The 72,089-nt window shown below is 36.2% G+C and overlaps 2 protein-coding genes across 2 annotated transcripts; both read right to left on the bottom strand.

Moving 5' to 3' along the window:
• Positions 1-44,451: 44,451 nt before the first annotated feature.
• LOC127873645 (40S ribosomal protein S12-like) lies at positions 44,452-55,985 on the bottom strand. Its single transcript, XM_052417530.1, has 6 exons — positions 55,869-55,985; positions 55,707-55,749; positions 52,393-52,533; positions 49,313-49,415; positions 48,941-49,042; positions 44,452-44,553 (listed from the first exon to the last, which is right to left on the bottom strand). Exons 2-6 carry the CDS (start codon positions 55,727-55,729, stop codon positions 44,491-44,493), a joined length of 432 nt encoding a protein of 143 aa, XP_052273490.1. The 5' UTR covers positions 55,730-55,749; positions 55,869-55,985; the 3' UTR covers positions 44,452-44,490.
• A 7,062-nt stretch (positions 55,986-63,047) lies between these two features.
• LOC127873891 (uncharacterized) lies at positions 63,048-71,070 on the bottom strand. Its single transcript, XM_052417993.1, has 4 exons — positions 70,671-71,070; positions 68,905-69,006; positions 66,462-66,518; positions 63,048-63,486 (listed from the first exon to the last, which is right to left on the bottom strand). The coding sequence occupies exons 1-4, from the start codon at positions 71,031-71,033 to the stop codon at positions 63,406-63,408; spliced, it is 603 nt and encodes a 200-aa protein (XP_052273953.1). The 5' UTR covers positions 71,034-71,070; the 3' UTR covers positions 63,048-63,405.
• Positions 71,071-72,089: the final 1,019 nt, after the last annotated feature.

The following is a 72,089-nucleotide window of genomic DNA, read 5'->3' as shown; positions in this document are numbered from 1 at the left end:
GTGGCTTTTCGCGTTCGGAGCTTTGATTTATAAAACGGGCGTTCAGCGTAAAACGATTACCCTAAATAATTACAATCGGTCAAAATACTGGAAATTGTTACAAGCTTTGTAGAAAAAGAAGTAAAACAACTATTAAAACGTGTTCATGTCGCTCTTTCAGCACAACTTGTTGCGATTTGAGATGCTCAAGACGAGGTTTTGTACATTTTTTTTCTTATTTTCCTCTGAAAACGTATTTTTTTTTTCCTTAAACATCACGATGCTCCTTAATTCGTGAAACAAACGCATTTATTCCGTGAAATTTGCCAAAACGCATCATATCTCACTAAAAAATGATGATTTTCTGTAAATACAGCTTCTTTGTGACTAGGCCTGGTTTGCGTTTAGACAAACGTTTACTGTTAACATCGCGAAAAATAAGCACTCTCTCGATACTTATAAACCTATTTTCTATGTGCGTGCCAATTTTCAGACCGATCTTTCACGTAGAAATGCTTGAAAATGCATTTTATTATAACGCCTGATAAGCCATGTGGCTTTCGCGTTCGGAGCTTTGATTTATAACGGGCGTTCAGGCGTAAAACGATTACCCTAAATAATTACAATCGGTCAAAATACTGGAATATTGTTACAAAGCTTTGTAGAAAAAGAAGTAAACAACTATTAAAACGTGTTCATGAGCTCTTTCAGCACAAATTGTTGCGATTTGAGATGCTCAAGGACGAGGTTTTTGTACATTTTTTTTTCTTATTTTCCTCTGAAAACGTATTTTTTTTTCTTAAAAACTCACGATGCTCCTTAAATTCGTGAAACAAACGCATTTATTTCCGTGAAATTTGCCAAACGCATCATATCTCACTAAAAAAATTGAATGATTTTCTGTAAATACAAGCTTCTTTGTGACTAGGCCTGGTTTTGCGTTTAGGTCATAATACACCAAATAGTTTCCCTATATAATTCAATGTAAAAGCGACAACTTTGAGCGAAAATAAATGCAACATTTTGCACATAGAGACCCCCATAACCATACCTTTTCTTAAAGGCCATTCTAAGCGGAATCGATTTATGCAATAAAAAAGATATGTCATGTACAATGCAGAAAGAACTTGACACAAATCAAAATCGACTGTTTTTGCAACTTTTTTTTTCGGCCGTTTCTTAGTGGAATGTAACCTTTTCTAGTGCAATGGTTTACTATAGTCTTCAAGTGTATCATATTTCAGGGATTCAGTAGTGAACACCTATTCATGCCCTACCATTATCTCCGCAAGATAACACCTGAATAATGGTAAAAAGTGTAAAAACATGCCTTCCTGTCAACTATGATATTTTTTAGAGAGTACAAGCCCTACATGAAGCGTTCATTTAGTGTATTGTAACCTATAAGACAACGTTTACTGTTAACATCGCGAAAAATAAGCACTTCTCGATACTTATAAACCTATTTTCTATGTGCGTGCCAATTTTCAGACCGATCTTTCACGTAGAAATGCTTGAAAATGCATTTTATTATAACGCCTGATAAGCCATGTGGCTTTCGCGTTCGGAGCTTTGATTTATAACGGGCGTTCAGGCGTAAAACGATTACCCTAAATAATTACAATCGGTCAAAATACTGGAATATTGTTACAAAGCTTTGTAGAAAAAGAAGTAAACAACTATTAAAAACGTGTTCATGAGCTCTTTCAGCACAAATTGTTGCGATTTGAGATGCTCAAGACGAGTTTTTGTACATTTTTTTTCTTATTTTCCTCTGAAAAACGTATTTTTTTCTTAAAAACTCACGATGCTCCTTAAATTCGTGAAACAAACGCATTTATTCCGTGAAATTTGCCAAAACGCATCATATCTCACTAAAAAAATGATGATTTTCTGTAAATACAGCTTCTTTGTGACTAGGCCTGGTTTTGCGTTTAGACAACGTTTACTGTTAACATCGCGAAAAATAAGCACTTCTCGATACTTATAAACCTATTTTCTATGTGCGTGCCAATTTTCAGACCGATCTTTCACGTAGAAATGCTTGAAAATGCATTTTATTATAACGCCTGATAAGCCATGTGGCTTTCGCGTTCGGAGCTTTGATTTATAACGGGCGTTCAGGCGTAAAACGATTACCCTAAATAATTACAATCGGTCAAAATACTGGAATATTGTTACAAGCTTTGTAGAAAAAGAAGTAAACAACTATTAAAACGTGTTCATGAGCTCTTTCAGCACAAATTGTTGCGATTTGAGATGCTCAAGACGAGTTTTTGTACATTTTTTTTCTTATTTTCCTCTGAAAACGTATTTTTTTTCTTAAAAACTCACGATGCTCCTTAAATTCGTGAAACAAACGCATTTATTCCGTGAAATTTGCCAAAACGCATCATATCTCACTAAAAAAATGATGATTTTCTGTAAATACAGCTTCTTTGTGACTAGGCCTGGTTTTGCGTTTAGGTCATAATACACCAAATAGTTTCCCTATATAATTCAATGTAAAAGCGACAACTTTGAGCGAAAATAAATGCAACATTTTGCACATAGAGACCCCCATAACCATACCTTTTCTTAAAGGCCATTCTAAGCGGAATCGATTTATGCAATAAAAAAGATATGTCATGTACAATGCAAGAAAGAACTTGACACAAATCAAAATCGACTGTTTTTGCAACTTTTTTTTTCGGCCGTTTCTTAGTGGAATGTAACCTTTTCTAGTGCAATGGTTTACTATAGTCTTCAAGTGTATCATATTTCAGGGATTCAGTAGTGAACACCTATTCATGCCCTACCATTATCTCCGCAAGATAACACCTGAATAATGGTAAAAAGTGTAAAACATGCCTTCCTGTCAACTATGATATTTTTTTAGAGAGTACAAGCCCTACATGAAGCGTTCATTTAGTGTATTGTAACCTATAAGACAACGTTTACTGTTAACATCGCGAAAAATAAGCACTTCTCGATACTTATAAACCTATTTTCTATGTGCGTGCCAATTTTCAGACCGATCTTTCACGTAGAAATGCTTGAAAATGCATTTTATTATAACGCCTGATAAGCCATGTGGCTTTCGCGTTCGGAGCTTTGATTTATAACGGGCGTTCAGGCGTAAAACGATTACCCTAAATAATTACAATCGGTCAAAATACTGGAATATTGTTACAAGCTTTGTAGAAAAAGAAGTAAACAACTATTAAAACGTGTTCATGAGCTCTTTCAGCACAAATTGTTGCGATTTGAGATGCTCAAGACGAGTTTTTGTACATTTTTTTTCTTATTTTCCTCTGAAAACGTATTTTTTTCTTAAAAACTCACGATGCTCCTTAAATTCGTGAAACAAACGCATTTATTTCCGTGAAATTTGCCAAAACGCATCATATCTCACTAAAAAAATGATGATTTTCTGTAAATACAGCTTCTTTGTGACTAGGCCTGGTTTTGCGTTTAGACAACGTTTACTGTTAACATCGCGAAAAATAAGCACTTCTCGATACTTATAAACCTATTTTCTATGTGCGTGCCAATTTTCAGACCGATCTTTCACGTAGAAATGCTTGAAAATGCATTTTATTATAACGCCTGATAAGCCATGTGGCTTTCGCGTTCGGAGCTTTGATTTATAACGGGCGTTCAGGCGTAAAACGATTACCCTAAATAATTACAATCGGTCAAAATACTGGAATATTGTTACAAGCTTTGTAGAAAAAGAAGTAAACAACTATTAAAACGTGTTCATGAGCTCTTTCAGCACAAATTGTTGCGATTTGAGATGCTCAAGACGAGTTTTTGTACATTTTTTTTCTTATTTTCCTCTGAAAACGTATTTTTTTTCTTAAAAACTCACGATGCTCCTTAAATTCGTGAAACAAACGCATTTATTCCGTGAAATTTGCCAAAACGCATCATATCTCACTAAAAAAATGATGATTTTCTGTAAATACAGCTTCTTTGTGACTAGGCCTGGTTTTGCGTTTAGGTCATAATACACCAAATAGTTTCCCTATATAATTCAATGTAAAAGCGACAACTTTGAGCGAAAATAAATGCAACATTTTGCACATAGAGACCCCCATAACCATACCTTTTCTTAAAGGCCATTCTAAGCGGAATCGATTTATGCAATAAAAAAGATATGTCATGTACAATGCAAGAAAGAACTTGACACAAATCAAAATCGACTGTTTTTGCAACTTTTTTTTTCGGCCGTTTCTTAGTGGAATGTAACCTTTTCTAGTGCAATGGTTTACTATAGTCTTCAAGTGTATCATATTTCAGGGATTCAGTAGTGAACACCTATTCATGCCCTACCATTATCTCCGCAAGATAACACCTGAATAATGGTAAAAAGTGTAAAACATGCCTTCCTGTCAACTATGATATTTTTTAGAGAGTACAGCCCTACATGAAGCGTTCATTTAGTGTATTGTAACCTATAAGACAACGTTTACTGTTAACATCGCGAAAAATAAGCACTTCTCGATACTTATAAACCTATTTTCTATGTGCGTGCCAATTTTCAGACCGATCTTTCACGTAGAAATGCTTGAAAATGCATTTTATTATAACGCCTGATAAGCCATGTGGCTTTCGCGTTCGGAGCTTTGATTTATAACGGGCGTTCAGGCGTAAAACGATTACCCTAAATAATTACAATCGGTCAAAATACTGGAATATTGTTACAAGCTTTGTAGAAAAAGAAGTAAACAACTATTAAAACGTGTTCATGAGCTCTTTCAGCACAAATTGTTGCGATTTGAGATGCTCAAGACGAGTTTTTGTACATTTTTTTTCTTATTTTCCTCTGAAAACGTATTTTTTTCTTAAAAACTCACGATGCTCCTTAAATTCGTGAAACAAACGCATTTATTCCGTGAAATTTGCCAAAACGCATCATATCTCACTAAAAAAATGATGATTTTCTGTAAATACAGCTTCTTTGTGACTAGGCCTGGTTTTGCGTTTAGACAACGTTTACTGTTAACATCGCGAAAAATAAGCACTTCTCGATACTTATAAACCTATTTTCTATGTGCGTGCCAATTTTCAGACCGATCTTTCACGTAGAAATGCTTGAAAATGCATTTTATTATAACGCCTGATAAGCCATGTGGCTTTCGCGTTCGGAGCTTTGATTTATAACGGGCGTTCAGGCGTAAAACGATTACCCTAAATAATTACAATCGGTCAAAATACTGGAATATTGTTACAAGCTTTGTAGAAAAAGAAGTAAACAACTATTAAAACGTGTTCATGAGCTCTTTCAGCACAAATTGTTGCGATTTGAGATGCTCAAGACGAGTTTTTGTACATTTTTTTTCTTATTTTCCTCTGAAAACGTATTTTTTTCTTAAAAACTCACGATGCTCCTTAAATTCGTGAAACAAACGCATTTATTCCGTGAAATTTGCCAAAACGCATCATATCTCACTAAAAAAATGATGATTTTCTGTAAATACAGCTTCTTTGTGACTAGGCCTGGTTTTGCGTTTAGGTCATAATACACCAAATAGTTTCCCTATATAATTCAATGTAAAAGCGACAACTTTGAGCGAAAATAAATGCAACATTTTGCACATAGAGACCCCCATAACCATACCTTTTCTTAAAGGCCATTCTAAGCGGAATCGATTTATGCAATAAAAAAGATATGTCATGTACAATGCAAGAAAGAACTTGACACAAATCAAAATCGACTGTTTTTGCAACTTTTTTTTTCGGCCGTTTCTTAGTGGAATGTAACCTTTTCTAGTGCAATGGTTTACTATAGTCTTCAAGTGTATCATATTTCAGGGATTCAGTAGTGAACACCTATTCATGCCCTACCATTATCTCCGCAAGATAACACCTGAATAATGGTAAAAAGTGTAAAACATGCCTTCCTGTCAACTATGATATTTTTTTAGAGAGTACAGCCCTACATGAAGCGTTCATTTAGTGTATTGTAACCTATAAGACAACGTTTACTGTTAACATCGCGAAAAATAAGCACTTCTCGATACTTATAAACCTATTTTCTATGTGCGTGCCAATTTTCAGACCGATCTTTCACGTAGAAATGCTTGAAAATGCATTTTATTATAACGCCTGATAAGCCATGTGGCTTTCGCGTTCGGAGCTTTGATTTATAACGGGCGTTCAGGCGTAAAACGATTACCCTAAATAATTACAATCGGTCAAAATACTGGAATATTGTTACAAGCTTTGTAGAAAAAGAAGTAAACAACTATTAAAACGTGTTCATGAGCTCTTTCAGCACAAATTGTTGCGATTTGAGATGCTCAAGACGAGTTTTTGTACATTTTTTTTCTTATTTTCCTCTGAAAACGTATTTTTTTCTTAAAAACTCACGATGCTCCTTAAATTCGTGAAACAAACGCATTTATTCCGTGAAATTTGCCAAAACGCATCATATCTCACTAAAAAAATGATGATTTTCTGTAAATACAGCTTCTTTGTGACTAGGCCTGGTTTTGCGTTTAGACAACGTTTACTGTTAACATCGCGAAAAATAAGCACTTCTCGATACTTATAAACCTATTTTCTATGTGCGTGCCAATTTTCAGACCGATCTTTCACGTAGAAATGCTTGAAAATGCATTTTATTATAACGCCTGATAAGCCATGTGGCTTTCGCGTTCGGAGCTTTGATTTATAACGGGCGTTCAGGCGTAAAACGATTACCCTAAATAATTACAATCGGTCAAAATACTGGAATATTGTTACAAGCTTTGTAGAAAAAGAAGTAAACAACTATTAAAACGTGTTCATGAGCTCTTTCAGCACAAATTGTTGCGATTTGAGATGCTCAAGACGAGTTTTTGTACATTTTTTTTCTTATTTTCCTCTGAAAACGTATTTTTTTCTTAAAAACTCACGATGCTCCTTAAATTCGTGAAACAAACGCATTTATTCCGTGAAATTTGCCAAAACGCATCATATCTCACTAAAAAAATGATGATTTTCTGTAAATACAGCTTCTTTGTGACTAGGCCTGGTTTTGCGTTTAGGTCATAATACACCAAATAGTTTCCCTATATAATTCAATGTAAAAGCGACAACTTTGAGCGAAAATAAATGCAACATTTTGCACATAGAGACCCCCATAACCATACCTTTTCTTAAAGGCCATTCTAAGCGGAATCGATTTATGCAATAAAAAAGATATGTCATGTACAATGCAAGAAAGAACTTGACACAAATCAAAATCGACTGTTTTTGCAACTTTTTTTTTCGGCCGTTTCTTAGTGGAATGTAACCTTTTCTAGTGCAATGGTTTACTATAGTCTTCAAGTGTATCATATTTCAGGGATTCAGTAGTGAACACCTATTCATGCCCTACCATTATCTCCGCAAGATAACACCTGAATAATGGTAAAAAGTGTAAAACATGCCTTCCTGTCAACTATGATATTTTTTTAGAGAGTACACAGCCCTACATGAAGCGTTCATTTAGTGTATTGTAACCTATAAGACAACGTTTACTGTTAACATCGCGAAAAATAAGCACTTCTCGATACTTATAAACCTATTTTCTATGTGCGTGCCAATTTTCAGACCGATCTTTCACGTAGAAATGCTTGAAAATGCATTTTATTATAACGCCTGATAAGCCATGTGGCTTTCGCGTTCGGAGCTTTGATTTATAACGGGCGTTCAGGCGTAAAACGATTACCCTAAATAATTACAATCGGTCAAAATACTGGAATATTGTTACAAGCTTTGTAGAAAAAGAAGTAAACAACTATTAAAACGTGTTCATGAGCTCTTTCAGCACAAATTGTTGCGATTTGAGATGCTCAAGACGAGTTTTTGTACATTTTTTTTCTTATTTTCCTCTGAAAACGTATTTTTTTTCTTAAAACTCACGATGCTCCTTAAATTCGTGAAACAAACGCATTTATTCCGTGAAATTTGCCAAAACGCATCATATCTCACTAAAAAAATGATGATTTTCTGTAAATACAGCTTCTTTGTGACTAGGCCTGGTTTTGCGTTTAGGTCATAATACACCAAATAGTTTCCCTATATAATTCAATGTAAAAGCGACAACTTTGAGCGAAAATAAATGCAACATTTTGCACATAGAGACCCCCATAACCATACCTTTTCTTAAAGGCCATTCTAAGCGGAATCGATTTATGCAATAAAAAAGATATGTCATGTACAATGCAAGAAAGAACTTGACACAAATCAAAATCGACTGTTTTTGCAACTTTTTTTTTTCGGCCGTTTCTTAGTGGAATGTAACCTTTTCTAGTGCAATGGTTTACTATAGTCTTCAAGTGTATCATATTTCAGGGATTCAGTAGTGAACACCTATTCATGCCCTACCATTATCTCCGCAAGATAACACCTGAATAATGGTAAAAAGTGTAAAACATGCCTTCCTGTCAACTATGATATTTTTTTAGAGAGTACAAGCCCTACATGAAGCGTTCATTTAGTGTATTGTAACCTATAAGACAACGTTTACTGTTAACATCGCGAAAAATAAGCACTTCTCGATACTTATAAACCTATTTTCTATGTGCAGTGCCAATTTTCAGACCGATCTTTCACGTAGAAATGCTTGAAAATGCATTTTATTATAACGCCTGATAAGCCATGTGGCTTTCGCGTTCGGAGCTTTGATTTATAACGGGCGTTCAGGCGTAAAACGATTACCCTAAATAATTACAATCGGTCAAAATACTGGAATATTGTTACAAGCTTTGTAGAAAAAGAAGTAAACAACTATTAAAACGTGTTCATGAGCTCTTTCAGCACAAATTGTTGCGATTTGAGATGCTCAAGACGAGTTTTTGTACATTTTTTTTCTTATTTTCCTCTGAAAACGTATTTTTTTCTTAAAAACTCACGATGCTCCTTAAATTCGTGAAACAAACGCATTTATTCCGTGAAATTTGCCAAAACGCATCATATCTCACTAAAAAAATGATGATTTTCTGTAAATACAGCTTCTTTGTGACTAGGCCTGGTTTTGCGTTTAGACAACGTTTACTGTTAACATCGCGAAAAATAAGCACTTCTCGATACTTATAAACCTATTTTCTATGTGCGTGCCAATTTTCAGACCGATCTTTCACGTAGAAATGCTTGAAAATGCATTTTATTATAACGCCTGATAAGCCATGTGGCTTTCGCGTTCGGAGCTTTGATTTATAACGGGCGTTCAGGCGTAAAACGATTACCCTAAATAATTACAATCGGTCAAAATACTGGAATATTGTTACAAGCTTTGTAGAAAAAGAAGTAAACAACTATTAAAACGTGTTCATGAGCTCTTTCAGCACAAATTGTTGCGATTTGAGATGCTCAAGACGAGTTTTTGTACATTTTTTTTCTTATTTTCCTCTGAAAACGTATTTTTTTCTTAAAAACTCACGATGCTCCTTAAATTCGTGAAACAAACGCATTTATTCCGTGAAATTTGCCAAAACGCATCATATCTCACTAAAAAAATGATGATTTTCTGTAAATACAGCTTCTTTGTGACTAGGCCTGGTTTTGCGTTTAGGTCATAATACACCAAATAGTTTCCCTATATAATTCAATGTAAAAGCGACAACTTTGAGCGAAAATAAATGCAACATTTTGCACATAGAGACCCCCATAACCATACCTTTTCTTAAAGGCCATTCTAAGCGGAATCGATTTATGCAATAAAAAAGATATGTCATGTACAATGCAAGAAAGAACTTGACACAAATCAAAATCGACTGTTTTTGCAACTTTTTTTTTCGGCCGTTTCTTAGTGGAATGTAACCTTTTCTAGTGCAATGGTTTACTATAGTCTTCAAGTGTATCATATTTCAGGGATTCAGTAGTGAACACCTATTCATGCCCTACCATTATCTCCGCAAGATAACACCTGAATAATGGTAAAAAGTGTAAAACATGCCTTCCTGTCAACTATGATATTTTTTTAGAGAGTACAGCCCTACATGAAGCGTTCATTTAGTGTATTGTAACCTATAAGACAACGTTTACTGTTAACATCGCGAAAAATAAGCACTTCTCGATACTTATAAACCTATTTTCTATGTGCGTGCCAATTTTCAGACCGATCTTTCACGTAGAAATGCTTGAAAATGCATTTTATTATAACGCCTGATAAGCCATGTGGCTTTCGCGTTCGGAGCTTTGATTTATAACGGGCGTTCAGGCGTAAAACGATTACCCTAAATAATTACAATCGGTCAAAATACTGGAATATTGTTACAAGCTTTGTAGAAAAAGAAGTAAACAACTATTAAAACGTGTTCATGAGCTCTTTCAGCACAAATTGTTGCGATTTGAGATGCTCAAGACGAGTTTTTGTACATTTTTTTTCTTATTTTCCTCTGAAAACGTATTTTTTTCTTAAAAACTCACGATGCTCCTTAAATTCGTGAAACAAACGCATTTATTCCGTGAAATTTGCCAAAACGCATCATATCTCACTAAAAAAATGATGATTTTCTGTAAATACAGCTTCTTTGTGACTAGGCCTGGTTTTGCGTTTAGACAACGTTTACTGTTAACATCGCGAAAAATAAGCACTTCTCGATACTTATAAACCTATTTTCTATGTGCGTGCCAATTTTCAGACCGATCTTTCACGTAGAAATGCTTGAAAATGCATTTTATTATAACGCCTGATAAGCCATGTGGCTTTCGCGTTCGGAGCTTTGATTTATAACGGGCGTTCAGGCGTAAAACGATTACCCTAAATAATTACAATCGGTCAAAATACTGGAATATTGTTACAAGCTTTGTAGAAAAAGAAGTAAACAACTATTAAAACGTGTTCATGAGCTCTTTCAGCACAAATTGTTGCGATTTGAGATGCTCAAGACGAGTTTTTGTACATTTTTTTTCTTATTTTCCTCTGAAAACGTATTTTTTTCTTAAAAACTCACGATGCTCCTTAAATTCGTGAAACAAACGCATTTATTCCGTGAAATTTGCCAAAACGCATCATATCTCACTAAAAAATGATGATTTTCTGTAAATACAGCTTCTTTGTGACTAGGCCTGGTTTTGCGTTTAGGTCATAATACACCAAATAGTTTCCCTATATAATTCAATGTAAAAGCGACAACTTTGAGCGAAAATAAATGCAACATTTTGCACATAGAGACCCCCATAACCATACCTTTTCTTAAAGGCCATTCTAAGCGGAATCGATTTATGCAATAAAAAAGATATGTCATGTACAATGCAAGAAAGAACTTGACACAAATCAAAATCGACTGTTTTTGCAACTTTTTTTTTCGGCCGTTTCTTAGTGGAATGTAACCTTTTCTAGTGCAATGGTTTACTATAGTCTTCAAGTGTATCATATTTCAGGGATTCAGTAGTGAACACCTATTCATGCCCTACCATTATCTCCGCAAGATAACACCTGAATAATGGTAAAAAGTGTAAAACATGCCTTCCTGTCAACTATGATATTTTTTTAGAGAGTACAGCCCTACATGAAGCGTTCATTTAGTGTATTGTAACCTATAAGACAACGTTTACTGTTAACATCGCGAAAAATAAGCACTTCTCGATACTTATAAACCTATTTTCTATGTGCAGTGCCAATTTTCAGACCGATCTTTCACGTAGAAATGCTTGAAAATGCATTTTATTATAACGCCTGATAAGCCATGTGGCTTTCGCGTTCGGAGCTTTGATTTATAACGGGCGTTCAGGCGTAAAACGATTACCCTAAATAATTACAATCGGTCAAAATACTGGAATATTGTTACAAGCTTTGTAGAAAAAGAAGTAAACAACTATTAAAACGTGTTCATGAGCTCTTTCAGCACAAATTGTTGCGATTTGAGATGCTCAAGACGAGTTTTTGTACATTTTTTTTCTTATTTTCCTCTGAAAACGTATTTTTTTCTTAAAAACTCACGATGCTCCTTAAATTCGTGAAACAAACGCATTTATTCCGTGAAATTTGCCAAAACGCATCATATCTCACTAAAAAAATGATGATTTTCTGTAAATACAGCTTCTTTGTGACTAGGCCTGGTTTTGCGTTTAGACAACGTTTACTGTTAACATCGCGAAAAATAAGCACTTCTCGATACTTATAAACCTATTTTCTATGTGCGTGCCAATTTTCAGACCGATCTTTCACGTAGAAATGCTTGAAAATGCATTTTATTATAACGCCTGATAAGCCATGTGGCTTTCGCGTTCGGAGCTTTGATTTATAACGGGCGTTCAGGCGTAAAACGATTACCCTAAATAATTACAATCGGTCAAAATACTGGAATATTGTTACAAGCTTTGTAGAAAAAGAAGTAAACAACTATTAAAACGTGTTCATGAGCTCTTTCAGCACAAATTGTTGCGATTTGAGATGCTCAAGACGAGTTTTTGTACATTTTTTTTCTTATTTTCCTCTGAAAACGTATTTTTTTCTTAAAAACTCACGATGCTCCTTAAATTCGTGAAACAAACGCATTTATTCCGTGAAATTTGCCAAAACGCATCATATCTCACTAAAAAAATGATGATTTTCTGTAAATACAGCTTCTTTGTGACTAGGCCTGGTTTTGCGTTTAGGTCATAATACACCAAATAGTTTCCCTATATAATTCAATGTAAAAGCGACAACTTTGAGCGAAAATAAATGCAACATTTTGCACATAGAGACCCCCATAACCATACCTTTTCTTAAAGGCCATTCTAAGCGGAATCGATTTATGCAATAAAAAAGATATGTCATGTACAATGCAAGAAAGAACTTGACACAAATCAAAATCGACTGTTTTTGCAACTTTTTTTTTCGGCCGTTTCTTAGTGGAATGTAACCTTTTCTAGTGCAATGGTTTACTATAGTCTTCAAGTGTATCATATTTCAGGGATTCAGTAGTGAACACCTATTCATGCCCTACCATTATCTCCGCAAGATAACACCTGAATAATGGTAAAAAGTGTAAAACATGCCTTCCTGTCAACTATGATATTTTTTTAGAGAGTACAGCCCTACATGAAGCGTTCATTTAGTGTATTGTAACCTATAAGACAACGTTTACTGTTAACATCGCGAAAAATAAGCACTTCTCGATACTTATAAACCTATTTTCTATGTGCGTGCCAATTTTCAGACCGATCTTTCACGTAGAAATGCTTGAAAATGCATTTTATTATAACGCCTGATAAGCCATGTGGCTTTCGCGTTCGGAGCTTTGATTTATAACGGGCGTTCAGGCGTAAAACGATTACCCTAAATAATTACAATCGGTCAAAATACTGGAATATTGTTACAAGCTTTGTAGAAAAAGAAGTAAACAACTATTAAAACGTGTTCATGAGCTCTTTCAGCACAAATTGTTGCGATTTGAGATGCTCAAGACGAGTTTTTGTACATTTTTTTTCTTATTTTCCTCTGAAAACGTATTTTTTTCTTAAAAACTCACGATGCTCCTTAAATTCGTGAAACAAACGCATTTATTCCGTGAAATTTGCCAAAACGCATCATATCTCACTAAAAAAATGATGATTTTCTGTAAATACAGCTTCTTTGTGACTAGGCCTGGTTTTGCGTTTAGGTCATAATACACCAAATAGTTTCCCTATATAATTCAATGTAAAAGCGACAACTTTGAGCGAAAATAAATGCAACATTTTGCACATAGAGACCCCCATAACCATACCTTTTCTTAAAGGCCATTCTAAGCGGAATCGATTTATGCAATAAAAAAGATATGTCATGTACAATGCAAGAAAGAACTTGACACAAATCAAAATCGACTGTTTTTGCAACTTTTTTTTTCGGCCGTTTCTTAGTGGAATGTAACCTTTTCTAGTGCAATGGTTTACTATAGTCTTCAAGTGTATCATATTTCAGGGATTCAGTAGTGAACACCTATTCATGCCCTACCATTATCTCCGCAAGATAACACCTGAATAATGGTAAAAAGTGTAAAACATGCCTTCCTGTCAACTATGATATTTTTTTAGAGAGTACAGCCCTACATGAAGCGTTCATTTAGTGTATTGTAACCTATAAGACAACGTTTACTGTTAACATCGCGAAAAATAAGCACTTCTCGATACTTATAAACCTATTTTCTATGTGCGTGCCAATTTTCAGACCGATCTTTCACGTAGAAATGCTTGAAAATGCATTTTATTATAACGCCTGATAAGCCATGTGGCTTTCGCGTTCGGAGCTTTGATTTATAACGGGCGTTCAGGCGTAAAACGATTACCCTAAATAATTACAATCGGTCAAAATACTGGAATATTGTTACAAGCTTTGTAGAAAAAGAAGTAAACAACTATTAAAACGTGTTCATGAGCTCTTTCAGCACAAATTGTTGCGATTTGAGATGCTCAAGACGAGTTTTTGTACATTTTTTTTCTTATTTTCCTCTGAAAACGTATTTTTTTCTTAAAAACTCACGATGCTCCTTAAATTCGTGAAACAAACGCATTTATTCCGTGAAATTTGCCAAAACGCATCATATCTCACTAAAAAAATGATGATTTTCTGTAAATACAGCTTCTTTGTGACTAGGCCTGGTTTTGCGTTTAGACAACGTTTACTGTTAACATCGCGAAAAATAAGCACTTCTCGATACTTATAAACCTATTTTCTATGTGCGTGCCAATTTTCAGACCGATCTTTCACGTAGAAATGCTTGAAAATGCATTTTATTATAACGCCTGATAAGCCATGTGGCTTTCGCGTTCGGAGCTTTGATTTATAACGGGCGTTCAGGCGTAAAACGATTACCCTAAATAATTACAATCGGTCAAAATACTGGAATATTGTTACAAGCTTTGTAGAAAAAGAAGTAAACAACTATTAAAACGTGTTCATGAGCTCTTTCAGCACAAATTGTTGCGATTTGAGATGCTCAAGACGAGTTTTTGTACATTTTTTTTCTTATTTTCCTCTGAAAACGTATTTTTTTCTTAAAAACTCACGATGCTCCTTAAATTCGTGAAACAAACGCATTTATTCCGTGAAATTTGCCAAAACGCATCATATCTCACTAAAAAAATGATGATTTTCTGTAAATACAGCTTCTTGTGACTAGGCCTGGTTTTGCGTTTAGGTCATAATACACCAAATAGTTTCCCTATATAATTCAATGTAAAAGCGACAACTTTGAGCGAAAATAAATGCAACATTTTGCACATAGAGACCCCCATAACCATACCTTTTCTTAAAGGCCATTCTAAGCGGAATCGATTTATGCAATAAAAAAGATATGTCATGTACAATGCAAGAAAGAACTTGACACAAATCAAAATCGACTGTTTTTGCAACTTTTTTTTTCGGCCGTTTCTTAGTGGAATGTAACCTTTTCTAGTGCAATGGTTTACTATAGTCTTCAAGTGTATCATATTTCAGGGATTCAGTAGTGAACACCTATTCATGCCCTACCATTATCTCCGCAAGATAACACCTGAATAATGGTAAAAAGTGTAAAACATGCCTTCCTGTCAACTATGATATTTTTTTAGAGAGTACAGCCCTACATGAAGCGTTCATTTAGTGTATTGTAACCTATAAGACAACGTTTACTGTTAACATCGCGAAAAATAAGCACTTCTCGATACTTATAACCTATTTTCTATGTGCGTGCCAATTTTCAGACCGATCTTTCACGTAGAAATGCTTGAAAATGCATTTTATTATAACGCCTGATAAGCCATGTGGCTTTCGCGTTCGGAGCTTTGATTTATAACGGGCGTTCAGGCGTAAAACGATTACCCTAAATAATTACAATCGGTCAAAATACTGGAATATTGTTACAAGCTTTGTAGAAAAAGAAGTAAACAACTATTAAAACGTGTTCATGAGCTCTTTCAGCACAAATTGTTGCGATTTGAGATGCTCAAGACGAGTTTTTGTACATTTTTTTTCTTATTTTCCTCTGAAAACGTATTTTTTTCTTAAAAACTCACGATGCTCCTTAAATTCGTGAAACAAACGCATTTATTCCGTGAAATTTGCCAAAACGCATCATATCTCACTAAAAAAATGATGATTTTCTGTAAATACAGCTTCTTTGTGACTAGGCCTGGTTTTGCGTTTAGACAACGTTTACTGTTAACATCGCGAAAAATAAGCACTTCTCGATACTTATAAACCTATTTTCTATGTGCGTGCCAATTTTCAGACCGATCTTTCACGTAGAAATGCTTGAAAATGCATTTTATTATAACGCCTGATAAGCCATGTGGCTTTCGCGTTCGGAGCTTTGATTTATAACGGGCGTTCAGGCGTAAAACGATTACCCTAAATAATTACAATCGGTCAAAATACTGGAATATTGTTACAAGCTTTGTAGAAAAAGAAGTAAACAACTATTAAAACGTGTTCATGAGCTCTTTCAGCACAAATTGTTGCGATTTGAGATGCTCAAGACGAGTTTTTGTACATTTTTTTTCTTATTTTCCTCTGAAAACGTATTTTTTTCTTAAAAACTCACGATGCTCCTTAAATTCGTGAAACAAACGCATTTATTCCGTGAAATTTGCCAAAACGCATCATATCTCACTAAAAAAATGATGATTTTCTGTAAATACAGCTTCTTTGTGACTAGGCCTGGTTTTGCGTTTAGGTCATAATACACCAAATAGTTTCCCTATATAATTCAATGTAAAAGCGACAACTTTGAGCGAAAATAAATGCAACATTTTGCACATAGAGACCCCCATAACCATACCTTTTCTTAAAGGCCATTCTAAGCGGAATCGATTTATGCAATAAAAAAGATATGTCATGTACAATGCAAGAAAGAACTTGACACAAATCAAAATCGACTGTTTTTGCAACTTTTTTTTTCGGCCGTTTCTTAGTGGAATGTAACCTTTTCTAGTGCAATGGTTTACTATAGTCTTCAAGTGTATCATATTTCAGGGATTCAGTAGTGAACACCTATTCATGCCCTACCATTATCTCCGCAAGATAATACCTGAATAATGGTAAAAAGTGTAAAACATGCCTTCCTGTCAACTATGATATTTTTTTAGAGAGTACAGCCCTACATGAAGCGTTCATTTAGTGTATTGTAACCTAAAGAGCAGTGGAAGCGAGGCCTCACTTTAATGCATTGCATTTCAACCCGTGAGATATCGGGTCAATTCGCGGTTAGTGTGTCTGGATGTCAGAGTTAATATACAGGTCATCACCGGAGTTCGCGGCCAGTAAATTAATCGTTACCCGGTATATAATAAAAACGATATCCGTGAACTAGGTGACCAGAAATTTTCTTTAGACAAGAAATATGTTAAATGAAGATATTTAGCAATATAATTATGGTATGTCAATAATAGATACTTAATGTGTTATTATTATTTTTGATTAATTTAACAATAATTATTCCACCATATTGTAATGTATTAAGCATGAGCGCGATGATTCTCGATACTGTTAATAATCGAATCAAATAGCAACGCCGGACAAACCACTAAAACAGGTTTGTTCGAAGAACGCGCCTATAAATACGGATACTTCGCGTGTGGTCGGTTGACTCATATGTTTTAAATTCACTTCCATTCTTCTTTTGGTTTTCTGTTTTGTATCTATAGGTTTATGACCAGAAATATGTAATAATGTAAAATAAGCCGCGAAAATCCCGCTTAACATCCCGTTCTGCGTGTGATGCAGCTAAGAACTGCACAGAAAAAGACATTCGCTATCATTGATCTCATTCATTGAACTATCAACGCCGTATATCTTTTTTAAAGATATTTCTTGTTTCCTATAAGGGGACTAAGGGACAATCTTTGCGGAGCCCGTTTTTGCGATGATAGGGGAAAGAAATAAAATTTTCCTTTTTTACCTGCATGCGTATGGGACTCAATATTTGTTAAAGTAAGTAACCTAGTATGCTGGAATGAAACGGATAGATAATACGTTATTGTGCAAGATATAAATATTATTCAGAGCTCCAGATAAGGTTTTGTGAAATTCTTAAATTACTACCAGATTTTCAAAAAGAATTCTTAACTCTGAAATTTTATTCTTAACGTTACTAATAAGTTTTGGAAAATAATTCTTATTTTTTTCTAAATGACCTAAATTAAATAATAATGGTTGTTTTCATGCAAAAAAATCAAAATAAACATACTAGCCACTTTATTTTTACGAGTTCAGCAGTGTCTTTTCAGTATTATACAATTTTATTTTTCCAATACCTTCATATGCCCAAACTGTGCTTAGATTGCATGCCTTAGATGAATTTTTACATATTTCACATTTAAAACGAGTCTCCCCTTCAATCTTTTCAACGATTAGCCACGGGACTTGTCCCTTCCACTCGTTCAATGTTTTTTGTGTTTAAGTTTGGACCCATCGTGTCGCGTTTTTGTGTCGCTTTTCCGACTGTGTCGGCAACTGAACATACAACATCGTATAAGATCTTTTCTATAATGTCTTTCTAAACATTTAACTTCTGCTCACTTTGCGTACAATTTGTTAAAAGCGTGTTTTTGGACGCTTTGCAGTTTTTTTAAGGACGCTCTCTGGGCGCCAACATTGTTTTTTTACAGATAGCCTGTATACGCCGCTTTTATTGGAAAAAATGCGCTTTGTTAAAAAAAAACCGATAACCATTCTATATAAGCACCGCAAAGATCTTAAATACGCGAAAAGAACTCAATAAAAATCGAAACGAACCGATGTAAAAATAATATTCGTAACTTGATTTTGTAATTCTTAATGGTGCGACAAGATTTTAAAATATATACGTAACGGACTTGAAAATAATTCGTAATTACGAAAATACGACCCTTATCTGGAGCTCTGTTATTCATTCAAATAATTTCATAGTCTAGAATGTCCAATTAGTACATTGGTTGCATAGTGCACGCGCTTCTCACAACAATAACCCGGATTCAATATCCGCTCCCGACGCATGTGCACTTGGTCAATGGTCACCATAACGGACAGATTGGGTTTACTCCGGTGTAGTCCGGCCTCCTCCCATAGTGCATGACCACACTAAAATTTAAAATTGTTTAATAAAATACATAGTGGGACATTTGCAGCAAGAAGAGGCAAACACCATCGCCTGAATACGATAAAGCTTTACATATTTGATATTATGTTAAGCGTCAACATGCCATGATCCGTAGATGTTTAAAACCAGCCAAACAGGAAAAATTAACATCATTATCACATTTAAAGTAACTTAAATGGAATACGGAACATGGGGTTCCAGGGTCATGATATCTACGGATACTGGTATATATGGATCATGGAATCTGCGGATCATTTTATCTGCGGATCATGGTATCTACGGATCATCTTTATATAAGACCACACCAAAAATAAAAATCGTTTAGGTGAATTTACAAATGGGAAATTTGCTGCTAGAAGAGGCATTCATCATCGCCTTTAAAGGATATAGCTTTTCAAATATGATTTTATGTTTGGCGTCCATATGCCACGATCCATAGATTTTTTAAACCAGCCAAACTGAAAAAAACAACAACATATTTTAAGTAACTTTAATGGCATACGGAACACGGGTCATGATATCTACGGATACTGGTATCTATGGATCATGGACTCTGCGAATCATGTTATCTGCGGATCAGTGGATCTACTGATTATGATACGAACATATCAAGATATGTACGGATCATAGTTTTTTCAACGGAACATGGTAGCTACGGATCAGTTTATCTCCGAATCATGGTATGAACGACCATGGTTTCTACGGATAATGGTATAAACGGATCATCGTATATACGGTTCATGGTAACTTCGGATCATGGTATAAGCGGGTCCTGATATGTACGGATCAAGATATGTACGGATTATGGCCTGTATGTATCATAGTTTGATCTACGGAACATGGTATCTTCTGATCATGTTTTCTCCGAATCATAGTATCTTCGAGTCATGGTATCTACGGATTAATGTTTCTACGGATCATGGTATCTATTGATCATGGTGTCTACGGAAAATTGAATATGCGGGTTATGCTATCTTCGAATTATTATATCTAATTGTTATTATATCATTGTATGAGCACGGATGGTCGAGTGGTCTGAGCGTTAGACTTTTACTCCATGGTTCAGTGGTTCGAGTCCAGATGAGGATTACTTTTTTCTTTCTTTAGTTTCATTCTTGTTTTTTACTGGAGCTTTTTAGATCCAATGTTTACATTTATCAATATACGGCATTTAATGACAAACTTAAATACATGCCAAAGCCGGTGAAAAGGCCCCTTTAAAGAATACAAATCAAAATAAATACAATTGATGGTAAGACGACGTAGGTTCTATCAAGGTTATACTAAAGTTTATTGAACCGTATTATTAAGAGTTGTTTTTCTTATAAAAAAATTCTTTGATAAATGTATTCGCATTATAAATTATTGATTTGTCACATGAAACTAGTAACTTGTGGACTTATACACTGATCGGTTTATATAAAATGTATGGCTTATATCTGTTTGCTTAACTCTTTGTAACAGCGGAATATACATATAAAATGGTATTCATCTTCTTAATCAAAATCATTACAAATTAGACGATAACGTTCATTTCGTGCGCGTCAAACCATAACCGGAAGAACGTAATGACATGACGTCGAGGTAACGTCTGTGACATCATAAACAAACGCGCCCTTGTTAACGACAGTAGCAACAATTACAGGCACAGCGAAAATTTTCGGAAATAATTAGTTTTGTAAAGCATAAAACATCGGATGGCGTTACAAGTAGCAGGTAATTAATTTATTGACGAAACAACGTTAAAATAATCGAGTAAAATTGCGTTTAATTGTTGTTTTTTATTTTATTTTTAAATTTGCTTTGGTGGGCGGGGTAATTTCATTTGTTTGGTAACAAGGTGGCTTTGGACACAAGGTCTGCTATTTGAAGGTTTAAACGCAGTTCTATGAATGAGCACCTTATGTTTACCTTATATATAATTCAAAATATTCGTTGGAAGTTTGTTTTAACGACCACGCTTATAATTACCGGACAAATCTTTAAAGTTACTTGTTTTAACAATGCTCACAATACGCATGTTGTGATTTTGTACAGTCTTCTGTTATTGCTAGTTGTTATTATTTGAAAGATGGAATTAGGAAGAATGAAAATCGGTGGATGTTTTCTATAAGTTGACTAAGGGACAATCTTTGCGGAGCCCGTTTTTGCGATGTTAGGGGAAAGAAATAAAAATTTTTTTTTTTACCTGCATGCGTATGGGACTCAATGTTTGTTAAAGTAAGTAACCAAGTATTATTGAATGAATCGGATAGATAATACGTTATTGTGCAAAATATAAATAGTATAGCATGTCCAGTTAGTACATTGGTTGCATGGTGCACGCGCGACCCACTACGATGACCCGGATTCAGTGCCCGCTCCCGACGCATGTGCGCTTGGTTGGTGGTCACCATAACGGACAGATGGGGTTTACTCCGGTGTAGTTCGGCCTCCTCGCATAGTGCAAGACCACACTAAAATTTAAAAAAGGTTTAGGTAAATTTACATATGGGAAATTTCCAGCTTGAAGAGGCAAACATCATCGCCCTTAAAGGATAAAGCGGTTCAAATTTGATTTAATGTTTGGCGTCCATATGCCACGATCCGTAGATTTTTTAAACCATCAAAACAGGAAAAACAACAACATCATCATCATATTTTAAGTAACTTTAATGGCATACGAAACATTGTATATGACGATCATTGTATCACATGATCATGGTATAGACGCATCATGGTATATTTGATCATGGTATATATCGATCATGAATACTACTGATCATTGTATATGCGGGTTATATGATATCTACGGATCATTTCATCTTCTGATCATTAAATATTCGATTCATGGCATCTACGCATCATGGTATCTATGCATACTGGTATCTACGGTTTATGGTATCTATCAAACTAATATCTATAGAGCATGTTATCTACGGATCATGGTATCTACGGATCATGGTATCTGCGGATCATGGTATCTACGGATCATTGGAAGATTAATGAAAGCCATGTTAAATAGACAACCTTCCATCCCTAATTGTTTGCAATATTTTGGGAAACAAATAAAAATTGATTTTTTACATATATGCGAATAAAATGGTTATGAAAGTAAGTCACCAAGTATGATGGACAAAAATCGAATAGTGAACACGTTATTATGTAAAATGTAAATAGTATTCACATAAATAATGTCATACTCTAGTATGTCCAGTTAGTACATTGGTTGCATAATGCACGCGCATCTCTCAACGATTACCCGGCTCCAATATCCGCTCACGGCATGTGCGCTTGGTTGGTGGTCACCATAACGGACAGATTGGGTTTACTGCGGTGTAGTCCGGCCTCCTCACATAGTGCAAGGCCACACTTAAATTGAAAATCGTTTAGGAAAAATTACATTCTGTGAAATTTGCAGAACATATGCAATAACGTTCATTTCGTGCGCGTCAAACCATTACCGGAACAACGAAATGACGTGACGTCGTGGTAACGTCTTTGACATCATAAACAAACGCGCCATTGTTAACGACCGACAGTAGCAACAATTACAGGCGCAGCTAAAAGTTTCGAAAATCATGAGTTTTTTAAAACACAAAGCGTCGGATGGCTTTTCAAGTAGCCGGTAATTAATTTTTTGACGAAACAATGTTAAAATCATTGAGTAAAATTGCGCGTAATTGTTTTTATTTTTTATTTTTAAATGCATTGGTGGGCAGGGTAATTTCATTTGCTTAGTTACAATGTGGCGTTGGACACAAGTCCTACTATTTGAATGTTCAACGCAGTTCTATGAATGGAACCTTTCTGTTTAAAATATAGACCATTAAACATGTTCGTTAAATGTTATTTTTAACTACCACGCGTTTAATTACCGGGCAAATTTGCAAAGTTACTTATTTAAACAATGCTCACAATACTCGTTATGTGAGTGTGTAGAGGCTTCTTTTATTGCTGGTTGTTATTCTATGTAAGAAGAAATAAGAAACAAAAAACGGCTGATTTTTTTCTATAATGTAGTTGAAGGGCAATCTTGGCGGGGTCCGTTTTTGCGATGTATGGGGAAACAAATAAATATTTCTTCTTTACATGCATGCTTATGGGAATAAAATGGTTGTTACGTTTGTTAAGTAAGTAACCAATAATGCTGGATTGAATCGGATAGATAATAAGTTATTGTGCAAATATAAATATTATTCATATAAATAATGTCCTACTATAGCATGCCCAGTTAGTAGATGGGTTGCATAGTGCACGCGCACCCCTCAACGATTACCCGGATTCAATATCCGCTCACGGCGCATGTGCGCTTGGTCAATGGTCACAATAACGGACAGATGGGGTTTACTCCGGTGTAGTCCGGCCTCCTCCCATAGTGCATGACCACACTTAATTTTTTTTTAAATAAAATACATATTGGGACATTTGCAGCAAGAACAGTAAAACACCAACGCCTTAAAAGGATACAAATATGATATTATGTTTAGCGTCCACGTGCCATGATCCATAGATTTTTAAAACCAACCAAACAGGAAAACACAGGATCATCATCATATTTAAAGTAACTTAAATGGAAAATGGAACATGTGATCGGGGGCCTTCATATCTACGGATCATGGTATCTATGGATCAACAAATCGGCGGATCAATGAATGTGAGGATATGGTATCTACGGATCATGATATGTACGGTTCAAGATATGTACGGATCATGGGGTCTACGGATCATCGTTTAATCTACGGAACATGGTATCTACGGATCATGTTATCTCAGAAACCTGGTATGAACTTAAAAAGGTTTCTACGAATCATGGCATCACCGGATCATCGTATCTACGGATCATCGACTATACAGATCATGGTTACTGCGAGTCATGGTATCTACATATCATTTTAATTATTTTATCAATGGATCATGGTTTAATCGGATCATGGTATCTATGGATCATGGTATATTCGGATCATGGTATCTATGGATCATGGTATCTTCGGATCATCGTATATGCGGGTAATGAAATATACGGATCATTATATCTTCGGATCATGTTGCCTACGAATCATGGTTACTGCGGATCATTTTATCTACGGATCACCATAAATACAGATCATGGTATATGCGCATCATGGCATCTACGGTTCATGGTATTAACGGATCTTGGTATCTACGGAGGATGGTATCTACGGATCATGGTATCTACGGATAATGGTACTTACGGATGATTGTATCTACGGATCATGGTACGGTCCATGGTATTAACGGAACATGTTATCTACGGATCATGTTATCTACGGATCATGGTTCGGATCATGGTATACTTACGGATCATTGTATCTACGGATCATGGTATCTACGGATCATGGTATTTACAGATTATGGTATCTACGGATCATGGTATCTACGGATCACGGGAAGATTAATGCAAGCCATGTTACAAAAGACAAGTTTAGCCGACCTACCTTCCGTATTTCCATGCAATATTAGGGGAAACAAATACAAATTATTTTTGTACCTATATGGTAATAAAATGTTTGTGAAAGCAAGTAACAAATTATGCTGGAATACATTATTGTGCAACACATAAATTGTGTTCATATAAATAATGTCAATGTCATAGTAAAGCATGTCCAGTTAGTACATTGGTTGCATAGTGCACGCGCACCTCTCAACAATTACCCGGATTCAATGTCCGCTCACGGCGCATGTGCGATTGGTTTGTGGCAACCAAAACGGACAGATGGGGTTTACTCCGGTGTAGTCCGGCCTCCTCCCATAGCGCAAGACCACACTAAAATTAAAAATCGTTTTAAGTCAATATGATATACTTGGACATTTGCAGCTAGAACAGGCACCATCGCATTAAAAGGATAAAGCTATACACATTTGATTTTATGTTATGCGTCCACATGCGATGATCCGTAGATTTTTCAAACAAACCAAACAGAGAAAACAACACCATCATCATATTTTAAGTAACTTAAATGGTATACGAAACATGGGATCTCCGGGTAATGATATCTACAGATTATGGTATATATGGATAATGGAATCTGCGTATCATGTCATCCCTTAATCATGGTTTTTACGATGTTGGGATACTCGACGATACTTATCATAATATGAAGAAATTAAGGATCTTTTTATTTTCGAATCATGGTACGAACTATTATGGTTTCTAAGGATCATGGTATAAACGGATCATCGTATTAACGGTTCATGCTAACTTCGGATCATGGTATATGCGGTTCATGCTATGAACGGATCGAGATATGTAAGGACCATGGTATCTAAGTATCATAGTTTTATATTCGGAACATGGTTTATTCGGATCATGTTTTCTCCGAATAATAATATCTTCGGATCATGGAATCTACGAATAATGGTTTCTACGGATCATAATATCTATTAATCATGGTGCCTATGGATCATGATATCTTCGGTTAATGGTTTCTACGGATCATGGTATCGTTGAATCATGGCATCCAATGATGCCATATGTTATCTTAGAAAAATGGTTTCTGCAGATCATGTTATTTTCGGATTATGGTATCTTCGAATTATGATATCCCATAATGTTGGTATATTTAAAACATGGTACCTACGGATCCTGATATCTTCGGATCATGATATCTACGTTCAATGTTTTCTACGGATCATATTATCTACGGATCATGGTTTCTATGGATCATAGTATCTACGGATCATGGTTTTTACGGACCATGATATCTTTGGACTATGTTTTATACGGATCATGATATATTCAGATCATGTCATTTACGGATCATGATATATATGGATCGTGGTATTTACGGATCATGGTATCTACGGATCATGGTATAAACGGATCACCGTATATGCTCTTTATGACATCTACGGATTATAATATCTTCGGATCATTATATCTTCGGATCGTGGTATCTAGGGATCATGGTGACTGTGAATCATTGTACCAACGGATCACCGTATGTACGGATCTTGACATCTATGGATAATGATATCTACATATCATGGTTTATAGGGATTATGGAATCAACTGATCATGGGAATATGTATGCAAGCCATGGTAAAATAAGACACGTTATGTGAACCTTACTTCTATGTTTGTTTTGAATATTTGGAGAAACAAATACAAATTTTTTGTTGGAATAAATCGGATAGTGAATACGTTATTGTGCAAAATATAAATATTTTTTATTCAAACAATTTCAAACTCAAAGATGTCCAGTTAGTACATTGTTTGGATAGTGCACGCGCTTCTCACAACGATTACCCGGATAGTACATTGGTTGCATAGTGCACGCGCTTCTCACAACTATTACCCGGATAGTACATTGGTTGCATAATGCACGCGCTTCTCACAACGATTACCCGGATAGTACATTGGTTGCATAGTGCACGCGCTTCTCACAACGATTACCCGGGTAGTACATTGGTTGCATAGTGCACGCGCTTCTCACATCGATTACCCGGATAGTACATTGGTTGCATAGTGCACGCGCTTCTCACAACGATTACCCGGATAGTACATTGGTTGCATAGTGCACGCGCTTCTCACAACGATTACCCGGGTAGTACATTGGTTGCATAGTGCACGCGCTTCTCACAACGATTACCCGGGTAGTACATTGGTTGCATAGTGCACGCGCTTCTCACAACGATTACCCGGATTCAATACCCGCCCCCGGCGAATGTGCACTTGGTTGGTGGTCAACATAACGGACATATGAGGATTACTTCGGTTCTCCGGCCTCCTCAAATAGTGCAAGACCACACCAACATTAAAAATCGTTAAGTTAAAATTGCAAAGTCAGAAATGTTTATCAAGAAGAGGAAAACATCATCGCTTTTAAAGGATAAAGCTCTAATCTTATGTTAAGCATCCATGTGTCATGATCCTTAGATTTTTAAAACCAGCCAAACATAAAAAACATCATTATAATATTTAAGTCACTTAAATGGTATACGGAACATGGGATCCCCGGCTCATGACATCTACCATTAGTTGTATCTAAAGATCATGTTTTTTTTCAGAATCATAATATCTTCGGATCATGCTATCTACGGATCAGAGTATCTATGGATCATGGTGTTTACGGATCATGGTTTCTACGGATCATGGTATTTTCGAATTATGGTATCTTCAAATCATGATATCACATAACCATGGTTACTTTGATACATGGTATTCACGAATTATGATTTGTTCGGATCATGGTATCAACGGTTCATGATAATTTCAGATCATGGAATCTGCGTTTCATGGTTTCTACGGATTATAGTATATAACGATCATTGTTAATACGGACCATGATATCTTCTGATTATTACATCTTCGATTCGTGGTATCTATGTATCATGTTTACTGTGGATCAGGGTATCTACGGATCATCGTATATACGGATCATGTTATCTAAGCATCATGACATCTACAAGTCTTGGTTTATATGGATAATGGTATCTACGGATCTTTTTTCTTCTTCGAATCATCCTATGTATGGACCATGGTATCTATGGATCATGGTATCTATGGATCATATGATATGAATCATAGTATTTATGTATCATGGTATCTATTAACATGGTTTTTATGGATCATAGTATCTACGGATCATGTTGTATACCGATCTTGATATCATCGGAACTCGGTATCTACTGATCATGGTATATATGGACCATTGTATCTACGGATCATGGTATCTACGGATCATAGTATTAAGCATATATATAAAGCATAGTAGAAATATGGATTAAAGTATCTATGTATCAGGGTACATATTGATCATGCTATCTATGGATCATAGTATATACGGATCATTCTTTCTGCGGATCATGATATCTTCGGATCATGGTATCTACGGATCTTTATATCCTTATACGGATCATGATATCTTTTGATCAATGTATCTACGGATCATAATATCATCGGATCATGGTATTTATGGATCATGGTATCTACGGATCATTGAATATGCGATATGATATTAAAGCGGACCATAGTATCTATTGAACACCGTATCTACGGATCATGGCATCTACGCATCATGACATATACGGTTCATGATATATAAGGATCATGGTATCTACAGATCAAAGTATCTACGGATCTTGGGAAGATTTATTCAAGACATGTTAAAAAGACAAGTTTAGCCAACTTGTCTTCCCTGTTTGTTTGCAATATTTGGGGAAACAAATATTTGTTACCTATCTTGGAATAAAATGGTTATGTAAATAAGTCACTAAGTATGATGGAATAAATCGGATAGTGAATACGTTATTGTGCAAAATTTGAAAATTATCTATTCAGATAATTTCATACTCTAGCATGTCGGTTAGCGCTTTGGTTGCATAGTGAACGCGCTTCTCACAACGATTACCCGGATTTTATGTAAAGCGTCTATATACCATGATCCTTTTTTTTTAAACCAACCAAACATGAAAAACAACATCATTATACTATTTTAAGTAAATTAAATGGTATACGGGACATGGAATCCCCGGGTCATGATATCTACGGATAGTTGTATTTATAAATCATGGAATTTGTTGATCATGTTATATGCGGATCAAGTTTTCTAAGGATCATGGTTTCTTATGATCATGTTAATTACGGATCAAGATATCTACGGTGTTATCTGCGGATCATGTTATCTCCGAATCACGGTATCTACGGATCAAAGTATCTACCGATCATGGTATCTATTGATCATGGTAACTATGGATCATTGTATCTACGGTTCATTGTTTGTATGGACCATGATATCTTCGGATCGTGGTATCTGCGGATCCCGATATATTCGGATCAAGATTTCTACGGATCATGATATCTTCGGACCATGGTATCTACGGATCATGGTTTGTGCGGATCATGGTAACTACGGATCATTGTACAGCATGATAATGGTATCTTAGAACCTTGATATTTTCGGACGGATCATGTTTTATACGGATCATGATTACTGCGAATCATTGAATCTACGGAAACTCGTATCTACAAACTGCGCCTGAGTCTCTATGCGATTCGCGCGCAGTCAAAGTCTCAATCGACCAACATCCGGGTTTTTGCGACTTGCCTCCTTATACTATCAGCCGAGGCTATGGTGCTGGGAAATGGCTATTCGATTCTGACCTATCTACCTTCTCTCGAGTCTGCTTCGGCCCTGTCACTTGACGTCATGACATCAATTGCTTCGACGCGTTTCTCATGTGCTTATCTAAACTTTCACATCATGTTACGTTTCATGTTGCTCTTTTATTTGCTGAACTGTGTACTTGTGTTTATCACATGCTAAACCCTGTTTCCCATGTAATACAACCATTACATTTTTATTACACATGTGTAATACAACATTTTTAAGCGTTTTCATTGGCTTAGTTTTCGTTTATTGACCAATCGCATTTTGTTATTTTGCTGAAATGACGTTGCAACGTCAAATGACGTCACGAAATCTAAACAACATTCGGGATTTATCATTATGTTTGCGTAAATATTTATTTAATTTGCTCATTTTAAAGCATGTGATAAAAAAGATCTGACACTCGTTGTCATATCATACCATATTTTATCACATGCTATACCCTGTTTCCCATGTAATACAACCATTACATATTTTTTTATATTACACATGTGTAAAACAACATTTTAAAGCGTTTTCATTGGCTTAGTTTTCGTTTATTGACCAATCGCATTTTGTTATTTTGCTGAAATGACGTTGCAACGTCAATGACTTCACGAAATGTTAACAACATTCGGGATGAATCATTATGTTTGCGTAAATATTTATTTACCAAGTGTCTTTTATAAGTGTTATATAGTTATTCTTTAACTATATTATACATGTACTCTATTTTGTGTTTTTCTAATAATCATTTCATACAACTAAACCAGTTCTATATCATTAAAACAAGCAAGAAACCTTTTTTATGAGCACAAATATGGTAATTAAATCAGTTTTTGAGTTATGATGTGTATTATAGTACATGAGAGATAATACAATTATTATTAAAACTCTAACTGTCGCAAACTGAAAGTAGAGCTGTTGCAATGTACAGCTAGTGCCCGCGCATTTCACTGGAGGTCTAATCCCTACGTTTGGCAGTGAGAGGACTTCAGATGTGAACAGAGGAAGTCGGCCACGTGGGGCCGGGACCCCTACACGTGGCGGAAAGAAGAGGATCAGAAACATGTCAGGCACGCCACGTCTCACACGTAAAAGAGGCCTATCCCTTAGAGGGCGGCGAATTGCGACTTTGAAATACTTAAATTGATGGCTAAAAAACCAAATTGTTATGAGCAAAAAATCTGATTTTACGATTCAATTGGACGTTGTCTTCTCTGGTACTACAATTTACCCCGTTTACGGAAAATATGCTTAAAAGCACCCGGCATTACTCCGGGGTTCATTTTGGTATATTTCCGTACGCTGGGTACTGTGTAAAGTACATGTACTTAAGAGTACTCGAGTTACTTGTAAGTAGTACCTCAGTCGACAATAACCAATCGAGCATTATTTAGCAAATGTGTTGGTTCCATTAGTAATACGACAAAGACGGGTGTATTAAATCTATTAATTTTACATTGTTTTATTGAGATTCTTGAATGCCGATATGCCCTATACACATGTGCCATTCAATAAATATCTTTAGAAATTAGGAGAAATCTATTGTACTGTCTTTATCTACCTAATTCGTATTTTATTCTTAGTTGCAATAACCCAACTCCCAGCTATCGACACTGAGCTGTACGTATGTATCCATATTAAAGCTCAGAGCATTGAAACAGAACTAATTTTATTCTCATCATATTGAAGAAGTTTAGTGTGCAAGTATAATATCAAGCAGTATAGACATTATAATAATTATTTGGGGTATACCTTTTCTTGTATAAGTGAGATTTTCTAATAGGATGATAAAGGATGCAATTAATAAATTCGATTTCTGCTATGTTCTATGTATGTATGTTATTTATTTTAGTTCAATATCATAGTTTTGTTATTTCAAAACGATGCCTGTACGTCATATCTCTGTCCATTTCAAACACGACAAACACTTAAGCATATAATTTGTCTTAAATGCGAACTTATGCAGGTCTATTCAATTCCTTTTGCCCCATAAAAACAACCCTGTATGGAGCATCAGTCTACAAAACAAATGTGCAACAAGCCATGTGTACAAAGGACAGGAATGCCCAAAACAAGAGTGCCAGATCATCTAGGGCGCTCACCTGCTACCCTAAGGAAGTAAACTGGTATGGAAAGGAAGTGTTTAAAAGGTTTCCTGAGACGTTTCCTGGAAACTGACCCAATACCTGACAGCCATATTTTTTAACAAACAAAAATCCTTTTCGAACTCTGCGCAAATATCATAGCAAATTTCCTATATTATTTTGACAGCCCAGATATTCAGTTTAACGTTATTTTAACAGCCCGGAGTTAACTTCCTACATTAATTGACACCCCGGACATTGGTTCCTACATAATTGCTTTCCTGTCATCACTCTCTTGGCAATTTTTAGTGTATCATTATTTAAAAATTGTGCTTTTTGTCCTATTTATATAATATGTTTTATACAGTTGAAGACTTTTTTCGTGATCATGAGTACGAGAACGTTAACAGTTATTCGACTATATCGACTTACACAAGAGATCTGTAATTAGTGAAACCTTGAAGAACGTGGGGGTGAATTCGACTGCAAGTGCCACCGTATTGTAGACTTTGTTCGTTTCTTGGCGTACGAGTAACCCTCGAAACATAGAACATGCTGATCGCGTTTGTAAGTTAGAAATTCTATGTTGGAAGTGAATTTAAAGAAGCGACCCATTACTACATATACATGTACAGATTATTTTTACTGTTTCGGTTTTGCCAAGAATTGTAGAAACCAATATCCGGTCTGTCAATAATATAGGCACGATTATCCAGGTTGTCAAAATAACGTAGGGATGAATGTCCGGGTAGTCAAAACAACGTAAGAACGATTTTTTGCCATGTCAAAATTGGCGAAGGAACGATTGTCCGTGGGAACGAATGTACGGATACCATATATATAGCGTTCAGATCTTTGTGGTTTCCTGAAATGGTTGGCTTTCTTGTTTTGTTTTCTGGGCTTTATAATTATCAGTATTGAAAGTGCTCAATCATATTGAGATATGTCGGTTTGATAAGTCTTTGCATTAACCAATTTATACATAGCGTCTAGAAAAAAGGCCTTAGCAAACAACGGAGACAAAGATGGGTCTGCGCTGTTTGCTTAAAGGATTTTTTTCCTAATTTTGGCAATACATTGATCCAATTTAGATGGATGGGAGGGTCCACTAGGCACATATGAGTTAAGTTTCTCACATCAATGCGATCATCGTTTATGCAGTGTTATTAGCGACACAATTTAATCATTTAGCGATATAGAGGATATTTGTTGGATTCGGTGGATTATCGATTTTAATTCATGAGTGATCATAGAAAATATATTTTTTCTATGATCACGAGTGAATTAAAATCGATATTCCACCAAATCCAACAAATTTTCTTTTTATTTTATGCCTTTTTTTAACAGTTTATATACATTGTTAAAGAGTTTAACTAAAGAATTTCGCTGAGATAATGACGTCATTTCGTTAAAAATGACGTCATTTCACAGTAAACAGTGAAAATTATCGATAATTTTCACTGATAATTTTCACTGTTTGAAACAGTGAAAGTATCAGTTTTAATTCACTGATATTTCTCTATAAACCACCGGAAAGCATAAAATAAAAGATTGCATTTGATATTTTCATATCGTCACAATGAGGCATATTGGTCGTATTCGATCTTAAAAGAAAATTATTGTCTTTTGCTTATTCACAATTTCTTAATTAGATGAAAGAAAATGTAAAAGAAAGTATTCGTTTAATTATATAAATGTCTTAAAATATCACGAGAAATCAAATTAATAATTCTATGTATTATTTATCGTTTACGGTTTAAGATTGGTTGTGATGTTTATAAATGTAATGTTTTCCAGTAAAACCGTTCCTCGGAAACGTAACTTGTACAACTGGTTTTTTAAATATTGTGCGACATTTTGTATTGTCCAGAAAATTGCAATATATAAAAATTAAATTTAAATAGACACATATAAGTCGAATTTCTATAATAGGTATTTATCGGCTGGTAAATTAAAGATTGTTCATTTAGAAATACGGATAGATATAGCTTTTATTGTTTGTTTTTAATAATTTTCTCACAAATTTCAAACATTTGCATTATTTGCAAACGAAACATTCGTCTACTTTTCCAAAACCAAACTTGTAAAGAAATATACGGTGTAACTACTGTCACATTTCAGGATATGAACATGTAAATATTCATGCCAATGGTATTTATAATATTTCGTTCATGCACATGTTAATCCTTGTAAATCATTGGCATTTTTTAATATATATTATGAGTCGTTTTCTGAGAAAACTGGGCATAATGCATGTGTGTAAAGTGTCGTTCCAGATTAGCCTGTGCAGTCCGCACAGGCTTATCAGGGACAACACTTTAATTGGATTTTTGTTAAAAAGAGACTTCATTTAAGCGAAAAAAATCATAACAGCGGAAAGTGTCGTCCCTGATTAGCCTGTGCGGACTGCACAGGCTTATCTGAGACGACACTTTACGCACATGCATTAAGCCCAGTTTTCTCAGAACAAGCCTCATATTATTATTCCAGCATACGACCGAGACATGTTGCAGTTATACATTTACACTCAACCTAAACATCACGTGCGTCAATCCCAAGGTTGGATATTTAGTATCGCGCAATAAAAGTTAAAAAATATGTGTCGTGTTTTGAGAAAACTGGGCATAATGCATGTACGTAAAGTGTCGTCCCAGATTAGCCTGTGCAGTCCGCACAGACTAATCAGGGACGACACTTTTCGCTTTTATGGTATTATTCGTTTAAAGGAAGTCCCTTCTTACCGAAAATCTTGTAAAGACGGAAAGTGTCGTCCCTGATTAGCCTGTGCTAATCTTGGACGACACTTTGCGCATAAGCATTATGCCCAGTTTTCTCAGAACGCGACTCATGTATATATTGCAGGCATAGATAATGCCAAGATGCTGTGTGTGACCACGCGGAACAGCGGGAAAACAAACATAAAACATCACATCAGTTTATATTTTATTTTTCGAGTTTCTGTTTCAGTGTGATTTCACGATTTGTGACACTTAAATGATTCGTCTGATTTCATAAAATATATATGTAAACGAGTGCGTACGGAATTATACTATGTATAATTTACCACTGTATACATACATGGTATGTTTTATAAGTTCAAAACGTGTATTTGAGATTTGTTTCAACGAAGGAGATTCTTGGGTATAATGCCAGGAAATGACTAAGTCGTTTAAAGCCGGTTTTTAAAAAAAGAAGTTTTTATTTCAGTATTTTATTTTGTCAAAATAATGTTGTCGACAAACACCAATAACAGAAAATACATAGCAGACAAAACTGTAAAACACATATAATTATCGTAAATGTTCATAATATGTCAAAAACGCAACTTGGTTTGTTTTCCGCGTGCACGTGACCTTTGACGTGGGTCGTCGCCCGCTGCCCAGGACTTTGACTTAACCCGGAAGTGACGTAGATTCTCAGAATGGTCCTTCTGTGACATGGGTGTGTAAGACTGTGGAAGGCAGTGGTTGCTCTGGGTTTCGTAGAACGCTTTATAGCCGCCTTCGAGAAGATATATTTCCGGAAAATTCAGTTTCGGATACGAGTCAATATTGAGTTTTCGATCCAGTGACCTCAGATGTCATTTTCGGACCCCTTTCTGATAAAAACTCGCGGTGGAAAGTAAGATCATGATTCTTTTCCGATGATGTTCCAGAATTATGCACAAATTCCTTGATCGATTGCGTTGTGTAGAGGTTAACAGCTCCCTTGATATGTCCTCCTTCAAACTCATATTGATATCTGCAGTCTATGACCGTCAGTTGATCAATACTGTCCCTGTACGCACCTTCTAGAACACGTGACATCGTTTCCGGCGTGATTGCGTTCAGATCCTTGTGCTTTCCTAATATGGTTGGCAACATGTTCTCACGTGACCCGTCGGAAACGAGGCGTGGTTCTGTAGACAAGCGCTCCACGGCTGCAATGATGCTTGCAATCGACTTCTCCTTCCCTTCTGGCGTTTCTGCTGCTTGAGTGAAGCCAAAGAAGCGACGCCGTTTTACTGGTTTATCCAGACCATCATTATCTAAATGGCGCTTTGCTGGAGTGCATCTGTTTCGCGAATAATGAGTTATAACTTCGCAATCAACAACGGGATATTCATTAGTATGAGGAGGCATTTTAATGATGTTCTCCTTCAACGTTTAGTACGATGTGATGTTTTTCTTTTTTGGTCTACGGGCTAAATAGTTAGCCGTCACGTGCTCGTGATGTTGAAGGCATATCGGTTTGATCACTCTTTGCATCGAGTTTCTCACATCAATGCGATCATCGGGATCTAGATTGTAATTAGCGGCACAATAAAATCAATTAGCGATATCACTGTATACCTGTCAGCGGTTAATAAAGTCCAAAGGTTACATTAGTTTTGATTACGTTTGTCACGCTATGTTATATGAGTTGATATCATCGCCATGGTGCTGTTGATCGTATTCGAACAAGAAACACTTAAAAGTGAAATATTGTCTTACACGTATTAATAATGTCTAATTAAGACGAAACGTTATATAACGAGAAGTATTCGTTAAATGTTATCAATGCTTAAAAGTATCCATACAAGTCAAATTAATAATGCTATGAAATATTTGCATTTATGGTACGTGTACTACTGATCGAGCTATACTAATATATTGAATGTTTTCCGCTGAAATCGTTACTCAGAAATGTAATGGGTTCAACCGGTATTTTAAATATTGGGCGACATTTGTTTTGTCAAAAGGTGCAATAACAATTTATTTTAAAGAGGCCTTTTCACAGATTTTGGCATATTTTGAAGTTTGTCATTAATTGCTTTATATTTATAAATGTAAACATTGGATCTTTAAAGCTCCAGTAAAAAAATCAAGAATAAAATTTTAAAAAGGAAAAAAAAGTAGCCAGTACCAGGGCTCGAACCAGTGAACCCCGGAGTCCTGGAGTTAGTCTGAAGTAAAAACGCATTAGCCCTCTCGGCTTTTCCGACGGGTATACTCAGGGTATTTTATAACTTATATAAGCAATCTTCGTAGTTTCGTAAATTTAAACGACAACAACAGAACTCTCCAAATTATTCAATCGTTTCGCGTTGCAACGCTTTATATAATTTTTAGGTTTTCAAATCGTCAAAAGATACATATAATGGTTATATTGGACTATGGTAAATGTTCAGTAATATTGTTTCCTCACAAATATCATAACTAAAACGAAAATTTGCGAATCTGACACAACTTTTTTTCAATTTTGTCAATTTACCAAACTGTGAAAAGATCCCTTTAAATAAGCACATGCAAGTCGTTTATCGTATATTTGGTATTTATCGTCTGGTAAATTTAAAGAACTGTCAAATAGTTATATGGGTATGTGTAGCTTTTATTGATTGTTTCTTTATTTGAGACGCGTTCTGAGACTACGGGACTTAATGCATGTGCGTAAAGTGTCATCCCAGATTAGTCTGTGTAGTCCGCACAGGCTAATCAGAAACGACACTTTCCGCTTTTATGGTATTTTTCTTTTAAAGGAAGTCTCTTTTACACGAAAATCCAGTTAAGGCGGAAAGTGTCGTCCCTGATTAGCCTGTGCGGACTCCACAGGCTAATATGCAATGATACTTTACGCACATGGATTAAGTTCCGTTTTCACAGAACGCGTCTCATTTTGTCACAATCATCAACCATGTGCAATACTTGTAAATATATATTATTAGTCTTCTTAAGAAACATGTCAAGAAATATACGGTATTATTGCTTCCACATTTCAGTTATTATGAAAATGTAAATACTATTCCTATTTTTTTCTCTCATATATTACGCTAAAGAGCACGTATATCCATGCCAATCGTCCTTATTGTCAATTGCATATTGTTATGCATGGACATAATGCAGTTATAAAACTCCTCGCAATCTTAACATGACGCGTTTCAGGAATGGATATTTAGTATCCCGCAATCAAATGTTCATAAAAAATGGCATTGTTATTGCCAAGCTGCCGTGTGTGTCTACAAAGAATAGGTTAAAAAGAATCTCACCATAAAATTATTGTACTTTATTTGCGAGTTTCTGTTTCAGTATTATCGTGTTTACATGATTCGTAAGGTTTTCTTTTCCTGTCTGATTTCATGAAATATCTGTAATTAAATGAGTTCTAAAGTATACTTTGTATATACTATTTTATAAACATATATGGCATGTTTTACAAAATCTTAAAAGGGACGAAGTTATTCTGACGTAGAATAGCAGTAAATTAATTCGTCGTTTAAAGGGGCCTTTTCACAGATTTTGGCATTTTTTTAACTTAGTCATTAAATGCTTTATATTGATAAATGTAAACATTGGATCGTAAAAGCTCCAGTAAAAAATCAAGAAAAAAAATAAAAAAAAGGAAAAGAACATTGCCCGGAGCAGGTTTCGAACCAGTGACCCCTGGAGTCCTGCCAGAGTCCTGAAGTAAAAACGCTTTAGCCTACTGAGCTATTCCGCCGAGTATACAATCTTGATGTATTTTATACCTTATGTAAGCAATCTTCGTAGTTTCACAAAATTTAACGACAAAAACAGAACTCTCCAAATTATTCAATCGTTTCGCGTTGCAACGCTTGATATTTTTTAGGTTTTAAAATCGTCAAAAGATGCATATAATGGCTATATTAGAGCATGGTTAATGTTCAGTATTACTGTTTCCTCACAAATATCATAACTAAAACGAAAACTTACGAATCTGAAACAACTTTTTTCAATTTTGTCAATTTACCAAAGCGTGAAAAGATCCCTTTAAAGCCGTACATAAAAATACTGAAGTTCTCAGTTAAATATTTATTTTGTCGAAAATAATGTCAACGAAACAAAAAACAAATAACAATTTAAAACATAACAAAAAGATATATGAAATACATATGCTTTACGTACATGTTCATCATTTCTCAAAAACACAATTTGTTTGTTTTCCGTGTGCACGTGACCTTTGACGTGGGTTGTCGCCCGCTGCCCAGGACTTGGACTTAACCCGGAAGTGACGTAGATTCTCAGAATGGTCCTTCTGTAACATGGGTGTGTAAGACTGTGGAAGGCAGTGGTTGCTTTGGGTTTCGTAGAACGCTTTGTATCCGCCTTCGAGAAGATATATTTCCGGAAAATTCAGTTTCGGATACGAGTCAATATTGAGTTCTCGATCCAGTGACCTCAGATGTCGGTACATTTTCGGACCCCTTTCTGATGAAAACTCGCAGTGGAAAATAAGCACGTGATTCTTTTCCGATGATGTCGCAGAATTATGTATAAATTCATCGATCGCTTGCTTTGTGTAGAGGTTAACAGCTCCCTTGAAATGTCCTCCTTCAAACTCATAAGGGTATCTGCAGTCTATGACCGTCAGTTGATCAATACTGTCCCTGAACGCACCTTCTAGAACACGTGACATCGTTTCCGGCGTGATTGCGTTCAGATCCTTGTGCTTTCCTAATATGGTTGGCAACATGTTCTCACGTGACCCGTCAGAAACGAGGCGTGGTTCTGTAGACAAGCGCTCCACGGCTGCAATGATGCTTTCAATCGACCTCTCCTTTTGTTCCGGCGTGTCTGCTGCTTCAGAGAAGCCAAAGGAGCGACGCCGTTTTACTGATTTATCCAGACCATCAAAATCTAAATGGCGCTTTGCTGGAGAGCATCGTCGTCGGGAATAACGAGTAATACCTTCGCAATCAACAACGGAATATTCACTAGTATGAGGAGGCATTTTAATGATGTTTCTCCTGCAACGTTTAGTACGATGTGATGTCTTTCTTCTTTGGTGTCCGGGCTATATAGTTAGCCGTCACGTGCTTGTGTTAAAAGTGTTCAAAGCATATTGAGATCTGTCGGATTGATCACTCTTTGCATTGAGTTTCTCACATCAATGCAATCATCGGAATCTAGATTGTAATTAGTAGCATACTATAATCAATTAGCGATATGATTGTATACCTGTCAGCGGTTAATAGGGTACAACGGTTACATTATTTTTGATAATGTTTGTAACACTGGGTTAGTTGAGTTAATATCATCGCTAATGGGCATTTTGATTGTGTTCGAACAAGAAACACTTTAAAGTAAAATATCATCTGACGCATATTAATAATTTATAATTTAGGCGAAACGTTATATTACTTGAAGTTTTCGTTTAATGATATCAATAGATTTAAAATAATCCATATAAATCATATTAATAATGCTATGTATTATCAGCATATATTTTAGGTTTATGAGTGACTGAGCCGTTTGAATATATATTTAATGTTTTCCGCTAAAATCGTAACTCGAAAATGTTAGTGGTAAACCGGTATTTAAAATATATGGCGACGTTTATTTTTTCCATTTAAAAAAATAATATAACAATTCCTGTTAAATTAAAACATGTAAGTCATACGCCGTATATTTGGTATTTATCGGCTGGTAACAAAAGAACTACCAAATAGTGATATGGGTATGTGTAGCTATTATTGTGTTTCTTTATTTTGTCACAATCATCAAACATGTGCAAGACTTGCCCACATATGTTATTGGTCTTCTTAAAATAACATGTAAAATACGAGATCAGTGCTTCCACATTTCAGTTTATATGAATATTTAAAAATTACTCACACCGGTAAGTATTTTTGTAATTAATTCGTCGTTCAAAGCCGTACATAAAAATTCTGAAGTTCTCAGTTAAATATTTATTTTGTCGAAAATAATGTCAACGAAAAAAACACCAAATAACAATTTAAAACATAACAAAAAGATATATGAAATACATATGCTTTACGTAAATGTTCATTATTTCTCAAAAACACAATTTGGTTTGTTTTCCGTGTGCACGTGACCTTTGACGTGGGTTGTCGCCTGCTGCCCAGGACTTTGACTTAACCCGGAAGTGACGTAGATTCTCAGAATGGTCCTTCTGTAACATGGGTGTGTAAGACTTTGGAAGGCAGTGGTTGCTCTGGGTTTCGTAGAACGCTTTATAGCCGCCTTCGAGAAGATACATTTCCGGAAAATTCAGTTTCGGATACGAGTCAATATTGAGTTCTCGATCCAGTGACCTCAGATGTCGGTACATTTTCGGACCCCTTTCTGATGAAAACTCGCAGTGGAAAATAAGCACGTGATTCTTTTCCGATGATGTCGCAGAATTATGTAAAAATTCATTGATCGCTTGCTTTGTGTAGAGGTTAACAGCTCCCTTGATATGTCCTCCTTCAAACTCATAAGGGTATCTGCAGTCTATGACCGTCAGTTGATCAATACTGTCCCTGAACGCACCTTCTAGAACACGTGACATCGTTTCCGGCGTGATTGCGTTCAGATCCTTGTGCTTTCCTAATATGGTTGGCAACATGTTCTCACGTGACCCGTCAGAAACGAGGCGTGGTTCTGTAGACAAGCGCTCCACGGCTGCAATGATGCTTTCAATCGACCTCTCCTTCCTTTCCGGCGTTTCTGCTGCTTCTGAGAAGCCAAAGGAGCGACGCCGTTTTACTGATTTATCCAGACCATCAAAATCTAAATGGCGCTTTGCTGGAGCGCATCGTCGTCGGGAATAACGAGTAATACCTTCGCAATCAACAACGGAATATTCACTAGTATGAGGAGGCATTTTAATGACGTTTCTCGTGCAACGTTTAGTACGATGTGATGTCTTTCTTCTTTGGTGTCCGGGCTATATAGTTAGCCGTCACGTGCTTGTGTTAAAAGTGTTCAAAGCATATTGAGATCTGTCGGATTGATCACTCTTTGCATTGAGTTTCTCACATCAATGCAATCATCGGAATCTAGATTGTAATTAGTAGCATACTATAATCAATTAGCGATATGATTGTATACCTGTCAGCGGTTAATAAAGTACAAAGGTTACATTATTTTTGATAATGTTTGTAACACTGGGTTAGTTGAGTTAATATCATCGCTAATGGGCATTTTGATTGTGTTCGAACAAGAAACACTTTAAAGTAAAATATCATCTGACGCATATTAATAATTTATAATTTAGGCGAAACGTTATATTACTTGAAGTTTTTGTTTAATGATATCAATAGATTTAAAATTATCCATATAAATCATATTAATAATGCTATGTATTATCAGCATATATTTTAGGTTTATGAGTGACTGAGCCGTTTGAATATATAAAAAGATCGTAACTCGAAAATGTTAGTGGTAAACCGGTATTTAAAATATTGGGCGACGTTTATTTTGTCCATTAATTTTTTTTATAATAATGCCTGTTAAATTAAAACATGTAAGTCGTACGCCGTATATTTGGTATTTATCGGCTGGTAACAAAAGAACTACCAAATAGTGAAATGGGTATGTGTAGCTATTATTGTGTTTCTTTATTTTGTCACAATCACCAAACATGTGTAAGACTTGCCCACTTATGTTATTGGTCTTCTTAAAATAACATGTAAAATACGGTATTAGTGCTTCCACATTTCAGTTTATGAATCTTTAAAAATTACTCACACCGTTAAGTATTTTTGTAATCGTCCTAATAGCCCATTGTTAAAAGTGTTCAATCCATTTTGAGATATGTCGGTTTGATCACTCTTTGCATCGAGTTTCTCACATCAATGCGATCATCGGAATCAAGATTGTAATTAGCGGCACAATATAAACAATTAGCGATATGATTGTTTTCCTGTCAGCGGTTAATAAAGTACAAAGGTTACAGTAGTATTGTTAATGTTTGTAACGCTGGGTTATTTGAGATATAATCGCCATTGTGCATGTTGAAATTTCATCGAATTTTGTTTCAAAATTTCATTAAATATACTTGAATATATACATTGTAATACATTACATGTATTTCTTTACCTCCTTTAGTATACCGACACGTGACATTACTTTATGTATATTTATTAAAGACGATGTACCTATATTATAATGTATTGAAGTTTATCATTAAATACTTAATATTGATAAATGTAAACACTGGATATAAAAAGCTCCGCGCTCATGCAATGAGTGATGTATTTTATACTTTATATAATCAATCCTCATAGTCTCCCAAAATGTTACAACAGAACTCTCCAAATTATTCAATCGTTTCGCGTTGCAACGCTATATAATTTTCAGGTTTCACATCGTCAAAACATGCACATAGTGGATATTTTTAAGCAAGGTGAATATTCAGTATTACTGTTTCCTCACAAATATGTTAACTACAACGAAAATTTGCGAATCGGAAACATTTTTTTATAATTGTGTCAATTTACCAAAACGTGAAAAGGACCCTGTAAGTCTTCATAAACTTATGTTCCGTTCATTTTGAACGTATTCGAATAAGAAACACTGTTAAGAAAATAATTGTCATACACATATTAATACTTTCTTAATAAGGCAAAACGTTATATTACAAAAAGTATTCGTTTAATGATATCGATGTCTAAAATTATCCATACAAATCAAACTAGAGCTTCGTCACAGACGTGACGAATACCCCCACATGCCTCATTGACACAGAATATTTTGCATGTTGTCTTCACAAAAACAGCGGACACCATGCTCAATGTTTAAAACTTAATGTCACCCCCGTGACCTAGTTTTTGACCCTGCATGACCAATAATTGAACTCGGCCTAGACATCATGTAGATACAACATCTGACCAAGTTTGGTGGAGATCGGATGAAAACAACTTGAATTAGATAGCGGACACTGACTAGGGACCGACCGACAAGCTCACTCCTATGTACCCCCCTAAATTTCGTTTGTGGGGGTATATTTAATGATTGGTATTTTTAGCCTTTTTTAGGTTTATGATTGTTTTAACATATTAAATGGTTTCCGCTAAAACCTATGTTTACATTTATCAATATAAAGCATTTAATGACAAACTTCAAAATATGCCAAAATCTGTGAAAAGGCCCCTTTAATAGTAGCAATGCCTGAAATTATTAAATACAAATGGAATTAATAACATGTGTTATTTAGCATTTTAGGTTTTATGATTGATGAGATGTTAAAATATAATGTATTTAAAATCATTTTGTCCAGAAAATTGCAATATATAACAATGAAATTGTATTTGAAATGAATAAGTTTAATTCCTCATGTTTCATTATATACGCCATGCTTTAACCATTATATATTTAACAGTATATACATAAGCCTGAATTTCATGTGCACACACATATCCAACGTGTTCTTTAGGGCGGCTTAGCCCATTTAATTGACCTCAAAACTACAAATATGAGCCGTGTTGTGATAAATTGGGCCTTATGCCATCCGGCCAGTGTAACTCCAGATATCCTTCTTCATACCAATACGTGAACGCGGAGCCATGTCTGTTGACGAGACCGCAAACCATGCGTGACTTGATAGGGCAATGGGACGCTCCCAAACAGACCGACAAATGTGCCAACTGATTTTTTAGCAATGCTGGCATAGCCCTAGTACCCATTTTTGAACGACACTGCTCATACATCACGCGGATTTCAAACAATGAAACCTTTAGGCAAAATAACTCAAATCATTTAATCGAAGGTCTGTCGACCACGGAGTACAATTGTGGCCGATATGCAGTTTAGGCATTTCACTCGGGTTCAAAGTGAAACATAAAATGTCACTGCTGTCAGTCAATCTGAGAACAGGTCCTTCTAAATGAATCACCTTCTCTCGATATATGGAGGTGCCAGAATAACTGATGGCAACAAGGTTTATTATCCACAGGTTTCCAGATTTTCATCTTGAACTATCCGATTTAAAAAGGTTTATTATCCACAGGTTTCTAGATTTTCTTTTTGAAATAACCGATTTAAAGTTTTATTATCCACAGGTTTCTAGATTTTCATCTTTAACTAACTGATGGTAACAAGGTTTATTATCCACAGGTTTCTAGATTTTCATCTTGAACTATACAAGTATGTATTAGTATAAAATATTACTAATGATCTTATTTCTGTTCAAAGCATTCAGAATTATATTCAGATAAAAGCTCAATCCTATTGCATAGTTAGCAATTCGCTGTATGACAGGTGTAGCGTTTTTTTAATTAAGAGGGATCCGGGTATCCCCAATTATTACAGACTGGTTTGACAGTAATTCCCAACTTTTTTTCTACTCATTTTACTAAAATACCTACATCACAATTTGATTTGGAAGTATCAAATAAACTTTTGAAAACTAATCCAACATCAATCAAGGACAATACAAGTCCATTTTATTTCTGATTTCTGTCATTATTTAGTATTAAAGCGAAATGTACACCGATAACATAATAAATGGAAGGAATCATAGTAACCATAATGCAGTCACCTTTAACTGGTCAACATCCACTGTCTATGGGAGCAGAGTTTTTCAAAGTAAGTAAAACAACAAAGTCACTTTCAAAACTGCACTGATTTATTGGCAGAAGTTAACAGTTTATTTCTTGTTTCTGAAGTACTCGTTGAGCACATCAAGGGCCTGGGATTCCTTCCCATAATCCTGAAATAAACAACCCAAAAGTGAATAATAATAGCATTTTATTTGAGCCATACTCTGGGGAATCATTGCTTCATGCATGTACGGAAAGTATGGTCACAGATTAGCCTGTGCAGTCTGCACCAGCTTATCAGGGACAACTCTTCTTTGCTTAAATGGTTTTTTAGGTTCAAGTAGGTCTCTTCTCATCAGAAATCCAGTTTAGACGGAATGTGTTGTCCCTGATAAGCGTGTATGGACTGCACAGGGTAATCTAATACAACAATTTATGCACATGTGCGGACTGCACAGGGTAATCTAGTACAACACTCTATGCACATGTGCGGACTGCACAGGGTAATCTAGTACAACATTTTATGCACATGTGCGGACTGCACAGGGTAATCTAGTAAAACACTTTATGCACATGTGCGGACTGCACAGGGTAATCTAGTACAATACTTTATGCACATGTGCGGACTGCACAGGGTAATCTAGTACAACACTTTATGCACGTGTGCGGACTGCACAGGGTAATCTAGTACCACACTTTATGCACATGTGCGGACTGCACAGGGTAATCTAGTACAACACTTTATGCACATGTGCGGACTGCACAGGGTAATCTAGTACAACACTTTATGCACTTGTGCGGACTGCACAGGGTAATCTAGTACAACACTATGCACATGTGCGGACTGCACAGGGTAATCTAGTACAACACTTTATGCACATGTGCGGACTGCACAGGGTAATGTAGTACAACACTTTATGCACATGTGCGGACTGCACAGGGTAATCTAGTACAACACTCTATGCACATGTGCGGACTGCACAGGGTAATGTAGTACAACACTTTATGCACATGTGCGGACTGCACAGGGTAATCTAGTACAACACTTTATGCACATGTGCGGACTGCACAGGGTAATGTAGTACAACACTTTATGCACATGTGCGGACTGCACAGGGTAATCTAGTACAACACTCTATGCACATGTGCGGACTGCACAGGGTAATCTAGTACAACACTATGCACAAGTGCGGACTGCACAGGGTAATCTAGTACAACACTTTATGCACTTGTGCGGCCTGCACAGGGTAATCTAGTACAACACTTTATGCACATGTGTGGACTGCACAGGGTAATCTAGTACAACACTTTATGCACATGTGCGGACTGCACAGGGTAATCTAGTACAACACTTTATGCACAGGGTAATCTAGTACAACACTTTATGCACATGCATTAAACAACCTTTTCTAAGATGGAGACTCCTCTAATTTTGTTGTAATTTGTTTATGCAAATTTACAACTTTTGATATACTTGGCTCCAAACTGGTCAAATTGTTTTCTTAAATGACGATTAAATATGTCAGATATATAATTTTTAACTTGGGTAGTGCGACCTAGTTCAAGCCACAAAACGGACAAACAAATAGTACTTCCACACTCAGACCTTGCTTCTATTTTAGCTGGCAGTTAGCAAACCTAACACAATATTTCAACTACGACTATGACAGTCTGTAATCGTGTGACAATCAGACACGTGGTCACATGTTTCTCTGCATGGTTTCTCTAAGAAGAGGGAGCATGTGGTGACTCATCATGTATCACTACAAAATGTTGCATTAGCAAGGCTTTAAGAAGTTTGTATAAACAGAAGAGCAAAGTATTTTCTCCCTAAAAAGTTTTGAAAAGTATGAACACTTTAAATAAATGCATTTCGTCGCTGTCATTCTCAAACCTCGTAGCTCCAAAATTTTCAAAATATTTTTTTTCGTCTTTTCCGAATATATTAAGTCTGACGCGTGTTTTGTGCTATATCTCGTAGCTCTACGCCAATCAGATCCCTTGAAAAAGCCACGTGACGAAATGTTGTAGAATGATTGTTGGCTTTTTTCCCGGCGAATAGTCGTAGCGACGCCATTTCACCTATAGGTACGTCGTTTCGTTTGGACAAATTTGACAAAAACGTTTTTATATTTTTTTTTATTTGCAACTAGGAGGTTTCCTATCAGGACGATTGTCGTACCTCATAAAAATGACAAAACTGTGGTGACAAAATTTCGTAGCTATCATGTCTGACTGTCAGTATGACTTATCAGTATGACTTTCTCGTCTACGCCTTATACCGTATTTTGCAGCTTCATTTGTTTGGTATTTTTACAGAATTTCAATTTCTAAAACATCGTGCTAAAAAAAATGAGACGGTTTTTTCTCTTTCCTGAAAAGTTGGCATTTTGTAGCTACGAGGTTTGAGAACGACAGCGACGATTTACTAAAAGCATTGATAAAATTGCATGTCTTGTCCTAAATAAAAAAATCTTCTGAAGAAAGTAAGTTTATGAGCTGAAGTTGCATACTAGTATGCATTTACAATGATGTGTCTTATGGAAAACATCAAATAAACAAGAGTCGAGAGAGCATGAAAATCTCATTGGGAGCATGTTGTGCTTTGGTGAGCTACACTGCAACGCCGATATATATCGTGGACCGGTATATCGCGCTGTCCAATATATCGCCCTTTGGCTATGGCTCCCAAAAATCCGACGAGCATATTCACTAGATGACATGTTTTAATCTGAGAATTCGCTAACTTAAGCAAAAAACCGGTTCTAGCTAGTATTAACACCCTAAATTTCGCGACTTACTATGGCACGCAGTGAAGCGCGAAAAACAGTCGATAAGTGACAGTATTGTTTACACACGGCTGGGGTTGTTTTAACACTTAAGAAATAACCAATTGATGTCATTGCAAAGGTAATAATGGCAGTTTACTGGTACTGGTCATGAATTTCTTTGTCCCGAAAAAAGCGCGGGAAAATTGGCGTGGGTGTTTTTATTTGTAAATAAAAATTTCGTAGCGGGTACAACATTGAGATTATTAATTTCCATTAAAAGTTTTGTTGTAAATTTCAACAAGCACCGTGGTATCTCGCGAATTATGTGGCATTGACATTTCCTCTTAATAAAATATAATTTTAACACGCTGTATCGTTACCGTTACGCTGTTTCAGTTCCTTCATTTGGACTTTTTATAAGGGTATATTTGAATCTATGCACTATTGACGGCAAGAAATCTTCTTTTAAGCTGATTTGCGAGCGATCGTTCATGAAAATAAAAAATATAATTTACATTTTGATTTTTTATGATAAATACAGATACGTATGTAGTTCTGAAAAAGTTTATTGTAGAATTGGTTTGCAATTATTACTATACAAATATGTAGCAGCGCCGTATACTTAAATGAAAACATTGGGGAAATTTGACAGATTAACTGCAATACAATTAAGTTAGAAATTTCTCGAGTTATATCGCGCGCCGGATATATCGCGCTCGCGATCTTTGGATCCCAATAACCGCGATATATCGGCGTTGCAGTGTAATAAGTAAGAATAACAGCAGGATTGTTCAGTTAACAAGGACAAAGAAGGAAACTTTCCTGGAAATTCCAACACAAAAAGGTAAATAAGCTAACAAGACTAGAGTGAGCCTTCATGGGCACAATTAAAAAATGATTAATTACAAGAGCATGTAAACATAAAACTGACAATCAGACCCGTGGTCACATGTTCCTCTGCATGGTTTCTCTAAGAAGAGGGAGCATGTGGTGACTCATCATGTATCAGGAATAGAAAATAATTACATGTATTAACGCCAGATTGCTGAGATGGGAAATTATCTTAAAGTTCTTTGGTTGCCAGGCAGAAGAATAAGCAGCCAAGAACAAAATGCATGTCATAATTATCTAGTACTTAAAGAAAATACAATCAGACAATATAAAATTGCTCACATGTCTTAATACAAAATGCCCTTTCATGATCATGAATTTTGATTAATTAAATAAATAAAATGCTAAACTGTGAGAATGTTTAAAGCTTTTCTACAATGCTAGTATGACTACCAACATAAGAATTGCTGCACAACATTCAAGGTATTGACCAATGCTATGGCGGGGGGTCTAATATCTATTCTGAATTACATTATGTTCTCTTGTGACAATCAGACACGTGGTCACATGTTCCTCTGCATGGTGTCTCTAAGAAGAGGGAGCATGTGGTGACTCTTCATTTTTGGCACAAGTTTTTTATTCTGTATTTACTCTATGATGCCAGAAATGTGCAAACTTTCTGACAACATACAAAGAGCTAATTAAAATATTGGGGAGAGTTCTAATGATAAGCATTTCTGCATAAATGCCCACATTAGATTACTTTCTGTCAAAACCCTGTTCATGCCTAGGCCTTACCTGGGTACAATTTACACCATTGAGCAATATTCAGGAATTCATGTAAAGAAGTTCACCTGCATTTTTTGGTTATCTTTCTAAACCAACATTTTGCAATGATAATGCAAGGAATAAAACATCACATCTTAGAAAACTTATGACTATGACAAATGTATACCTTAACAACAACACAGCTGCAACCAACTATTTTTCTTGCTTTTCCTTCCTTGTCAATTTTGCACAGACCAACCCATTCTCCGAGCTTCTTGTTGTCATCAACCTGTCCAATCATGTTTTGACCATGTTATTGGCACAATTATATTTATAGCATTTAAAGCAGTAAGGTCATGCACCATATAAGAGAGGACGATTAGTAATAAGTTTTACATACAAGGAATTAACACCAACAAATGCTCACATTAACAAATGTTTGCAAACGAATATTTGGCATATTTTTAAAATGGAGACAATTTTACACATTTAATATTGAGGAAGATCTTCGAGACAAGCCTACAAACCATTAATACATCAAAACGAAACCTACTCATACCTTGATCAGGTTGATTCCATGTTCTGCACAGAGAGCTTCGACGAGTTTTACGTACATAGCTTCATCACAGTTGTTTGCAAGAACACACAAGTGAGCTTGACGTCTGGAAAACAACATAGTTTACAATGGCTTTGATTATTGTCACATCAATTTTTCCAATGGATTATTTTCATATATCATTATTTAACAGTCATTGTCAAATTAGTGCAGTATTTTAACCTGGCTTTCTGTATGCATGGTATTTGTCAGTTTATTAATGCTGAACACTTGTCTTGTACTTCAGTTACATAATGTTTAATCACATGCCATACCCTGTTTCCCATCATCATGTAACATAACCATTATGAATATTTGTATCTTACACATGTGTAATATACTTTTTCATTGACCAATCGCATTTTGTTATTTTGCTGAAATGACGTTGCAACGTCAAATGACGTCACAATATGTAAACAACATTCGGGATTTATCATTATGTTTGCGTAAATATCTATTTAATTTGCTCATTTAAAAGCATGTGATAAAAAAGATATGACACTCGTTGTCATTTCATACCATATGTTATTAAAATCGTCCAGGAAATTCATTTGTAAGCAAGCCAAAGGCTTGCTGACTAACAAAATTCCTGAACTCCTTAAATAAAATATGGTATGAAAAAACAATTTGTGCCAGATCCTTAGTATATATATTATACATTAGAAAATAACATAAATTATTCAAAAATATGCACTTGTGAATTTTGAACAGGTTATCTCTGATTCTCAGATTTATATAAGTGGTATTTGAAATTTCCTTGCTTTTAAGTAGTAACATTAGACTTTGTCAATCTGCTCATATTTAAGAACTGCATACAGGGCTTTTTCCTTCTTTATCAAAGGCCTTGTATATAAAGGCCACTTCCCCTAAGAAAATTTCTTTGAAATGATGCAGTCTCACCCAAATTTCAAGCTTACTTTCGAAAACATATTCCCCTTTCTCAGATTTGTTGGCAATGTTTCTCCGCCCAAAATGGAATGCCAAGCCTTTACCCCAAATCAAACAGCTCTGGCATATTGTTTTCATGTTCATTGTAAATTGCATTAAACAGATTCACTGTCAACATCCAAGTAATCCCAAACAAGAGGGCCATGATGGCCCTGAATCACTCGCCTTACTAACCTCGCTACATCAACTTAAATTCTATCAGACCCTTATACAATCCCAAGCCAGATTTCATTAATTAATACGTTCTGACAAAATTTCATTAAGACGTGATGAAAACTGTGACCTCTTTCATCTACACAAGGTTTTACTAGAATTGGCCTGGTGACCTAATGTTTGACCCCAGTAACCCACATACGATCCAAAATCAGATATTATCAAGATAAACATTCTGACCATATTTCATTAAGATCAGATGAAAACTATGACCACTATTGTCTACACAAGGTTTTTCTATTATTTGACCTAGTGACCTAGTTTTTGACCCCAGATGACCCAAATACAATCCCATGCCAGATTTCATCCAGATAAACATTCTGACCAAATTTCATAAGATTGGATGAAAACTGTGACCTCTATTGTCTACACAAGGTTTTTCTATAATTTGACCTAGGGACCTAGTTTTTTTTTACCCCAGATGACCCAAATACAATCCAATCCCAGATTTCATCAAGATAAACATTCTGAAAAAATTTCATTAAGATCTGATGAAAACTGTGACCTCTATTTTCTACACAAGGTTTTTCTATTATTTGACCTAGTGACCTAGTTTTTGATCCCAGATGACCCATATACAATCCCAACCCAGATTTCACCAAGATAAACATTCTGACCAAATTTCATAAAGATTGGATGAAAACTGTGACCTCTATTGTCTACACAAGGTTTTTCTATTATTTGACCTAGTGACCTAGTTTTTGACCTCAGGTGACCCAAATACAATCCCAACCCAGATTTCATCCAGATAAAAAGTCTGACCAAATTTCATGAAGATTGGATGAAACTGTGACCTCTATTGTCTACAGTCTTCGAAATTAGCTTTGAAAAGTTGCATGCCAGTCGGGCCAGTTACTTAAGAATTTTTACATGCCCAACATATTTTTTACATGCCCAAACTTTTTAAACCAAAATTATAACAATTCACAACATTTTAACAGTTACATGCTACACATAGTAAAGCAGAACATTTGTTTCAATAGTAGTGAATACAATTACATCTAATCAATCACTAGAATTAAGACGGTCGATCGTTACACCAGTGCTCTTGAAAAGAGCGTTCTCTGGTGTCCTCGTACCATTTCTTGGCTTCCTTTTTCTCTAAATCATTGTCAATTTTCTATTTTGGAAGTGCTTTATCGGGCTTAGCCCCATCAACATACTTAAGATACTGCCTCTTTGTCGACAATGACATTTGTTTACATTGACAAAAACGGAAGCGTATTACTTGATTGAAATGATCGATTCAAAAAGCATCTTCTCGATTAATGTCTAGAGAAACCGTCGATAAGAACCGAATGTGACCGAACTGCATCGTTCAAAAACAATAACGATGACGTGTGCATGCTGGTGCTTGTTGTTAAACCAATCGAATTTCATTGTTTTACAACTTACGGCAAGGTGTTTGTTCGCAAAATTGAAAAATAGATCTGCAAATATCAAGAACCGAATACAATTTTTTTTTATAAACTGTCAATTGGCTTCAATAATTTACATGCCCGGCGGGCCACAAACGTGAATTTTTGTATGTGCCCGGCAGTAATTTTACTCGCCACGGGCGATCGGGCGTGTGCTAATTTCGAAGACTGTGTCTACACAAGGTTTTTCTATTATTTAACCTAGTTTTTGACCACAGATGACCCAAATACAATCCCAACCCAGATTTCATCAAGATAAACATTCTGAAAACTGTGACCTCTACTGTCTACACAAACAAATTGTGGACGGACACATGCACGCACAACGGATGCCAGACATCACACGGTCACATAAGCTCACCATGTCACTTTGTGACAGATGAGCTAAAAACAAACCATAATATTCAAACTATTAACTGTAAACATATAACTTAGCACAACACCGAACCATGCAGGATTCCTCACTTGTCAAGAGCCTTGGCACACTCATGGAGACCACGGGCTAGCCCGTCACTGATCAGTGCAGTTTTGAGGACCTCCTGTAGGGCAGTCATCACATCCATGGCACCAGCGGCCGCCGCCACAACAGGGGTGGGAATCTCATCTCTACAAGTTATAATAATGATTTGGTGTTTACGATTGGATTTATAAATATGCCTTGTCATGTAAATCTCCAACAATCACTGTGAACAGTAAAATTTTCATTTACAAGACATATGTATCAAATAATGAAGTGCACATTTTCTGTTTATTTGCAATAATCCAAATCCCAGCTCAAACCAAGTCATGCCATGGAACTTAGGTGGCACATTAATAAGTAATATGATCCACATTAAATGTTTTAATCCATATATAAACACAAATATCATATCTAAATATGTTCCTTTCGTGCAAATTGAAAATCTTACATTATATGTGTGTGCGTAACTATATTAATACATGCAAGAAATGTACAGGGCCAAATCGGGAAATTCCATTTAAAATGTCGGGACATTTGACCAAAAAGCGAGACACCTAAAACGATCAATCATGCCACCTTTACTGCAGTCTGTAATCAGTATATTACTTACAAAACCTCATTATTTCTGGCAAATATTTGCATGTGTTTAAGAATTTCATGAACACAGACGTTCTCCATTTTCTAGAAGTAAACACACATGCGCACTATGCGGAGGAATCCATAGCAAGAAATTTGGGGCATGGCTCTAATACAAATACAAATTTTATTTAAAGTCGGTTTGTACAAAACAAGTATAACATTAGCGATGTATCGCTATTGACCGACATATCTGCATTACCACCAGTGTGTTTTTAGTATAGGGGTCGCTAATTGCTAGCGAGAGATGCATGGTATTTATTAAAAGCAGACTGCTTTTGTACTCTCTACTAGAGTTCAATTTGGGACAGAGGCATGCTTAATCGTTCAGAATACGGTGCAATAGTATCTTTGGACTTGACTTTGGCCATGAAATACAAAAGCAGTCTGCTTTTAATAAATACCATGCATCTCTCGCTAGCAATTAGCGACCCCTATCATAAAATCACACTTGTGGGAATGCAGATAAAATCAATAATTTGCCAATAGATCCATGATAGTGTCAAAAACAACACTGGATCACTTGACTAGTAGATACCGTTTCTTTGATTGGGGCAGTAAATGGATTAGCGTTGGTTATTTAAGCCAGAAAGTGCTTTAATAGTGAATGTTATTGTGACCTTTCAAAACGCATGTCATTTTTGAATGTCTGGGACAAATTGTGCCACATTGGGACAAACACCCCAAAAGCAGGACTGTCCCGCTAAGATTAGGACGTCTGGCATGTTCATCCTGAACAGTCTGTGTTTACAAATTTCCTGTGCGCCGCTTATATGTCAGCCAGTGGGCAATGTTTTTTTTAATGAGCTATGAAAGTTCTAATCTAAATCAAAAGAATTCTATGTCCTCTGTGCTACAAAGTTTTTATCCAAAAACCAATAAGCCTATGCTTTCCATGCTGCTGACTTTACTTGGCTCAATTTTTGTGTATTTTTATCTGGAAAAAGAATAAGCATTTGAGCAGTGTTTATTTGAAGCTAACATTAGTAAGCATCGTTAAAATTACAAGTCAGAAGAGTGTTTTGTATTACAAATTTAATTAATATGCTCATTTAAAAATTCAATTAAGCACGGAATACCGACCAATTTCACAACATTTAGGATGTGTCAATACCATATTCACTTTGAATATGCACTTGTGTTAAATAATAAATATTGTTGGATGTTTGTGCTTATGAAATTCTTTAGTACATTCATCTACAATATTGTTATTTTATTAAAATTTATTATTATTGGTAATATTTTGGTTTTGAAAAGTTAATTCAATACTGGATTATCGGGTACAGTCAAGTTACCATTACCAGATCAGTAGCATAATAACGTTGTTCTGGTGAAAAGCAATAACTGTTTTGAGACTTCTTTTACACCAGTTTGATTTAATATTAACTTTGCTTACTGATTCAGCACATAGTCTTACTTTTAAACGAGGACAAAATGTATTTGTTATACCTTTTTTCGCCAAAGAATTCATGCATTAACGGATCAGTTGTAGCCATAACGGATCACATGATTGAAACCACTCAGGGGGCATCTAACAAGCTATTTGAACTGTCGAACCATAAACTGCGTTGTTTACAATGACCAGTTATAAATTATATTCATTTCTTTTGTTATTGTTTTATATATGTTATCTTGAATCTACACTTTAAGCATGGTGTTCTTGTGTGAATTATCTGTTGAAAATCCTTAATAGATCGAAAAGATATGGGCATCTTACATACCATGTAAATTGTTTGAATCATATCTAATGATCGATATTGAACATGGAAAATAAATTAAACATTATGATGGAGATATTTATTGTAAGAATCAACAAGATTTGCATATAATTTAATATATTATCAATACGCATATTATCACGCTTGATCCGTTATTGCCCTAATTCTTCATTTCATTTAAGGTGTTGCAAAACTTAAATATGAATCGAAACTGAAATGGACTCTTGAAGACAGAAATACTACTAAATGGACTTTAAATTAATGCATAAACTTCTTACTTTCCAACAGAGTTATAGCATGCGGCCGTGAAAAATATTCAACCTCGATTTCGAAACGAGACGGAAGTAAACAAAGTCGTATATACAATATAATAAATAGTCATGTCCGCAAAAAAAAACGAAATGTTTGACAAAGAGTAGCTCCGATCACGACTCAATGTGTTGTAAAGAACATGCCTTGAAGATGCTGTGTGCAAAATATCATCTAAAAATGTCAACTATTTATCGCATTAAGCACTCTTGAACATCAAAGTGATCCGCTATGGGTAATGATCCGGTAATGGTAACTTGACTGTAATAGATAAGAGTTGGAACATCATCATGTCATATCAAATCAAATCAATATTTATTTATTGTCGATATGATATACAAACATGATAAACAAAAGCTATGAATAGCTTTTGACCGACTTTAAGTAGATGTATGTGTCCAGACATCAGCACATACGGTACGGTATACTAAAATACTGATATAAAAGTGTGACCAAGTTCAACCTTTATGCAAGGGACGTCCAATATCCAACTATCTCGACTTGGAAGTCAGGATTTCCAACGGTTGATAGCTAGTGGAAGCGCTGGTCACAAATAAACTAACTTTGAGATAAAATATCTTCAACGAAAACAGCGGAATGAAGTGCATATCACATGTTTACAAGTGTTTTGTTTTGACAAGATGCTTATTGCATACCCTTCCGTATCCGAACCAGCCATGTCGAGAAACGGACGTCCTTCTGCAATTAGAACAAAACAACGTATAGTAAAGCATCTTATCTATGATTGTATTGATAATAGAATCGATGACACAATGCACAATTGATAGATTATGTCGATTTCGTTTACGTTCACTCACAATGATATTCCACTTCGGAAACTCCGTGTAGAAAGGAAGCGGAAACGGTAAACTCCAGTGTCCTTCCGAATAGATCGATTATCATAATGTAATAAAACCCGTCCTTGGTGTGCTTGAATCGAATAAGGCGCTCTCCGTCATGCGATTTTCGACTATTAATTTAATATTTACTTTAAAATACAAATAAATATTGAAACTAGCGTTTTGCATTTTTACTAGTTTATTTATTTGCATTTTATGTAGCATGATCAAAAGTTTTCAAACCAAACAGTTTTATGCTTACATGTAGCTCTACACAAACTTTAAAAAAGAAACTGCAGGTAGCTCAAAACAAAGTTGTACGTTTTATTCATAACTACCATTGTAGAACATCACTTCGTGTTGCAGATTTTAAGGATCTTACATTTCTGAATATTGAATATAGATGTAAACAATTGCGACTTAATCATGTATACAAGATTTTTAACAATATAGCTCTCAGTTATATGCACAACAATTTCATTAAATGTAGTAATATCCATTCTTACGGGACTAGATCTAATGATAAGGGTGATTATCACGTACATCCAGTTGATACTTTTACTTCCAAATCTTTTTATCATAATGCAATAAAAGACTGGAATAACTTGCCAAAAATATACGATGCACAAAGTCTAAGAATACGTTCAAAAAATTGTTAAGAAACATTTATTAGAAGAAATGGAAAAAGTTGAGAAACAAGAGTATCTGTATTATTAACTTTTTATCATTTGGTTTTAGATCTGTTAACCATATTGTAATACATTTTTAAAATGTAAATTATATTTCTATACATTTTTAAACTGTAAACCATTTTGTAATACATTTTTAAACGGTGTTTATGCAATCCTGTCAAGTTCATTATCATACGATGTGTTTTCTTATTTAAAAACAAGATTTATTTTATTAATACCATAATATGACATTGTGAGACCGTTGTCACTTTTTTCCATCATATATTACGAATTTATGATATAATATTACGTCACTCAGATCTACATGTGACGACTTTGGACCCCGTTGGAAATAAGTTTTGAACGATCTTTCTTCAAAACTTTACGGGTTATCCAGTGCACTTTTATATCTATATTTCAATATAATTTAATTTTGACCAATAAGTGTGATAAAGTGTAATAGAGTATATTATCTATGATGGTGACTATCTGTGTTTATTTCTGAATTGTTAATAACTGTTCATATGGACTGTAGTATTTTGTTATGTGCACAAATAAAATTATTATTATTATTATAAAATATTTCCGCAAAAACAAAACAACGCCATATAAAAACACATGCTATTCAGAAGCAAGCGTCGCTTTTTATGAAGGAAAAATCGTTATTGTCAAGTCGATTCAATATGTGTTTATTGCCTGATCACATGATTAAAGCTTATTAACATAATCATATATTTTACAAAATAAAATAGGAAATTAAGCACTCCATTCGAAAGTCTATTTAATTGACAGACAAATAACTGAACTTTAAAGACCTACGTTTTCACAAACAAACATATGTATCTGTCAAGTATATTAATGTGGTTGTTGCATCCCAATGTGAGAGCGATAAAATAAATACTGCTATTTTAAAAGCGATGTATTTTGGATAATCTAGGTGCGTGAAAAAAATGGCTACTGCCATTTACAGACCTACGTGTTTCATTCACTAACATATGTATCTGTCAAGAAAATTAATTGGGATGTTGCATCCCAATGTGACAGCGAAAAAATAAATACTGCTGTTTTATAAGCGATGTATTTTGAATCATAAAGTTGCATGAAAAAATGGAACTGGACATGAGACATTCCAAAGATCTATTAAAAATAAGGTACAAATGTATATTAATAGCTCTTTGGACATTCCCATGATAAAATCAACGTGTGGATTGCGCTTATTCTTTTGGTGGAATTAAAAAAAAGGTTTAATATCTCTTCAAACGCATAGAGAGTACTGTAATACTATTTGAATGCTTTAATTGAATGATTCTTTTTATATTCCGTGGACAATAATAATAAGACATTTTAAGAAGTGTTCATACGTTCGACATAACATGGTTTCATACTGGCATGTCACCTAAATGTAAAAGACTGGATCGTCACTGCCCAAGTAACAAAAGTTAGTGCAAACAGAAATCATTTCTCTTAAGCTCAATTTAAGTAATCTTGTTCTATTAGACCTGTGTGTCTGTTTTTGGTAGCCATTTGTCTTTGTAGAATGTACATGTTCAAATCAAACTGCGCGCACAAATGAAATTCAGTCTTAATACATTTGCAAAACCGTTCACAATGAGAATTTCCGATACATCGACAATATACTTTCAAACATAAATCGAGAGTGTGTATTTCAAAGTTTATGAGACCTTTTCCTAGCCAGAGGTTACATAATGTGTGGACCCCACAAATCGAGAGATGATTGGCACTTTCTTATAAAGCGCACTCCGTAACATCATTCATTGGGTTGCTTTCTCTTTTTGGAATGAGCAGTCAGAGAAACTTTCTTGTGTTAAGTGGACGGAATGTAATGAAAGATAATTATTCAGGTGTAGCATGGGACATCGAGGCTTAATAAAAGAGCGCAGCGTCTTAATTGGTCAACACACACACGCTCATCTGGGATGTAGTATAGCGCTTTTACGTTATTTCTTGTTTATGCTGTAAGTGACGGCGTGTATTTACCTGTGCAACATTTGAGTCGGGATGATAACGCACGTGAGAGCTCAGGTATAGAGGGGTATTTCGCAGACACGCACAAAACACACGAAACTCAAACTGCAATCATTTTTCAATGTTAGTTATGCCGACTTTAAGTTTCGAATAAAAATTTCAATTTAACCGAACATGTTCTCTTATATAAAAGCGGTGACTGTTACTTAATACTCAAATTTGTCTGTGGTTAGATCACCAAAATAAACATAATTTATCGCCGAAAAAAGATCATGAAAACACTTTTTAACACGCAATGCCTGTAATACTCCGCCCCAAAATGAATATGGCTTAACAGAATTTTCGCCGAACTAACGATCATTTATAATGTTCGGCATAATTATACTTTATGTGATTTTACGGGAAATATATGATGCGACGTGTTGGTTACATTGAATTAAAAGTTATCAAGCACCATGGACCATAAGCAAAATAAAGTTGACAAACGGTAGTACAAAAGTCAAACAGTAGGATGTCATATCTCTGGAGATTGCTTCGAATGTACCATCATAAATACTAGTAAGTACCCAAAAGTTTTGACTGCTGTTGTGACCATGCGACAGCGATGTGATCTTTCTTAATTATGAATTAACATAATATGTATCAAGTGAGGCTGTTTTTCCCATTCAAGCATCACTCCCACTAGTTTTAACCATTTTTACCCCCCCCCCCTCAACCGAAAGGCTTGTACCGGTAGATTAAGAAATGGTAAGCGTCATTCCGTCCGTTCGTGCTGAGGTGTCACACTATTCAGTGCGAAACTCCTATATTTTGAGTGCGATTTACATAAACCTTTAACAAAGCAATTATCTCCAGGTGCTTCAGCACGGGTTGTCACGGTTTCGCGATTGCTGTATTAAAAAAAAGTTATTTCCGTAGTTTAACCCATTTATGCCTAGCGTCTATTAAAAAGGCCTTGGCAAACAGCGTAGACCCAGATGAGACGCCGCATAAGGGTCTGCGCTGTTTGCTTAAAGGAATTTCTGTACGAAATATTCTAAATCTATAAATAAATATACATGTATTAGAAATCCCTAATTTTGGGAATAAATTGATCCAATTTAGAAGGATGGGAGAGTCCACTAGGAATAAATGGGTTAAAATTATATATGAGCCGTGCTCTGTGAAAAAGAGGTTTAATGTTTGTACAGTGTCATCGAAGATAAGCCTTTGCAGTCCTCACGGGCTAATCAGGGACGACACTGTACTGCAGTCCACATGGGCTAATCAGGGACGACACTGTACGGCAGTCCGCACGGGCTAATCAGGGACGAAACTGTACGGCGGTCCGCACGGGCTAATCAGGGACGACACTGTACGGCAGTCCGCACAGGCTAATCAGAGACGACAGTGTACGGCAGTCCGCACGGGCTAATCAGGGACGACACTGTACGGCAGTCTGCACGGGCTTATCAGGGACGACACTGTACGGCAGTCCGCACGGGCTAATCAGGGACGAAACTGTACGGCAGTCCGCACGGGCTAATCAGGGACGACACTGTACGGCAGTCCGCACGGGCTAATCAGGGAAGACACAGTATGGCAGTCCGCATGGGCTAATCAGGGACGACACTGTACGGCAGTCCGCACGGGCTGATCAGGGACGACACTGTACGGCAGTCCGCATGGGCTAATCAGGGAAGACACTGTACGGCAGTCCGCATGGGCTGATCAGGGACGACACTGTACGGCAGTCCGCACGGGCTAATCAGGGAAGACACTGTACGGCAGTCCGCATGGGCTAATCAGGGACGACACTGTACGGCAGTCCGCACGGGCTGATCAGGGACGACACTGTACGGCAGTCCGCACGGGCTAATCAGGGACGACACTGTACGGCAGTCCGCACGGGCTAATCAGGGACGACACTGTACGGCAGTCCGCATGGGCTGATCAGGGACGACACTGTACGGCAGTCCGCACGGGCTAATCAGGGAAGACACTGTACGGCGGTCCGCATGGACTAATCAGGGATGACACTGTACGGCAGTCCGCACGGGCTAATCAGGGACGACACTGTACGGCAGTCCGCACGGGCTTATTAGGGACGACACTTTACGCAAAAGTTATTTTTTGCTAAGAAGAGACTTTCTTGAAATGAATAATATCATAAAAGCGGGAAGTGTCGTCCCTGAATAGCCTGTGCGGCTCATAGTGAGATTTATGTGCGCAACTCCTACTGGAGACTTTGGTAAAAGTTTTACAGAAAAATTATCTCTAAGTGCTCTGCGCATATTGCCAAGCTTTGTCAATATTTTTTTTCTCTTTGTTAGCAATAACAAACATAAGCTTTTGTGAGCAATCGCAAATCATTACTGTTCTCTTTCAACTGTGCATGGTGGTGGGGGTTACACAATCTATAACATTTTGTTCACATACAAAATTCTTCATATTTGGTTCAGAGACGTATAAACTAATTTATTAGCTTCTCATGAGTGGCTATTTTCTAGCTGTATACATATTTGATACCTAATGTATATGCACATATATGTAGGCCATAATGCCTCACGTTTTGTGTTTTCCGTGCAGGGGTTATATGTGACGTAAATAGGACTTCTTTTCCTGGATTAAAGAAATCGTATAACACCTTAAAGAATTCACTGACTGCTCCATTTTTTCACTTTTACATTTACAAATTCGTTCATTTTCAAAGTAGACCCATTATTTTCGTTCAAAAATCATCATCATCATCATCATCATCATCATCATCATTGTCTGCATCATCGTCATTATCATCACACCCTATAAAGCAGTTAGAAGCGAACTGAGGGACGCCGCCAGAGATCCTCCGGCGGTCAGGTCTGTAATGGGCTGTTGTGCTTAGCTCACCCATGGGGAAGTGTTGTCCACTCTTTCTTATTGTGTATCCGTCTTCTGAAAGCCTAGACGGAGACCTCCCTCTAGCTTGCCCTGGAGCACACTCTTGCCTGGTTACCTCCCTCTAGCTTGCCCTTGAGCACACTCTTGCCTGGTTACCTCCCTCTAACTTGCCCTGGAACACACTCTTGCCTGGTTACCTCCCTCTAACTTGCCCTGGAGCACACTCTTGCCTGGTTACCTCCCTCTAGCTTGCCCTGGAGCACACTCTTGCCTGGTTACCTCCCTCTAGCTTGCCCTGATGCACACTCTTGCCTGGTTACCTCCCTCTAGCTTGCCCTGGAGCACACTCTTGCCTGGTTACCTCCCTCTAACTTGCCCTGGAGCACACTCTTGCCTGGTTACCTCCCTCTAGCTTGCCCTTGAGCACACTCTTGCCTGGTTACCTCCCTCTAGCTTGCCCTGGAGCACACTCTTGCCTGGTTACCTCCCTCTAGCTTGCCCTGGAGCACACTCTTGCCTGGTTACCTCCCTCTAGCTTGCCCTGGAGCACACTCTTGCCTGGTTACCTCCCTCTAACTTGCCCTGGAGCACACTCTTGCCTGGTTACCTCCCTCTAACTTGCCCTGGAGCACACTCTTGCCTGGTTACCTCCCTCTAACTTGCCCTGGAGCACACTCTTGCCTGGTTACCTCCCTCTAACTTGCCCTGGAGCACACTCTTGCCTGGTTACCTGTCTAAACCAAGCAAGCTTTTGCTTCTACACGATTTTTGTGAGCAAGCAAGTGATGCTGTCATGTTCCGGCAGACACTTGTTGGTCTTGTGCTCCATGCAAAGCTTTCTTTGGAGACAATTGTGTTCAAAGGCCTGCATCCCGAGTTCTTTGTCAGAGTGAAGCAAACTGGCTTTGCAATGATCCAATCGTATAGTAGGATAGAGATGTGGAGGGACTTGTAGAGCCTGTACTTGGTCGGGAATGTTAACAGGGATGTTCCCAAGAAATCAAGGCTGATCACCTCTTTCAGCTTTTCGCCATTCATGGTGATGTCTGCACTGGTGCTGTTCACCGTGATCATCAACTTCTATGTGCTTCCCTTCATACTGTATGCTCCTGCTGTTTCATAAAGTCTGTAGGTGAGGGTTTAGAGTTCACTGCTGGAGCCACCTACGAGGTCAATATAATAAGCGAATCTCAAGTTAGAGATGGGTCTGCCACCGATGGATATTGAGATGTGGCAGTCTTGGAGAGACTCCTACATCGTCGTCTTAAGAAAAAGGTTAAACAGGAGAGAGCAGACATCCCTGATGGACTAATACACATGTCCTTTAGAAATCACCCATCTGTCCATTGAGATGTACTGCACTGCTGGCAGTTCCATACAGTTCTTGGATGCCTTGCACCAGCTCTTTGTCAATTTCAAACCCTCTCTGACCTCCCATGACCAGGGATGAAGTTTTTTAACAGCTCACCAGAGCTCGATTGTCACAGACTTGACCTGGTGACCTAGTTTTTGAGCCCAATTGATTGATTTTTTACACTGTCTTGATATTTCCCTGAAAAACCATGTCTCATCAAAACTGAGACATTAATGTGGCTTCTAGAGTGGAAATAATAATATTATTTCAAATGACAGAGACAAGATCTACAATTTTCATATTTAATCATCTTCCAATTGCAGTTTAAACAGAGCATATGCAACCAGGCCAATAATGTTCATATGCCAACTGCAGAACCAAACACTACCATTTCACTTCAATTTTTTTTTTAGAATTTCACCCAATTCTACAGAGCTGGCACCAGTATTTAATACTTGCTCATCTAGACTGCTCAACAAGTTATTTTTGTAATTTTTGTGCAAAATAAAGTTTTCATTTTAGAATTGTGTAGATAGTTCAGAAAAAATTATGATCAATCTGCTTTTACATATAACATTATGATTCATGACAAAGGTCTTTTCTATTTTTCTTTTGTCTTCTTCTATGAATTATAAATGTTAATAATTTAATCACGCAGTGATTTTCTCCTGCTGAAATTGCAGTCTCCAAAAATGGGCTGTGAAGGGAACGTGGAGGCATCTTGTCCCTGAAAATAAATCAGCATACCCATGCTTATGAGATTTTTCTGCATATTAACCCTTTGCATGCTGGGAAATTTGTCGTCTGCTAAAATGTCGTCTGTTGAATTTCTAAATTTAGCATTTTTTTCGATTTTTTTTCAAAGAATACTATCAGAATAGCAAACAGTTTGGATCCAGATGAGACGCCACGTTCTGTGGCGTCTCATCTGGATCCAAACTGTTTGCAAAGGCCTTCAAAATTCGGTTCCTGCACTGAAAGAGCTAAAGTTAGAATATCAATACAATAAGCCCTGATCTCGGAAAACAGGGCTTAATGCATTTTGCATAAAGTTTTGTCCCAAATTAGCCTGTGCAGTCTTGCTTCTGAGATATATCAGTTCAAATTTTGTCACAGACGCATATCATACAAAAAAACTCAGTGCAATAACTCTAATTCAAGAACATGTAGAGTTTGGTTCTTGTGCCTTTTTTTTCCTCATTAATATATATACACCCAATTATTTTCATGTTGAGATCTTGTATAGTTTTTGAGATATAGCCCTGAAATGTTTGTGACAGACAGACAGATTGATGGAGGGAATGAAGGAAGAAGCCAAAACCATATCCCTTCTTCTTCAGCGGGGGGTAAATAAAGAGCATACTTCTTGAAATATATGCCAAATGGATAATTAAATATTAGATTCTAACACGGCACGTGACTTGTTTTCTATAGACAAAGAAGGAAATCAAGCGTGGGTTATTGTGCAATAACTTATGGGCGGAGCTTATACACTGAAAGCACGCGCTGTAGCTAAACAAAACATGCCGATACATTTTTCACCAGCGTAATAATCAGGTATTTTATGAATGAAAGTCACGTGACAAAATACTACGCTATGAACAGAAATGCGTAAAATTGACCCAATTTCCCACTGTGTTCGTCTGCTGCTTCGATACTAAAATGGCTGAAGTTCGAATCGGGGCAATGTGCTCTTATCGCGAATTTTCTTGTAGATGTAACACTCTTGCGTTAATTTAAAGTGTACAATGAAAACATGTTAGTTTACGCAAGTTGTTGTTGTTCTTATTTAACCAAACGCGAGAAATGAAATGGGTTTTTTTCCATCTAGTTTGGCTGTTATTGAGGGCGGAGATCTGATCGACAGAACGGCCGAAAGCTATTTTTATGGGCGGAGCTTCACATAAAATAGTATGCAAGAAAAATAAAATACATTCTATAAATCTTTAGTAAAAATCGTGTTAGAATCGAAATAATTCGTGTACGTTATAGTTTGTTGTCGAATAACCCACGGCCGGAAGTTTAGATGCGTGGTTTCAATTCACTCGTGCTTCGCACTCGTGATTTAATCCCTACGCATCTAAACTTCCGGCCGTGGGTTATTCGACAACAAACTATAACGTACACGAATTATTTCTTAAACATTAGTCGGAACAGCACAATGCAGTCACTTACAAAGTACACAATTTACAATTCATTCATTTTCTACAAAACAGGTCACCAAGACCCTTTTTGAGGCATATATAAGCTAGCATTTCATTTTGTATTACATGTACATACCATACCAAACAGTAATATTGTACATTGTGTATAGTGATGAAACACAGTTACAAGTGGGCGTTGTCTATCTTGCATTTCTGCCTTTTTTCCTATTTTAAGGAAAACGCAACATAAAAACAACTTGCAGTAAACACATTTTCACAAAATAAAAAAAATATACCAAGACTTTTGCAATGGGGGAATGGTTCTCAGAATTATCTCTTAGGTTTTTTTTTGGCATTCAGGAGACTTATATTTCATATTTTCCTTATTTACATTATATTTTGGCCTCAAAAGCAGTGAGACAATGGAGAGGTTGTGAGCTCTGTATATGAGTAGCTCTCTGGGAAAATGGGGCTAAATGCAGTTTTGTAACAGACTAGCCTGTGCAGTCTGCACGGGCTTATCAGGGACGACACTCGCAACTTATATGGAATTTCGCATTTAAAGAAAGTATCTTCTAAGCAACAAGAGCACCGCATAGCGTGGGCCAAAGCTCGGCTGTGGATGCAGTTTTAAATAAATGAAAGCTTGTCAGAATTTTTTTTTTTTAAAGGGATCTTTTCACGCTTTGGTAAATTGACAAAATTGAAAAAAGTTGTTTCAGATTCGCAAATTTTCGTTTTAGTTATAATATTTGTGAGGAAACAGTAATACTGAACATTTACCATGGTCTAATATAGCCATTATATGCATCTTTTGACGATTTTAAAACCTAAAAATTATAAAGCGTTGCAACGCGAAACGATTGAATAATTTGGAGAGTTCTGTTTTTGTCGTTAAATTTTGTGAAACTACAAAGATTGCTTATATAAGGTATAAAATACTTCAAGCATATGTACTCGGCGGAATAGCTCAGTAGGCTAAAGCGTTTTTACTTCAGGACTCTGGCAGGACTCCAGGGGCCACTGGTTCGAAACCTGGTCCGGGCAATGTTCTTTTCCTTTTTTTAATTTTATTCTCGATTTTTTACTGGAGCTTTTACGATCCAATGTTTACATTTATCGATATAAAGCATTTAATGAATAAGTTAAAAAATGCCAAAATCTGTGAAAAGGCCCCTTTAAGAGTTCACAGTGACCTTGACCTTTGACCTAGTGACCCAAAAATGGGTGTGGCGTGTAGAACTCATCAAGGTGCATCTACATATAAAGTTTCAAACTTGTAGGTGGAATCACTTTGATTTTAGAGCCAATGTAAAAGTTTTATCACGGCGGACGGCAGACGCCGGACGACGAGCTGGCTATGACAATACCTCGGGTTTTCTCCGAAAACAGCCGAGCTAAAAATCCAGTCTAAGCAGAAAGTGTCATCCCAGGAAGCCTTAGCTGACTGCACAGGCTCCGCTAATGTGGGACGACTTAAACGCACATGCATGAAGCCCCAATGTGCAAAAGCATGGCTCATTTTCATGTCTATAAATGTGAGATACAGTGTACTCACAGGGTATTTGGGTGGTCTGGAAATGTACACATCAGCTCCATGGAAGGACTCCCAGGTCTGAAATATTTACAACAGATTCTATATACATGTACTGTAAATTCATTTATATCAGTTGACATTAAATTTCAGTTGACATTAAATTTCCCTGTCCTCCGAAAAAATGGATTTTGTGGACACAACTGACACATTCATTCCTTATTTCTGATTTAGAAAAATAGAAATTAGGAAATTCTTTGTGATTTTTCCATGTGTTAATTTTAAATTTGTGGATTGGAAAACACACAATCAATGCAAATTAATGTCCCACAAACAAAATTGATTTAACAGTACTCTGGCAACTTAGCTGGAGCTCTAATGCTCTATTTGTACAATATAAATTAAAGCTACGTTATACACAGGGGCGCACTGTCAACTTCCACTACGTTATACACAGGGGCGCACTGTCAACTTTCACTACGTTATACACAGGGGCGCATTGTCAACTTCCACTACGTTATACACAGGGGCGCACTGTCAACTTCCACTACGTTATACACAGGGGCGCACTGTCAACTTCCACTACGTTATACACAGGGGCGTACTGTCAACTTCCACTATGTTATACACAGGGGCGCACTGTCAAATTCCACTACGTTATACACAGGGGCGCACTGTCAACTTCCACTATGTTATACACAGGGGCGCACTGTCAACTTCCACTATGTTATACACAGGGGCGCACTGTCAACTTCCACTACGTTATACACAGGGGCGCACTGTCAACTTCCACTACGTTATACACAGGGGCGCACTGTCAACTTCCTCTGAATACTCAAATACATCACAGTATATTTTGACAATGTTGGTTCATCTGTACCTTGAACCATTTATTAATCATCTGCCCTTGTATGATAATCAGATGTAAATGTTATAATAATCAGAAATATCATGCAGGTACCTGCTATAACCGAGTGCACTCAGAAACACCTACATAGACAATAATTTGTGTCACCATGGGCCAGTGCTATGGTGTCTTTAATACAAGCAACTGGTAAGAGGTAAGAGGTTTGATCCCCAATATGGGAGTGTTCTTTAGATTTCCCTCAAAGCCATCAAGTACTAGCTCTACCCAGACTCAAAGTTACAAGAAGCTTTGGCTTTGCGAGCTAAAATAAATAAGTTTAAACTTAATATTCTTCAAATGTGTTAAAAATATTCTTGTAGTTGAACTGAATGTAATAAACTATCCATCATCATTGTTTTTTTTTCATCAAAACAATACACAGGTGGACAACACATTTTGACACAAAAGATGCTACTTAACATTTGCAGGGCTATAGATAACAAGCGTACTTGCGTTACTACGCAATTAAAATAACCAAAAACGTAATTAAATTCAAAATAAAGCATACAAAAACGCAAATCCAAATTTAAAAACGTAATTCTCGTAAAAACCCCTGCATCACGAAACGCAATTCTTACGAACACCAGGTGTGTGTTTTAGACTGGTTATTTTCCGTACAAAAATGTACCGCATAGATTATATCCCGTCCTATGAAGAAAAGAAGGCAGTCTTTCCAGCGATAATTAATCTTTGGGGTAGTATTGTAATTATCCGTACACCCGTCCAATTTCTACTTTCATTTTCAAGGTATTCAACTCAAAATGACCCGAAAACAAGGTGCATTGCTTTGAACAGCCATAACTTCATCAATTGTGCAGCGATTTTCACAAACTTGGTCTTATTCAACGCAAAATGAATAACTTTGATCAGAAATTCAGTAATTGTTTGTTATGTAGAGGTACCTTTTTGAATTCCATTTCTATAAATAATATAGTAATCTTAGTAGATTTGTATTATGTTATATATGTCATTCCCTAAATTACTCAATTGAGTTAAAAAACCGGGGGTGAAAAACCCAATTAAGCTCAAAAGTAGGGGGTGAAATTTTTTGCTAAAACTCTATTGAATTTACAAAAACCCTATTGTTGTCAAAAACAGGGGGTGAATTACCCAATATACCCCAAAAGTTATCTTTAGCCCTGCATTTGTACTTTAAAATAAATTTTGCTCTGAAAAAACAAACTTTCCGCTTTTATTTGTTCCTTTACAGAAAGTCTCTTCTTGGTGAAAATCAAGTTCAGGTGGAAAGTATAGTCCCTGATTAGCTTGTGCGGACTGCACAGACTAATCTGGGAGACACTCTACTCAGATGCAATAAACTCTGTATCCCCAGTGCCAGGCTTTACTCTTTCAGTGCTGTAACCGAATTTTGAAGGCCTTTGCAAACAGTTTGGGTGCAGATGAGACACCACAGAACGTGGCGTCTCATTGGATCCAAACTGTTTGCTATTCTGATAGTATTCTTTGAAAAAAATCTTAGAAAATGCTAATTTTAGAAATTTTGCAGACAACATTTTAGCAGACGACAAATTTCCCAGCAGGCAAAGGGTTAAATCTTACCTTGTAATTGAACCTTAGGTGATAATATACAGCGGCGATGCTGACTGCAAATATCATTAACTTAGGTACCATGACTCTTATCCGCAGGGCTGTGCTTGGACTCTGGAAATGCAATATTTAAAAATAATAGTTTATCATTTGCGCCATGTTCTGAGAAAACTGGGCTTAATGCATGTGTGTAAAGTGTCATACCAGATTATCCTGCAGTCTGCACAGGCTAATCAGGGACGACACTTTCCGCTTTTATGGTATTTTTAGTTTCAATGAAGTGCCTGCTTACCAAATATCAAGTTTATGTGGAAAGTGTCGTCCCTGATTAGCCTGTGCAGACTGCACAGGCTAATCTGGGATGACACTTTACGCACATGCATTAAGCCCAGTTTTCTCAGAACAAGACACATTTAAATTATTTTGATATAAAATTATGATTATCCATCATTCGAAGTTTACATTTTATTTCCATGTAAAAATATGCAAGTGTAAGTTTAAAATAAAACCACTTAGGCATGCAAGTTACGTTTTTTCTGTTTTTATTCTGTATTTATTTAAAAGCGTGATAATGTTATTGAAACAATTTTAGTTGTCAAAATGAGGTAAAAATGTGTATAATTGCATTTCAAAATCTTACTTTAATTGAAATAATCCACATTTATCCCTATTCAAATTTTGTTTGATCATATTCATTAAATTTCCACATTTATAAAATGCAAAGTGAAGCATATGACAGGGCCCTCAATCTGTCAAATCCACGGCCGAAATTCGGCCGCATCCCCCCCCCCTGAAAAGTATACTTTTTTCCACCTTTTTTTATATAGATAGATGTCTCATGATTATTATATCTCAATTCTATTTAATTTAATCTTGTCAAACATACTAAATTATGAAATAAGCAATGAATATAGTGCAAACGTGAAAAAATGTAATAATTAGATGGTAAGTAAAAAATCCCCCAAAAGGGAAAACGCTGCGAAAATTCCCCCTGCTATGGGTAGCGACCCGCTTCCCCTAAAATGGATTGAGGGCCCTGGATGACTGCGCTAATGTAAACCCAACACTTTCATGGTATCTGATTTATTTTCAAAGAAAATTCTTTAACTTTTTCACCTGATTACCCGAAAATGTTGCCTGGAACAATCTGTGCGAGCACATCGAGAAATTAGGTGACATGATGCTATACACCTGTTCAGTGGGCTTACCTCTTCCCTATTGGATGCTCATTTAATAAAATCTTTTAATAGTAACATATATGCCGAAATTTTATTTGGACAAATTTCGAACGTTTGTTTTTCCCAATTCTTGAGAACTTTCACAGGTCTATGTTGCTAAAAAGAAGATTGATCAATTAAACCGAAAATTATAAATATGCTATTGTTAAATTGTAAATAGAAGATATAAAAAAGTTTAATTACTGTTTCAGTTTGTATAAATATGTTCAGTGAATCAAATTTTCAAAGTTTTGTTGGCCTATTGCACTCAAGTACTTTCGCTTTTGGATGTGACGTCTCTTTACCAGGTAATCAACGTGCAAAGTGGATGTAATTTGAGGGTGTGTATGGAACTAGTGTGTATGGAACTATCGGCTTCGCGTGGTTATACACGCTCAAAATAACTATTTTGGAATGGACATAACTGGGATAAAAGAAATCTATTGAGGCAACTCGTTTATTGGAGCATTGTTTGCATTAATTCAGAAATTCTTAAACTTGTTTCCTTAACAAGGTAATTGGAGGATACTGTTTAGTTTCAGAGAAAGCAATATAACTTACCACAACATTTCGCAGACCTTGTTCTATCAAATCCCATGGTTTACGATAGATCCGCCTAAATATATTTCGGGGGTACACCTGTTCAATGTATCTCGAATCCGTGTTCACGAGGACTTGATCGTGCAGCCATTGCTTCCTCAGAAACCTGTCCTCCGCTGTCATTGGAGTTGCAAGTCTCTGGCGCTCTAACGGTTTGTGCTCAATACTAAAAGGTGGATACCTGCTACCCTTGTAAACCTGTGTCTCTGTATAAATGCGAATTTTGTACTCCTGTAGCGTTTCATTGGGACGCGGAACGTCGGGGTTCGGCGGTGCAGGAACCTTTCCTCCCTCAGTAGGGACCGGGACGTTGTCTTTCGCCATCTTGGCGACCTTGCAACAAGGGAGACTATTTACGTCAAGGTTAACTTCAACCATACTTCTTTTAGGTCAACCACCGCGCAAAGATTGGTTCCGAGCGTGGCTCGATATCAAATCCCTGCCGTTAAAACAAGCATCGTGGTGATAGCCGAGTCACACGGAACAATCATTTTCACGTTATTATTTTTTTTAATATACGTATTTTTTTTAATTATAAACCTAAGCTTATACACTATTTTTCAAAATATAAAAGAAAATGATATAAAACAATACTGCAACAAAAAATAACATACTCCAGATCTGAAAAGATTTTCTTTTTATGGCAGTGGTTATCGCCAGTAGCCGTCGAGAGAAAGCCGCTGCGTTGAGTTTGCTTTTAAGTATCGGGTCCGTTCGGCTGATAGCATGTTCACCCTTTGTCCGTTCGCCCTATGTTATATTGCGCAAACAGTTCTAGTAGACCTATTGTTAATGTGCTATTATATATTTTATACATATTTTTCACTTGTGAGAAATACTTAGGGTTTGTTAACTAGTAAGTAGTATGCTGTAAGTCCAAATAACAAATAAAACAAAATTGCATGGCAATTTTAATGTGAAGCACTCGATATAAGAATACAAGTAATATTCATCAGTTTTCAAATTAATTATTCTTGCATAAATAATTATCAGACATTGAACAAAATCTTCAAAGAATTATTAACCCCAATTCAGTGTTTAATCAGTATGATAAAACAGTATTTGTTAAAGATCTTTGATCATAATTTACTAACTGTTTTGAATATTCGTATAATTTGCACCATATGAACTGTGTGAGAAAGCTAAATAAGTCTTAAATGTTTACTTAAAAATCTTATTGTGATTTTAAGCTTGGATCGTTGAGCTACAGACATGGGTCTTACACGCGCCACACTTAATTTTTCGAACATATTTCGTTAGAAAACGTAAGATCGCATTTAAATAATGCACCTTAATTTGGACCTGACCATTGACTTAAATGGTGACCATGACCTTTGAGCTAGGGAGACGGTGGTTTATATGACACGTCGTTCTGCGCAA

This window comes from Dreissena polymorpha, chromosome 3 (assembly GCF_020536995.1).
Source record: "Dreissena polymorpha isolate Duluth1 chromosome 3, UMN_Dpol_1.0, whole genome shotgun sequence".
Classification (NCBI taxonomy): domain Eukaryota; kingdom Metazoa; phylum Mollusca; class Bivalvia; order Myida; family Dreissenidae; genus Dreissena; species Dreissena polymorpha.
This window is presented reverse-complemented; position numbering and strand designations above follow the sequence as displayed.

Coding starts and splice junctions, on each gene's coding strand:
- LOC127873645 (XM_052417530.1), bottom strand. CDS start 55,729: ATGGCTGGTTCGGATACGGAAGG. Junction 49,416..52,392: donor TGTGCCAAGGCTCTTGACAA/GTGAGGAATCCT, acceptor GTTGTTTTCCAG/ACGTCAAGCTCACTTGTGTG. Junction 44,554..48,940: donor GCAGCTGTGTTGTTGTTAAG/GTATACATTTGT, acceptor TGTTTATTTCAG/GATTATGGGAAGGAATCCCA.
- LOC127873891 (XM_052417993.1), bottom strand. CDS start 71,033: ATGGCGAAAGACAACGTCCCGGTCCCTACTGAGGGAGGAAAGGTTCCT. Junction 69,007..70,670: donor AAGGTCTGCGAAATGTTGTG/GTAAGTTATATT, acceptor TTGCATTTCCAG/AGTCCAAGCACAGCCCTGCG. Junction 63,487..66,461: donor CCAGACCACCCAAATACCCT/GTGAGTACACTG, acceptor ATTTATTTTCAG/GGACAAGATGCCTCCACGTT.